At 36.6% G+C, this 70,862-nt stretch overlaps 7 protein-coding genes, 3 long non-coding RNA genes and 1 pseudogene across 13 annotated transcripts in view; 5 read left to right on the forward strand and 6 right to left on the reverse strand.

Annotated features, from left to right (window-relative positions):
* Window positions 1-10,447: 10,447 nt before the first annotated feature.
* LOC122280108 (bZIP transcription factor TGA10-like) lies at window positions 10,448-16,596 on the forward strand. Of its 2 annotated transcripts, none has more exons than XM_043091083.1 (11): window positions 10,448-11,147; window positions 11,316-11,413; window positions 12,076-12,152; window positions 12,256-12,378; window positions 12,542-12,610; window positions 12,712-12,771; window positions 12,866-12,943; window positions 13,038-13,113; window positions 13,254-13,525; window positions 14,256-14,495; window positions 16,260-16,596. In XM_043091083.1, the coding sequence occupies exons 1-11, from the start codon at window positions 10,975-10,977 to the stop codon at window positions 16,407-16,409; spliced, it is 1,416 nt and encodes a 471-aa protein (XP_042947017.1). In that variant the 5' UTR covers window positions 10,448-10,974; the 3' UTR covers window positions 16,410-16,596. The 2 variants fall into 2 exon arrangements, with proteins under 2 accessions (XP_042947017.1, XP_042947016.1); XM_043091082.1 differs by having other exon boundaries at window positions 10,449-11,147; window positions 12,061-12,152.
* On the reverse strand, window positions 12,834-16,395 carry LOC122280109. The gene is made up of 2 exons (XR_006229733.1): window positions 16,258-16,395; window positions 12,834-13,541 (listed from the first exon to the last, which is right to left on the reverse strand). It is a non-coding gene; the product is annotated as an uncharacterized LOC122280109 (long non-coding RNA).
* A 7,321-nt stretch (window positions 16,597-23,917) lies between the features above and the next one.
* LOC122278953 (FT-interacting protein 1) lies at window positions 23,918-27,255 on the reverse strand. The gene is made up of 2 exons (XM_043089178.1): window positions 26,823-27,255; window positions 23,918-26,697 (listed from the first exon to the last, which is right to left on the reverse strand). The coding sequence occupies exon 2, from the start codon at window positions 26,484-26,486 to the stop codon at window positions 24,099-24,101; it is 2,388 nt and encodes a 795-aa protein (XP_042945112.1). The 5' UTR covers window positions 26,487-26,697; window positions 26,823-27,255; the 3' UTR covers window positions 23,918-24,098.
* On the forward strand, window positions 26,942-27,894 carry LOC122278955. Its single transcript, XR_006229400.1, has 2 exons — window positions 26,942-27,081; window positions 27,621-27,894. It is a non-coding gene; the product is annotated as an uncharacterized LOC122278955 (long non-coding RNA).
* A 6,614-nt stretch (window positions 27,895-34,508) lies between these two features.
* Window positions 34,509-35,744, forward strand: LOC122278954 (polygalacturonase inhibitor). Its single transcript, XM_043089179.1, has one exon. The coding sequence runs from the start codon at window positions 34,583-34,585 to the stop codon at window positions 35,561-35,563; it is 981 nt and encodes a 326-aa protein (XP_042945113.1). The 5' UTR covers window positions 34,509-34,582; the 3' UTR covers window positions 35,564-35,744.
* Window positions 35,745-37,485: 1,741 nt separating this feature from the next.
* Window positions 37,486-40,740, reverse strand: LOC122280057 (annotated as a pseudogene).
* Window positions 40,741-43,296: 2,556 nt separating this feature from the next.
* Window positions 43,297-47,126, forward strand: LOC122279801. Of its 2 annotated transcripts, none has more exons than XR_006229671.1 (2): window positions 43,297-43,615; window positions 46,689-47,126. It is a non-coding gene; the product is annotated as an uncharacterized LOC122279801 (long non-coding RNA). The 2 variants fall into 2 exon arrangements; XR_006229670.1 differs by having other exon boundaries at window positions 46,851-47,126.
* Window positions 47,127-53,735: 6,609 nt separating this feature from the next.
* LOC122279513 (glutathione S-transferase T3-like) lies at window positions 53,736-54,774 on the forward strand. The gene is made up of 2 exons (XM_043090199.1): window positions 53,736-54,173; window positions 54,256-54,774. Exons 1-2 carry the CDS (start codon window positions 53,736-53,738, stop codon window positions 54,772-54,774), a joined length of 957 nt encoding a protein of 318 aa, XP_042946133.1.
* Window positions 54,775-58,648: 3,874 nt separating this feature from the next.
* Window positions 58,649-60,883, reverse strand: LOC122278770 (3,9-dihydroxypterocarpan 6A-monooxygenase-like). The gene is made up of 2 exons (XM_043088966.1): window positions 59,752-60,883; window positions 58,649-59,596 (listed from the first exon to the last, which is right to left on the reverse strand). Exons 1-2 carry the CDS (start codon window positions 60,670-60,672, stop codon window positions 58,958-58,960), a joined length of 1,560 nt encoding a protein of 519 aa, XP_042944900.1. The 5' UTR covers window positions 60,673-60,883; the 3' UTR covers window positions 58,649-58,957.
* A 2,725-nt stretch (window positions 60,884-63,608) lies between these two features.
* Window positions 63,609-65,877, reverse strand: LOC122278188 (protein POLYCHOME-like). 2 transcript variants are annotated; one of them, XM_043088307.1, is made up of 3 exons: window positions 65,718-65,877; window positions 65,154-65,556; window positions 63,609-64,246 (listed from the first exon to the last, which is right to left on the reverse strand). In XM_043088307.1, exons 2-3 carry the CDS (start codon window positions 65,541-65,543, stop codon window positions 63,860-63,862), a joined length of 777 nt encoding a protein of 258 aa, XP_042944241.1. In that variant the 5' UTR covers window positions 65,544-65,556; window positions 65,718-65,877; the 3' UTR covers window positions 63,609-63,859. The 2 variants fall into 2 exon arrangements, with proteins under 2 accessions (XP_042944241.1, XP_042944242.1); XM_043088308.1 differs by having other exon boundaries at window positions 65,154-65,566; window positions 65,718-65,864.
* A 2,367-nt stretch (window positions 65,878-68,244) lies between these two features.
* LOC122278332 (transcription factor bHLH130-like) overlaps window positions 68,245-70,862 on the reverse strand; it is a 3,287-nt gene continuing 669 nt past the window's right edge. Inside the window, exons 1-6 of the mRNA XM_043088520.1 lie at window positions 70,309-70,862; window positions 69,305-69,645; window positions 69,050-69,220; window positions 68,851-68,916; window positions 68,694-68,762; window positions 68,245-68,605 (exon numbers count right to left, since the gene is read on the reverse strand). The exon at window positions 70,309-70,862 is cut by the window's right edge and continues 669 nt beyond it. Of these exons, the coding sequence (XP_042944454.1) occupies window positions 68,534-68,605; window positions 68,694-68,762; window positions 68,851-68,916; window positions 69,050-69,220; window positions 69,305-69,645; window positions 70,309-70,621 (1,032 nt within the window). The 5' untranslated portion in view covers window positions 70,622-70,862 and the 3' untranslated portion in view covers window positions 68,245-68,533. The remainder of the gene's footprint in view (window positions 68,606-68,693; window positions 68,763-68,850; window positions 68,917-69,049; window positions 69,221-69,304; window positions 69,646-70,308) is intronic.

Here is a 70,862-nt window from a genome sequence, read left to right on the forward strand (position 1 = left end):
TCTGCATGTGCTTTTGCATTTATAAGCCAATTAGGTTTCTTTTCAACCAAAACAAAACATACGATTACAAGGATGGGGCCTTTTGGAGAATTCACATGTCTTGCTTTTGGAACAGAGACAACATTGGTAAATGAGAAATAGTTGCTATCGTGCTGTATAATTATTTTTAAAAAAATAAATAAATATATAATTCACATAAAAAGAAATTAATTTTATAATAATAAATTTTACTTTTTTTTAAAACGACTACACAACGTTTGCATCCTCCACAATTATATATACTCATTTTTTTTACAATATTAAATGCTTAATATATGTTTAAATACCATTTTATATGCCTATTTCTCTATCATTTGAAGCCATCAAATTCTGAATCTTAAACCAAAACATGTCCTAATAATCTTAAACAATATTGCTGCCAACTCTGACACTTTTTCCATAAAGAAGATGGTAAAATCACTCAACCTTAAGCATGTCGTGACAGTGAGAGATTGGTCTCCTTTAGGCTTTAACGCATTTCATGAAGATCTTCCGTACGTTTTCTACCGTCTAAACCAAAACAACAGAGAATGGGATGTTGTAGCTAGCAGTCCTGGGCTCCGGCCTCTTCTGTAATTTGACGGGTCCAGTTGTGTATATTGGCCCATCTGAGAAAGATGGTGATCTTTCATCCTGGTGTAGTTCAACTACAGAGATATTGTCAGCTTTTTACTGCTACTGCTCCATTTTTAAAATATTTTATCTCTACTAATTAATTAAGGGCAGTGAAGGGTAGCTATCCATCTATAACTCAAGTTCATTTCAAATTTTTTATTTATTTTTAAGTATTTTTTTAACGTCTTTAATCACTAAAAAACATTAAAATATATATAATTTTATTAATACTCATTTTCTTAATTATTTAATTATTAAATAAAATAAATTTTAAAAAAAATACTAAATACTAAAAAAATAATAGATAAATAACAACACAGTAACCCTGTCATTATTCATATAGCAATCTTGCTCTTTGGAATGATCCAACCTTCAGTCTACCGAGGCTACGCCGCCTTGAATGCTTGTCAAGCGAAGCCCAGTCAAAAGCAGTGACTTTATCTAGCTACATCGATCGGTCTGAGTTTTCACACAGTCCATCACGCTTTGCATTTCGGGGTAAGTACGTATGTAGTTGTACGTTTTCCTTTCATCAAATTCCTTGATCAAGATGTTCCTAACACCTGCTGTTTTTAAGAGATTTTGTAAGGCATACTACGTGGAAAAACTCTAGCTTTTTAAGACCGAGACCAAATTCTGGCTTCCCGATGTGAAAGGAACTTGCCGATAGATGAAACAACAGTTTAGATTGAGAAATATTTTTAATTTAATTTATTATTCTAATTTTTTTAAATTTTTATCTAAAATATAATAAATAATTTTATTTTTTTAAATTATAAAATAATAATAATATTAAAAAATGATATTTTAATAATATCTTATTAAATTTTTATATCTTGTCTAAAATTATTTCATCCAATCTAAATCAGTTCTTTGCCTAATCTAAATCAGTCCTAAAAATAAAGGAAGTGAAAGGGGCTTGTGGGTAGCGAGAAAAATAAAAATACCTTAAATTTTTGGGCAAAACAATCATTACCAACATTATTTTATTATTTTTGAAAAAAGAACCAAAAATCAAAGAGACAACTGATTTGACACGATTCCTCTCATGAAAGTCTCTCTGCTCAAAAAGCCAAGCCAGGCCGCAACCAGCCATTGATGGGATCAGAGGCCAGGAGGGCAGTGGATCCAGCTATATCTGAACTTGATGAAAAACAAAACAAAACAAGAACTTCTTTCTGGTCAAGCCGAAACCGAAAAGAAAACTTCATTCAATGAGATTGACAGCTGAAACCTACACAAAACCACAGGAAAAAAGTTCTCCCTCCAGATCAAGATTTAGGTTCTGCTTGGACACTACTAAATTTAGAAATTGGAAATGAAGGCTCAGGGGCCCCCCACTTGGAAAATTGGACAGTCTTGATAAGAGTGGAATTATCAAGGGATGTGTAATTAAAGGCCCATAATGGCCCCCCCATACTTCATATTTAAAACATAGCCATAAGGCCGAAGCCATACCAAATATAGCATTAATTAATAATCTGGCTAATTATCTTTTCGCTAGCCCATGCATTCTCCCATCCAAATAAGAATGTCTTGGGCACGTAACAGTCACCTCGTGTTTGGATGTTTCAACCTGATGGCGATGGCTCTCCATCCTTTGATGATCATTCCCTTCAGGTAAGGCGAGAGAGAGAGAGAAAAAGGCATATATGCAGCAAAAGAAGAGCTCGTTATAGCTATGCTTTAAAGACGTAAGTCGTTTAGCACAACAAAACTGTCCCTTTTTATGGTAAAAAGATAAGCTCCACGCTTACCTAGGGAATTGGAAAGCTTCGAGGTGGAACTGTCTTTACATTAACGAAGTTTTTATGGCATGTGAAGCCCCAACTTCCTCTCATTCATTCCAAGGGATATGCAGCACTGCAGCAGCATGCATGCACGGAACTTGATGCTCCATGTTGGATTATTATAGGAATACGTACTACGAATTGTGGCTACTTACCCTCATCATCTCTTGGAGTACTACCTCGTATACATGTCAAGTTAATTTGTGCATACTTGTAGGGAAAACGTGCTTTAAGAAGTAATTAACATTCGTCGCAAGTTTCTTAGTTGTACGTATGGGGCGGTGATATCTTTTGCGCAAGTACCCTGCTACGTGCACCGAGAAATTTCATCGAAGATTTCTATTCGCAATACATCCATTTTTTTTTATCAAATATTTTTAAACTCCTTAAATATTTTTTTCAAAAATCAAATTTTTTTTAAAAAATACTTCCTAAACTATTATTTATTAAATGCCCTGCTACGTGCAGAAATTTCATTGAGGGTGCTGCCGGTAGTGCAAAATTTATTTTTAGTTTTTATTTTTTTCAAAAAAATTTAAACCCCCTTAAATATTTTATAAAAAAAATCACTAAAAAATACTTCCTTAACTATTATTTATTAAGTAAAAAAAACAATCGATAAGATTTGTAGGTACGTGGAAATATCATTAATTAACTTTACACATTAATGCATGATGACATCTAACTCAATATTGCCTTTGCCCTCAAATATAATTACGTTGATATAATTTTCAAGATATATTTATGTATAGATAGCCAATTAAAAAGAAATAATAATGCTTGCTTAAATAGTTGACCAACCATGCGTGCTCAATTTAATTAAAAGTCAACAAGAGTGAATGGAATATATATATATATATATACACACATATTGCAGTAATAGACAGTGCAAAATAATTAATACAAAATTGTTTGGTTGATCAAGAAGTAGCAGTGGTCAATTCATTGAATCTGATCATCTTAGTATAAATATATATTCAATCATCACCATTTACGTTGTCATGATGTGTTGCTACAATATGTATGTTAGGAATTGTATCATGGAGAAAGAACATATATATATGTATATATATACGTACATTTCTAACGTGTAATATTATATATATAAGCCAATATGCAACTTCAATTTGTTGATAAATGCTCATATATATATAGATATGTTATTAAAAAATACTCCATAAACCTAATATTCGACTAGTGCACAAATTTATTACATATGATAGTCACGATGTCAACTTAATTATTATCATATATTATGAAAAATAGAGGGAGGTATAAATTAAATTAGGACAAAACGTGCTTGAAATTTAGAGTCAATGGCAAACGTGCTTGTCAAATTATTATGATTTATAAATAAGCTGATCAATTGCACACGAAAATTATAAGGTTCAAACACTGAGCAAATCACGGACAACTTCAATAGGAATTATTGTACACATAGGGATTAAATAATGTCGTTTTCGGGTTGGATCGAAATGTCGACTCGGCCAGTCGGAGTTGGTGGAAACCGGCCTAGCTACTTGAATTAATGGCCTTCAGATACCAATAATAATCTGATCATAATTATAAAATTAGTTTACTTTTGAGGACGCCATCTGATATATATACCTAATCCTTTTTTATAATTTTCACACACATTCATGAATTAATTGCCTCTCTCTCTCTCTCTCTCTCTCTCTCTCTCTCTCTCTCTCTCTCTCTCTCTCTCCCCCTTTTTATTTTTTTGAAACATCATGAATTACGGCTGGCCTCTCTGAAGCTAGCTAGCGAAAAGTTACGGTAAATATAAAGGAATACAAGCATGTATACGTACGTATAGTAGGAATATTATTAATTATTTCCATAGTCTTCTTTAAAAATACAAGCATGGAGGATCACACGTTGCGGTAGGACGAAATCATGGTCTCTCTCTCTTAATAAAACTCTAAACATGATCCTACTTCTGCCATGATCAAGAAAACTGATCGAGTGTGTTTCTTGATCTTCTTCTTCTTCTCCCAGCTCCCACCAGCCGCCCCCGGAACTTCGCCGCCCCCCTCTCTCTCTCTCTCTCTCTCTCTCTCTCTCCACGAAATGCTATTAATCGGTGTGCGTGTGGCTATGTATAATATAAGACCTTTTTGTGCCTAGCTAGATATTTGTTGATTGTTGCTAGCTAGCTAGCTAGCTAGCTAGCTATTATAAGGCATCGGTTATACGCAATAAATCCATTTTACCGTTTATTAATTTGCAGTATTAATTGAGAGATATATATATATATATATATTATGCTTGATATAACATAATGCTTTGGTCAATGGAAAGCTAGCGTATGTGTATATATTTAATTAAAGGGCATGCAGCGAGTTAATTTTATAGAGGTTTTTCTACCAAAAATTTATAGTCAACAAATTTTTGTTGAACTTTGATCTATTGGATAATATATATAAATATATATATATGGGAAATGAAATTCCCACTGCTCCCAGCTCCCGCTAGAAGCTAGCTGGGAGCTACCCTCCCATTTTTTTAATTTTATTTTTACTTCATGATTAAGAAAATATTTTTTTAATAATTTTATGAATTTTTTTTTTAAATATCTAAAAGTGTTAAATATATATATATATATATATATATATATATAAATCGAAAAAATAAAACACTACATATAGCTAACGATAACTCCCAACAGTAGTTGGGAGTAGTCGATGTATATAGCACCGTTCATAAAACAGGCCTGTGTGGTGGTTATGAAACATATATATATATATATATATATATATATATATATATATATATATATATATACGCATCAAAGTTTATAATTTAATTAAGATAAATTTGCTAGCAAGTGTGCACCTTCTTTTTATTTCATGTAATGCTCAATATTAATTCATCACTTATTACAGTGCATGCACCTTTGGGAGATGACAGGTTATAAACAGTTCGATCAAACAAATTACTGTTTTCTAGATCATTAATCTGCAGGCTTCTACGAATTAGTACGTGCGTACAGATCATCATGATATAGAGCCATGCATTTTGGAGATAATTTATGGTGTTGCATCTGATCATGATCCGATCGATCGGAGGGATCGAATTGGTGATGGTGGTTTTTTAAAGAAATGAAGATTCAAATCGGTAATTATATTACGAGTTGACTTTTTGAGCCTCGACTCTCGAGTCCAAGTGCCAATATCTACGCGTACTTCGTCTCCTTCAGTAATCTTTCCTTCAACCTCAGGCCCCGCCAGCCCCCCCACAATGCTAAGAGAACATGGACCGTAATGACTGGAGTTGGTGGCCGGTGATCAGACGGCTAGAACTGGTTGTAGTGATCATGATGGCCAGGTGCCAATGGTGCTTGGTTATAATTTGAGGTACAGCGTATATTTATCCCAATTATATAATATACGAGTAATGCTAAGTATACGAGTCATGAATTATGCAAATTAATTTTATGTACTAATTTTAAAAAATAGTAAAATCTATTATTAAAAAAAATAAATTTTTACATAAATTTTATATTTATTCACTTTTTTTGTAAAAAATGGGCGACACTTTAGCCCTTTATAAGAAATATCATTAATTTTTGTTAATATATATCTTACTTTTCTAGGCAGCATGAAGCTATGGGATGGATTCGAGGACAGACCCTATATTCCAACTTCAATATATAAGCCAACGGGTATTAGAGTATTAATAGTGGGCTCAATAAAGTTTGACTACAATTTAATTAGAAAATTTATTTTTATAAATTTAACTAACTACTTTTCAACAATATCAAATAACAGACTCAACAAGTCTATCACTATTATATTAAAAAGATTGATTTTAAAATTTTCATTGATTTTAATTTTAATTTAAATATTTATTCGTTATTAAAAAATTACACATTAATTTTTTAATGTTCATATTATTCCAACGGAAAAAATTTTCTAACGATCTTCTTTTTTTTACAGTCATATTTTGTTAACTAATATATATATATGGTTATATTAAAGTTTACGATTGTATTAAAATTTATTATTGTATTAAAGTTCTTATAATGGTCCCCCTAAAGATGGAGTGTAGATATTAGAGATTCACCCATCTAGGACAACAAATCGGTAAAAGGATAAAAAGAAAGAGGTTTGGATAGCAATTTGATGTTCTGAAGCAACATGTAATGTCAAAATGACCCCAGGCCGGTTGTAATTTTACAAAATGTGGACAGGTTATAATTAAATGAAAAATAAATTATGAGATTCTACATGCATGTCAAGATTACTAGGTTGGGTAAATGATATCTTGGATGTTAACATAATAAAAGGGATTATCAATGTTTCTTCCTTTTCTAACACTGATACTCTATTTTCTAATGCACTCAATATTAGTTGTATTATATTTCCATTACAAATACGAGTAAATAATAATTTGCAAAAATCAGATGGACTGCTGATCTACACTCATCAACTTAGAAAGCTAAATTATTCATGTAATATCAAGCAAGCAAACATTTGTTGATCTGACTCAACCCAGTTAAATCTATATGAGCACTACTGTCTAAACTATAGATGGATACTGCCGGATCTCCTCGACCTAACACCTGATCAAATCAACAAGTCCCACCATATACTAAGGAACAAAATACTATCCTGATGCTTACACCTTGTTGGATCTATATCGAATGGTTTAAGAGAAAATGCAACCATTTTTCGCTCTTTAATCAAATGGTCCTATTCTAGTAGTTAGTTTAATTGCTTGGGGAAGGGAAAGGGAATTTTAATGCCAAAATATTATTATTTTGGCCAGCAGGGCTCAATAAATTTGACTAGTAGAATTGATGAAAATTAAAGTTACTATAATTTTGTTGAGTCTATTGGAGCCCCTTTTTATGCTTCCTAATCAAATATTGGCCAAATTTTAAGTTTATTAAACTCACTACTAGTGCTCTTATATATGGGGCGAATTAGGAGTGCCGGAAAAAATTAATTGCTCCCACAACTTCATGTATATAATACCTATAAAAGATTGGAAATATTGCTTGTTGATTACTTTATGATGCATATAATTTTTTTTATAAATTATTATTTTCCGATGTGATGTACTGGTGGTAGAAGTTTCTATCTTTCGTATTAACTCGATCTGTTTATAACGGTGAATTATTATAATTAATAGAAATTAAGGCCAAAAGAATGACTTTGTCACACTTCCAAAGTAAAAATATCATTATATATGGTCAAGATATATCGTTCCTAAAAACTTTAGTTAATTGATCACTCTGTCACTTCAAGAAACTAAAATATTGGAAAAGAATGCCTACAGTGGAATATATATATATATATATATATATATATGATTGAATTTGTTAGGCATGCATAAAGATAAATTTTGCTCATTTAATGAAGAAGTATGGGTTTAGGCCAAATCCAGCTAGCTAGCATTAATGGTTTCAAGTTCAGTTTCTTAAATTGGAAAAGCCCTCCAAAGAACGGAACTATTAATTTGTAAGGTACTCAAATTAGTGCTCTTTTAATCTTTTAGGAGACGTTGATGTTATCCGTGTTGCGGGAACTTGGATATCCTGGCCCGTTTCAATCACGGCCAATGACTTGCTGATTTATTTACATAATTAAGCTATTTAACACCTAGTCTCATCATGTTGCGTGATCTCTCTCTCTCTCTCTCTCTCTCTCTCTCTCTCTCTCTCTCTATATATATATATATATATATATATGTATTGAGTAATGTTATACACCACACTATTATATCACTTATATTCTATTATATATGATATAATATATTTATTATCATTTGATGATAAAGAAATATATAATAAATGATAATTCAATGGTAATAAATATGTTACATCTTACTTAATAAGATGTAAATATGATGATAATATGATTTATAGAATTTTCTTTTATATATATATATATTGCGTGTCATTTACAATAACCTTCTTATGGTTGGATATTTTTTCTCATAATATATTTGGTATTGTTTGCATAAAGACATCTCAAAAAAATTAAATTCACAATCAATATTTAATTTAAGAGTTATTATATTTTCAAGTCGATGGGTTAAATATACTATTCACATAACTTAAATATAATAAGATTTAATTTTTAAGATTTCAAATTAATAATATGCAGTATAGAATTTATAGATGCCCTAGAATAACAATAGTCTTTTCTTGTTTGAATGTTAAGCTACGTTGAGATGAATTGAGTTCTTTATAAATAGTAGATTAGTAATAAGTTAAGATAAGTTTAGACGTATTTATGAAAAATTGAAAAATATTATAGATCCCACGTGTAAAGAGATGTTGAGTTGAAAAAGGTTGTAAGTCTCACGTGTAATGAATTATGATAAGTTTAATAATTTAAAAATTAAGTATTCAAATATTAGAATTAGATTAAAATTAGACTGAATTAAATTGATTTCAATTTAGTTTAACTTCTAAACGGGGTCTTAATCTAATTAGGCTTAAATCATTACTTCTTCAATCAATATTTAATAGATAATTTATTATTATTATTATTATTATTATTATGTCATTTCGATTATAAAATTGTTGATATATCGAATATTTGTCTAACAAATAAATCAGTCATACCAACTATATTAACTGATTTAATGGTCAGACATTAGGAAGTGCCACGTATACTTTTATGTGTAGTCTTTTCTACAAAAGAAAAAAGAACTTCCATATGTAATTTAAACATCATGTATCCATTTTCTTTGCAGTTAGCAAGACGGTCCTTATTATTTTTAGGGGTAGTTAGAAACCCGGGAGTAAAAAAATGGCGGAAATGGTGGGGGCCGGTCTCGGTGGGTCCCCCCCTGGACCAGACTTTGAGGTCCGACCTATCAGCCGTTCGATCGTTTTTCACATTTTGCTCGATCGGTGGGTCCCACTCCTCAACCTCCCAAAACCAAAACGGAACTCCAAATAACACGTGTTCAATAGTCAACGGTCCTACATGCATCACCTGGTAAACATCTGCCCCTAAGAATCATTATTACGATAGTGAAGGAGAAAAATGGTGCTTAATGACAAAACTACCCTCTCAGAATATGAAACCGCTGTCGAGACCAGCACAACCCGATCGAATACTTGCCCTTCCGGTAGGTAGGGAGTGCTGAATTTTTTTAGACCATAATACCATAATATTCTTCTGTTTCTCTCAGGCTGTTTGTACAGTGAGATCAGGTAAAATTATTTTAAATGATAGTTAAAAATTAAATAAAATATAATTAAAATATATTTTTTAATATTGTTATTATTTTTAAATTAAAAATAAATTAATTGAAATTTGAACCAGTTGTTATTTTCTTTTGGGATAGTCATAAAAATTATAATAATTATTCTATTTTAATATTCTTACTAATTATGTTCAAATATTTTTCTTCCATCTGAATAATTGTTAATTAATAAATAAAAAAAAAAAACACTTCCAACCCGATATGATTTGACATTTTAATTGGGATCTATGAAAGTACCATATATGGTAAAAATTTGAATGGCATCTTGCCCAAGTTGTTTTGGGAGAGGTTCTCGTGTGCGTTAATTTGTACCAATTCTTTAATATATTATATATAGTTTTAAGATGTATAAATCTTACTTATTTTTTAAAAAAAGAATATAATTCATAATTTAAAAATTAATTTTTATAATATAAATTTCATAATTATTTATATTTTTCAAAATAAATAGGCATAACTTGCACACTCCTGACCTATGACTACATATATGATTCTCAATGGAGAGGTGGAAAAGGAAAATATTAAATTAAAAATCAGAAGGAAAGAGACGAGAAGAGGAGAGGAGAGGAGAAGATAAGATAGAAGCGGCTAAGCGATGATATTCTTGCATCGATCTAGACAGGGGAGCCGCCTGAGCCATCTACGTGTAAGTTTGCATGAGAACGTCAATGGTAAAAACTGAAACCAAGAAAGGGTTTTTTTGTCATTTCAAATTAATTCTTAGAATACAACTAAGAGACCTGGACAAGAAAGCCATTGGCCGTTTCCAACGTACCACCCGAGATGGTTTTTCCTTAATTGAAAAAGGTTGTTCCTCCCAGGTCTTTTGTGGTTTCTCTTAAGATAGAGAGACAGAGATAAGAGAGTTGAACGCTATATCTTATTCTAATGAACCGCTTTATCTGAAGATTTCTGGTTTTCAGAAAGTCGTCTGCTTCTTTTGAGAGATATAGAATAGAGAGAGACACAGAGAGCTGAAATTAAAAAGCTTTCATCTTTTGTTTGTTTGCATTCAATTCATTTTCCTCTTTTCTTCTTCTTTCTTTTTTCCCTTTTTTTTTTCCTCTCTCTCTTCCTGCATCTTCTTACCGAGCTTCCTCCACTAACCATAACCGACTACTCTCTCCTCCTCTCTTTCGATTTAATTGCTCTTTTCGCTACTCTTTCGGGGTGCTATAGGAGAGAAAATAATGGTATCGGGAGGAAAAAGTAGGTGGCGGTTTGACCTTTAATGGGATTTTCAGGAACTCTTCAAGTAGGAGAAGAAGATCATAAAACCAAGCTTTAAAGGGCTCCTTTCATGGCTTCCAATATTAAGGCCACCAGCCAGTCAACCCAAATACAACAACAGCAGCTGCAGCAGCAACAATATCAACAGCAGCACCAGCATCAAATACAAGATCATCACCAACATCAGATTCCTTATGGAATGATGCAATCATCTTCATCATCCTCCGTCCCTGGCAACTTCATGTAATTTAATTTACTATAAGAACGAAAGAAAAGACTAGAATATTATCCCTTATTATCTTCATTCTCTTTCATCGATCACAGCCTATATAGATCGAGTTGCACACGTTTTAGCTCTTCGTATTATAATTTTCCTTCATTTTTTTTCCCATGAAATTTTGGTGTGAGCAGAAGCAAAGATACTGGGGCTTATGATTTGGGAGAATTAGATCAAGCCCTTTTTCTCTACCTTGATGGACAAGACCCTAATACTCTCCATGACCAAAGACGTGAGCTCTCTCTCTCTCTCTCTCTCTCTCTCTCTCTCTCTCTCTCTCTCTCTCTCTCTCTCTCTCTCTCTTTTTTCTCCGTCTCTGTTTGTCCTTTCAAATTATGAGGTTTTTCCCTCTTGTTTTTGTATTCTGTTGGGAGATTCTTTTGGGGAACTATGGCTGTTTGGCTCACAGGAAAGGCATGGCCAACAGTACTATTGAAATCCCTTCCCCAGTAGTACTTTCTTTGACCGAATCCTCTCAGAAAGCAGTAATAATAATAATTTCACTTTTGAAAAGCTCTCTCTCTCTCTCTCTCTCTCTCTCTGATTTTCTTTGTTTCTTGCTGTATGGAGCTTGGACCATGACCTGCAACAACACGCTGATCATGCATTCGTTAATTTCTAAGCCCGCATGTACTGAATAAGGGTATCAAAAGTTGGTTTCAGTTTTCTGCGCCTTTTTCAATTTCTTTCCTCCTTTTCTTATTTGGATGGCAATGAGCCACAAACGCATGACGATCCCAAAGACTAATTAATTTCATAGCTCGATCCTTCAATGCCTCGTCGTCTCCCTTGCCCCTCACTTGGGTCCTCCAAATTTAATCATTTTTCCTCTTAGAAAATTGATATCTCTTCTCTCTGACGATAATAAATGGTTGTCAGGTTATTTTTCTGCAGAGAGCCAAGGAATGAGGCCTCCGACTCTGAACATTTTCCCATCTCAGCCTATGCACGTAGAGCCATCATCAACAAAAGTATCTTTAGTCTAACTCTTAGTACACTTTTAGCTTATTGACGTTCATAATTAACCATATTTTTCAAATCTTTTGACATGTTGGATTTGTTTGTATTTGGTAGATTAGTACGGGATTGGTTTCTCCCTCAACAAGTGGTTCTAAGAGACCATTAGAGCCATCGATGGAGTTGGCCAACGCACGCAATGATGCTTCCTCGGGGCCTGAACCTGCCAAATCGATTAAGGTACTAGTGCAGTTGTTTAATGTAGTAATTAAGAAGGAAGTATAACAACAACTTAAACCAGAAATAATATATGTGCAGTACCCTACTGACAACTGAGATTTTGGAGTATAATTTTGTACTTTAATGCCCTGATTTTGTTATCTTTTTAATATTGCTGTGGCAGCGTGAAGGTAGCCGCAAAGGTCCCACGTCGAGTTCAGAGCAGGAAGGACCCAAAACGCCAGACCCTAAGGTACTTCGTTGGTTCCGGTCTTCGCTTGAATTAACTTATTCGAACTCTCGTTTGATTGTCCGACAATGTTCAACGTGCGGTTTATGATTATCTCTAAGCAGACACTGAGAAGACTTGCTCAAAATAGAGAGGCAGCTCGGAAAAGCAGGCTTAGAAAAAAGGTAAACTCGCATAAAATTATCAGTTTTTTGGTTGTATTATTTGAGACAGAATCTTAATTTTATTGGTTCTAAAGCATTTTTTGTTGCACTACAGGCATATGTTCAACAGTTAGAATCAAGTAGGATAAAGCTTACGCAGCTGGAACAAGAGCTGCAAAGAGCTAGATCTCAAGTAAGGACCCTTTCCTCTTTGAGCCATTAATTGTTGCTGCTAGATTATATATGTACGTAGTACTTACTAATCAAGATCACCGGCTTTCGCCCAGGGTATATTTCTAGGGGGAGGATCTCTTTTTGGAGGAGAACAAGGACTTCCAGTTGCTGTGAGCAACATTAGCTCAGGTATATATTTCCAATCCATCCATCCATCATTAGCTCAGGTTTATTAATGCTTTTGGTTGTTACTTTTGTTTTCTAGACTACCTCAAGTTAAGTTTTGTCATCTTCGTTTCATGCTGGAACCATTTTATTTTGTTTTTCAGATGCTGCTGTCTTCGACATGGAGTATGCGAGGTGGCTGGAGGAACATCATCGGATCACATGTGAGCTCCGAGCAGCAGTACAGGAGCATTTGCCAGAGAACGAGCTTCGGCTCTTTGTTGAAAATTCTTTAGTACACTATGACGAGGCGATGAACCTTAAAAGCATGGTGGCCAAAACCGACGTGTTCCATCTTGTTTCCGGAATGTGGAAGACTCCAGCCGAACGATGCTTTATGTGGATGGGTGGATTCAAGCCTTCAGAACTCATCAAGGTACTCCGGACCATTGCTGTTTTTAGAATAACATAATGATAACTTCTTCTAAGCTCTTTCAAGTTTCAAAAACTTCGCAAAAATACGTGGGAAAGGAAATCGAACGCTGAAGATCAATATGACAAGATGCATGAAAAAAGAAATTTACAGAAAAATCCTTTAGCATGGATTAGGTCAATAGCTAACACAAGTAGAATTATTAGATAAAATCCCTTTATATATATATATATATATTTAGTTAGTGTAATTGGAAAATGATGATGATGAGACATGCAGTAGTACCACTAGTACTGCGGCACGAGGGTATAAACGACGATAAATGCAGTGTCGAACTTGTCGGTTCCACTTGCAAGGAAGATATCGTATAATGAATCAGAATCAATGAATGACGAAAGGTATCGTGAGGGTTTCTCGTATTGGGTGGATGTAGATGTCATTCCTATAAAGCGATGAATGCGTACTACAATTTCTGGTTTGAAACAGAACTAGCTAGATCGAAGAGAGCTGCCCACCCTGGTCTCTTTATTCATTAATGAAAACAAATATCTCAACACCATGTCCATCCCTCCTTTTTGTTTAGGGTAAATAAATCACCACCACGTAAACTAAATTCTGGCCAACGAAGAAAAGAATATTCTGCATGTGTAATGAAAAAGAATTGGATATCTGGTAATACTGAGATATGATCTAAAGTCTTCATGTGTTTCGTTGTATGTGTGTTTTGTGCTAGATCATATTGAATCAAATTGAGCCATTAACGGAGCAACAAATATTGGGTATATGTGGGTTACAACAATCTACACAGGAGGCTGAAGAGGCTCTCTCACAAGGTCTTGATGCTCTAAACCAGTCACTGGTAGATACCATAACCGCAGATTCATTGAGCTGCCCTCCCAACATGGCCAACTATATGGGGCAGATGGCCATGGCCATAAACAAGCTCTCCACCCTCGAAGGCTTTGTTAGACAGGTACGCCAATAACTCCAACTCCAAGCTGTTATATATTAATATTCTCTCTCTCGATGGGAAATTTCATCACTGTCTAAATCAAATTATTGTTTGCCCACAATGGTGTTTTTGATTACTAGTACTGCATGCATGTGGGCCATGGGGAACCGAACCATATCATGTTCCTGTTTGGGTTAGGAAACCTACCCCAGGACATAATCTTCTCCATGTCTCACTCTGGTGAGGTGGATGGCGTTTTCTGCATGCAATCTACTCCACCAGTAGAACTTATATATATATATATATATGTCTGCCTCACGTAAAATGTTTGTAATTAAGTAGGTGATTTGCTTGAAAGGCGCTACTTTAGGCAGTCTTTTAATTACCCTACTCCTATTGTTTGCGTTAATGCATTGTGTGCTTTCGAAGTAACCCATATACTAATTATTTAGAAGTACTAAATAAATTCAATCACATCTATGGTCTAGACTTTCTACTAATTGACTGAAAACATATATAAGACCAAAAAAAATGAAACTAATGTTTCCATAAAATTGATAAGAAATGTTCAAAATATATATGTTGTTTAAAATATATAAAAATTACGTACCAAACCCATTTTTTTAATCTTAAATCAAAGTCAAGCCATCTCTAAAACGATTTTAATTCGTGACTCGAAAAATATTAATTCTCTGCTAAAAATTAAGACTACGTAGGTACAAATTAAATCGCTAGCTAGAATGAGTGTCCCCACGTGGATGATGGTTTCCAAGCATCAAGTACACGTGTACCCACTGCTAAGGTTGTTCCTTTTATACAGATGTAGATACCCATACCCGGCCGGCAGATCAGGTAAGTAACCCCATGTCTGCGTGATGTGATCATGGTCGTGACCGTTTGACTAACACCACCATATAAAACAAATCTTTTTTGAATAAATATCTCTCTAGCTAGCTCGGTTCAAAACGTTCACACATTAAACATTGTTGAATATCATATATATATATTAGATTATCGAGGAGTGGGTGGGCCTGAGGTTAGAAAGAATGCAGGATTATTGGATTAAAACCCTTGAAAATTATCACCCTGAATTTGAAAGCACAACACGAGCTTGGATCACTTTGATCCTTAGCTACCCAGAAACAATATATGACTATATATGTTGGAATTCATGTGGTCAAGGTCTTGACCAATCAAACTGTGGGAAGTGACGATAAATTCGTCCCCATCATGATTATTAGCAATCTTCAGTTGATCAATCTTCTGAACAAGACCTATATACATATATTTAGTCTTGTCTTTGACCATTTAATAATAATATTGGCCACAAGTTGACTTGTAGAACTACAATTCCATGTTTTAGTCCAAAAGCTAGCATTCTGATCAATGTCTCATCGTTACTGTTCACCTTTTGAAATGTGAGACAATTAGCAGATCAGAGAGTAAATATTATTAATCCTGCCTTGAATCCTTCATACAAAATAGTCCACGTGTATTAGTTCTTCTAGTCAAATATCTAGAAAAATGCATCAATATTTATGACACGTATACTTAACCAAGACTAAATGCCAATTCCACATGATTTTCCGTTCTCAAAAGTCACAGTGAAGATTATAATTCTTTAGCCGTCCTGACAAGCAATCAAATTACCAAATATATGATGATCATGATCTGTACGTAGTCCTCGTTGTTTTCTTAAAAGTCATGTTAAGAAACTTCTTCATGATTTTCTTGTTTTGACATTTTCTATGGAATATTTATGGAAAGTAAACATGATACTTACAGGCAGATAATCTGAGGCACCAGACCATTCATCGGCTGCACCAAATTCTGACGATCCGCCAAGCTGCAAGGTGTTTTCTGGCAATTGCAGAGTACTTCCATCGTCTCCGAGCTCTTAGTTCTCTCTGGCTAGCACGACCTCGACAGGAATGATACAAAAAAACCCTAAGACTCACATGATATATTTTCTATGATCTTTTCCTGAATACAAGTACTATTGATGATCGATCATGTCTTCCTTGATCTCCATTTTCTCATAATTTCCATAGGATTGTATAGAACCTGCATAGATAGACAACTTGGAAATCTGAACCACTAGAAATATCTCTTCTTCTTTTTTCCTTATGGGATTAAGGAATTTTTAAAGCAGAGTTAATGATTTCGGCAGCCATTTTTTACTGAGAAATAGATGGGTGAGAAAGAAGGAGGAGGAGAAAAAGGAGGAGGAGGTTTGATTTGGTGTTTGCTAATAATTAAAGTATATGTCAGAGTAAAAGACATGGAATTTTTCGGCTTTAGAAGGAAAATGGAATCCGGGTGTCGAAAGTTGAAACCGAAACGTCCATTTGGCCTTTCATACTGCTGCATGCATATTCATAGCCGTCCTTTCAATTGACAAATATTCATCCACATAATGGGCCCCTATCAGTTCTCCCAAAACTGGGCCCAGACAGTTTGCAGTCCAGAAAATAACCAAAAAATGAAGACTAAGGCAGATATTCTCCAATTTTCAATTTATTTATATAAGTTTTGCTATATATAGATAAAGTTATGTATTAATTTATTTATTAATATTGATTTTTTTATATTTAAAATTTAAATTAATATTATTTTTAATAAAATTTATTTTTTAACTAATCACATTAAATGAATATATAGATTAATACACAATTATATTTACAACTAGATTTTTTTTATTGATATTTTTAGAAGAGTAAATTCTATGCATTCTTTTTTAAAATAGAGGATAAATTTGATATACATCAAAAAATAATAATTTTTCAATAATAAATTTTATTTTTTTTCAAAAAGTGAGTATCTAAAATTTATGCATTCTATAATTATATCTAGTATTACTCATTTTAACAATAAAAGCACACTACAAGAGTAATTAAATCAAGAAACAAGGCTGCTTTAATGAGGGAGACAATTGAAGGAACAAGGCCGTAGAAGTGGAGCAAGATGACCATTACATGTTAATCTCTAGCATTTTCCTTTGCATAAATCTACTCGCCAAAAGGAGTTCATATTCCATAGATGTCAAGTTGAGGTTCTTTTGTATAAGAGAAAATATATTTATAAATGTGAATTGTATAATTACTGCATAATCATTTTAAAAAAATGATTAAAACATAAGATTTACATAAAAAAATTAGTTTTCTAATAATAAATTATATTCTTTTTTAAAACGATTGCGCGATATTTATACACTTCATATTTGTGCGTAAAATTACTTTCTTTATTGATTTCTCGATAAAATATTTTCAAATTAGACCCTGCAATAGTATTTAAAATAAATCACCTCTATATTTTTATATAATAGTTGCGAATTGTGTTGGGGCAAATTAGGATTTTCAATTTAAAATATAATGTGATATATTAAATTACGAATTTACTTTTATAAAGAGTAATAATATAAATTATACAAACGTCACACTTTTTTATTAAAAAAAATAAAATTTAATAATAAAAAATTAATTTATATATATATTCTATATTTATTTACTTTAAAAATATATATATATATATATACACACTAAAAAATCATCTCTCTTTTCTAGTTGCACCGGTAGCTTTACTATCTATAGTGATTTATACTCAAATTAAACGACTGGCTAATCATTTTTAAGCGCGGATGTAGTTGTCACGAAAGTTTTCGTTGAGCTGCTTGCGCAGTCCAGTGGTGCCGAAGGTGAGAGGCGTGGGAAGAAGTCTGAACCCAGGTCCGGTTCGCGGAGCGGGCGAGTACTCGAGATCCAAGAAGCACCACAAGCACGGACTCATGGCCAATAATGGCGGCGTCTTCGACTCTTCCCCCTCCATCATGGCCAAAAGGAGTGAACTTTGAGGCAGAGAAGAAGGTTTGTTTACCAGTTTTTTTATTTTGTACATTTATCTTCTTCAGAATTAAAAATTGCAGGTGTTTTCGATTATTCACTTCACATGTTTATAATACAGAATGATCCAGCAAGCATGTACACGTGATTAGCATTGCCGGAATACTTGTTATGCACTTGCTCATTTTACTGCAATTAATCTATTTTTTTACTCATTTTTTTTAATACTTTTCTTCCATTTCTTATGTTTTGCCGCTTGATTTTCTTTTTCTATATTGAAAACAGCCATTCCCGTATCAGCTCATCCATATGCTCTATTTATGTCTATTTTTGCTTCATGCATATGATCTATAATAAAGGGAAACGTGATTTTAAGAATTCGGAGTATTGTCATCCCCCATACAATGTCTGCTTCTTTGAACAATCATAGTTACTAATTAGGTTTTTCTTGACAAATTGAATGAAAAGAAGGCACTCCCGTTAGAGAAGAAAAATGATCAAAAGCTGGTTGATGCCGCATTGATAAAGTTAATTTAAGTTTGTCCCAGACTTGAGCTATCTGGCTGCGAGATTTCTATTCAAGTTAGGAATGAATCCTCTTGAGAAAGTGCCTTAGAGAAAATACTTCAGTTGTTCTCATGATAATTTTCTACTGGAGGTTGTTTGACTAGATCCTAGGTGTTCTTTGAAATTTTACCAGCAGAACTGAACTTTTGTGTTGGACAGTTTTTTTTTTTTTTTTTTTTGATAAGTAATCAAAAGTGTATTAATCAAAAACAGGCCTAGCCCAGTATGTACATGGAACTGCCCCTTTAAGTGGGAACAAGAGAGAGAAGAAAATCATGAAGGACCATCCCATTGAAATCAACAGCAATGGCCCATTTACAAAGCGTACTAAAGAAAAAAGCCAGCAGCTCCTCTCGTGTTCGCTCCATGTCTTCAAAAGTCCTAGCGTTCCTCTCCTGCCATAAAGACCACATGATGCAAATAGGTATCATCTTCCAGACTGCTGAAATCTGAGGCTGGCCTCCTATATTGGGCTAGCAAGCCAAAGTTGCCGCCACTGTCCCCGGCATAGCCCAGCCCATCTCAACTCTGTTTAGCACCTCATCCCACACAAACCCTTGCAATCTTGCAATGAAGTAAAAGATGATCTACAGACTCACCTCCTTCCTTGCACATACAGCACCAATCTACCACAATAACCCTTCTTTTGCTCAAATTATCAGTTGTGAGGATCTTACCCAATGCCGCTGTCCATACAAAGAAGGCCGCCTTAAGAGGCGCCTTGTGTTTCCATATCCTCCTCCAAGGGATCTGACATTGGGTATTCTGCTCAAGAGCTACATAGAAGGAGCGAACTGAGAACTTGCCTTTCTTGTTCGGGACCCACCACAATCAATCCTCATGGTGATTACTCGGCTTCACGGAGTAAAGGAGACTATAAAAAGCCACAAAGTGATTCACCTCCCAATCTTGTGCCGCCCTGATAAAGTTTATGTTTCAATGAAGATGTCCTCCCGCTACATTCATTACCTCCGCCACTGAAGCCTCTTTAAGGCTATCAATTTGGTAAAGAGAGGGAAACAACTCCTGTAACGACACATCACCACACCAAGTATCTTCCCAGAATTTGATCCGGGTACCATTCCCCATTTGAATGCGGGAATGCCGAAGGAAGACCATCCAACCTTTCCTGATATGTTTCCACAACCCCACTCTATCAGCTCCTCTAACTTCCTTCGTACACCATCCACCCCATATATCTCCATATTTGCACCTAATCACCCCTCGCCACACGGCATCCAGTTCCCGACTATATCTCCACAACCATTTATCCAAAATTGCTTGATTGAAAACCTTCACATTTTTTATACCTAGACCACCCTTGGAGAAAGGGCGACACATTGTTCTCCACTTGACCAAATGGTACTTGAACTCCTCCCCCAAACCGCCCCACAGAAAGTCTCGCTGTAATTTCTCAATACGGCTTGCTACTCTTGCTGGAATAGGAAAAAGAGATAGGAAGTAGGTAGGCAAATTAGAGAGAGTACTCTTAATCAAAGTGAGCCTTCCCCCTTTCGATAAATACATTCTCTTCCAGCTCGCCAACTGTCTCTCTATTTTCTCAATCACTGGTTCCCACAAGAGGAGCGATCTTGCCCCTATCCCCAATGGCAGACCCAAATATGTCATCGGGAACGAGGCTAATTTACATCCTAGCGATCGAGCCAGTTGTCTTAAACTTGGCACCACTCCAATTGGTACTATCTCGGACTTATCAAAATTCACTTTTAATACAGACACTGCTTCAAAACACAGAAGCATCGCCTTCAAAGTCCGCACCTGACTCTGATCTGCATCACAAAGAATAAGGGTATCATCTGCAAAGAGTATATGAGATATATTAGTAATGCCTCTCGCCTGGGTTCCAACCGAAAAACCGCCCACCAAGCCATTTTAACTTAAAGCTGACATCATCCTGCCCAGCCCTTCCATCACAACAACAAACAAAAGTGGCAACAACGGATCACCTTGTCTCAGGCCTCGTGAACTATGAAAAAAACCAGCTGGACTACCATTTAACAACACAGAGAATTTCGCCGTTGACACACACCAGCGGATCCATGCTCTCCATTTCTCGCCAAAACCACATCTCCCAAGGATATATAGTAGAAAATCCCAGTTTACGTGATCATAGGCCTTCTCCATATCCAGCTTGCAAATGATTCCATTCCACCATTCTTCATTCTACTATCCACACACTCATTTGCAATGAGAGCCACATCGAGGATTTGTCTACCTTTAACAAAGGCATTTTGAGGCTTAGAGATAATCTTCCCTACCACCTCACTAAGCCTGTTTGCCAACACTTTGGAAATAGTCATGTAAACACCACTAACCAAGCTGATGGGACGATGTGCACTTACCTCATTAGCCCCCATCTTCTTCGGGATTAATGCTATGAAAGTTGTATTTAGGCTTTTTTTGAATTTTCCAGCCTCATGAAGTTCTTGAAAAACCTTCATAATGTCTTCCTTAACCACATCCCAGCATTCTTGGAAAAAACCCATAGAGAACCCATCCGATCCCGGAGCTTTATCCTTGGCTAATTTTCGCACAACCTCCGACACTTCCTCTTCTTCAAAAGCCCGTTCCGTTCGAAAAACATCACTCTCCCCAATGGAGTAAAAAACCAAGCCATCAGGGAATGGCCGCCAACTCATCGGTTCAGTAAGAAGTTGCTCGTAGAAGCCAACTATATGGGCCTTAATAGCGTGTTCTTCCCTGCACTCTGTACCATCAATTTTCAGCATCTCAATATTATTGTTTCTCCTATGAGAATTTGCGACCCGGTGGAAAAACTTGGTGCAACGATCTCCTTCCCTAAGCCACAAGGCTCTTGATTTTTGCTGCCATGAAATCTCTTCCATCAGAATAATTCTCTCCAGCTCCTCACCCAACAAAGTCCTCCGCTCAACCTCTACTTGGGTAAGAGATTTAACCTCTTGAATTTGTTCGATTTCCTGAATCTCCCTCATTTTCCTTTCTTTGTTACCCCTTAGATCACCGAAAGAATGTGTATTCCAAAGCTTCAAATATCGTTTTAAAGCTTTCAGTTTGCCCGCAAGGATAAAACTAGGAGTACCCTGAAAGTGATAGGACACCCACCACTGTCTTACTCGTTCCACAAAGCCTTCCGTCTTCAACCACATGTTCTCGAATTTAAAATATCTCCGGCCATTTCTCACTCCACCACAATCAAGCAAAATAGGCCAATGATCTGAACTAATTCGAGGCAATCGCCTTTGCCAGACATCAGGAAAATGACTTTCCCACTCCGGGGAAATGAGGAAACGGTCAAGACGGGACCACGTTTGGTTGTTAGCCCACGTGGCGGATCCCCCAGCTAACGATAGGTCTACCAAGTTCAAATCAGAGATGCATTCAGAAAATTCAATCATAGCGGGTCTCCCCCTTCTATTACCAAAAGATGATTCACTTGGGAATCTCGTGACGTTAAAATCACCCCCAATACACCAAGGTAGATTCCACCAACTATGCAAACCCGCTATCTCCTCCCACAACATTACTTTGTTACTATCCAAATTTGGCCCGTATACACCTGCAAAAGCCCACAAAAATTTATCTGACACACTCTTAAACGAGCATGCTACTGTGTACCTTCCTATAAACTCCTCCATTTTTTCCACCACTCTCTTGTCCCACATGACTACCACTTCATCTGACGCCCCATTAGAGGCCAAATAAACCCAATCTACATGCACTCCACTCCACAAGCTTCTCACAATGCGCCTATCAATCTGCTTCAGCTTGGTTTCTTGCAAGCAAACAATATCTACTTTCCACTCCCGAAGTAAGTGCCTTATCCGCAATCGTTTCGTAACCTCATTTAGGCCTCGAACATTCCATGATACTATTTTGGGTTTCATTGAGAATGGGCTGGCCCCTTCCCTTTCGGCCTACTCCTACTTGAACTACCCTCGGTGTTCAAAGACCACATCAACCGCTTAAGCTCTCTTTGTTTTTTCGAAACGGATTTCCGCTGGTGTTGATGCCCTGCTTCGATAGCTGTTAGTAAGGCCATAAATTGTTCCTCATAACCCTCGCACTTAAGTCTCACTACTTTCTGAATCTCCTTCACCTTGTCGAACACCCATCCGGAAACTGAATGAACAGGAAATAGTAAATTAAGAGGTGTCGGCTCCACCTCTCTAGTTTCCTCTACCCCTGTAAAAACCATCAAATCTAAGTTCTCCTTCAAAGCCAGTGCATACTCATCATCAGTAGAAACCCCTTCCAAAGAATCGTACATAGATCCCTCCATTTCCGAGTCTTCCACTCCTTCCCCATCCCTCACATCCACTTCAAGATCCCTCACTTCCACCGACGCATGCCTATCTTCCTTTCGGATCTCAAAGCAAGCCCATACGGGATCCACATAACCCATCTGTTCATTCGCGTCTGGAACAAGCCCATAAGTTTTCGTCGGGGCTTCCTTGCTCAAAATCGGCGTTTTCTGGGTCTGAAGAGGTGCATTCGGCCCTCCCTCTCGCTTCGTCGTGCTCTTAGCGTGATCCAGAAGCCAACGCACACGTTGGACAGTTTTTGCCTTATGATAAAATTTCTTTTTGGGTATTTTGATTATCTAGTAATGCAACTTACTCAAACGTGTGCGTGGCAGTGTGTATGTCCTAATTCAACAGATCCACCCTTCTTCTTCTGGCGCTACATAAGGATATTAGTGCTGCCTGTTGTGTATCTTGATTAGCGCTCATTTTATTTTCACTCTCGGGTATTACAGGTCAAAAGGGTTAGTAAAAATATAAGAAAGGTTAACCTCTTATCTTCTCTGCTGGAGTTACGCCTCAACTTGGATACATGCACGAATTTCATTGTGAACGTAGGCAATCGAAGGTCATCTTTTGTCAAGTCGTGAGCTTACATGGTTCTAATTAGCTGAAACTCACGTTGAATTCTGATAAGCTGACCTGATTTACGGTTTTGGATGTTTTTGTTTTTATTTTTTGAGCACCTGAGGTTTTGGATGTATAAAGATAGAGAGAAGATACTCAGCAGAACTTTGTGGAAAAATTTTGGAATAACATATTTTTTCTAGAGATAATCAAGTTCCAAACACCAGAAAAACTTAGAATTAAAAAAAATACAACCATGCTGACTTCAATAAAACAAACAGTAAAAAAGAAATGCAATATGATTTTGACAGTCAAACGACAAGTTGCTTGTGCCATCTTCTTTCAGCTCAAAGCATGCTATCAGCACGAGATGGCAGTCTCCTGAAGAAATTGCTGGGTAGTGAGGGTAGCTTGCTTCGGAATCTGGGGTGTCGTAGCCAAATTATGCCTGCAACAAAAGCAACTATCCTAAAGGGTGTCACATAAAGAACAACAGCTGCAATAAGGCAGAAAATAATGAAGAGGCTGGTTGCTCTTGGGTCTCTCCAGCTAAGTAGAGCGTGAAATCTCTCCCCCTGTGTTGCAATGTCCCCCATCACCGTCTGAATTCTTCCAGCTACACTCCTGAGCCTATCATACCTCATACGTACTACATCTTGAGACTTAGATGTAGGAAAAGTGTCGAACTCTTCATCCAGTTCATCCGGGTGAACTGCTTCTGCCCATGAAAGTTTAGTATCCATATGAGGAGGATGCCTAGGCCTGAACCGGTAATTCCATATCCCGATAAGAAACATGTACAGGAAGATGGTTGGAAGGATCAATTCTGGGTAGCAGATCAGTATGATAAACAGGACATGAACCAGAACTGAAGTAACTGGGGTCTTCCAATGACAAACCTCTCCAAGCCACTTGCTCATAGAGATTACTCCTGAAAACAGTGATACGATTCTAAAGAAGTTAGCTTTGCTCCGTCTCATGCTCCACATGTGGGAATCGACATCCAGCATATACTCAACAACCTCTTTTCTTAGTGGTGGCTCCGCTCGACCTAGCCTCACTGCTACAATGTTCATGGCCTGATATCTCAAACTATCCAACTGGTTCACGGTGAAGGGATGTAGATAATGCATTTTTGGGAGTAATGGGTGGCCATAGAGGTAGATCATATTTGCTAGAGAGAGACAAGTGAATCGAACTGCTAATTGGAGTTCACCCATCTTTTTCAATCCAGATGGGTGTAAAACCAGGAGTGGGTAAGAATTGATATAAATTCGATCCATTTCTAGGGTTGATAGCCGGATTCTTACCTTCCCAATTCTTGAGTCAATTCGAGCTCCACTGCCAGCAGCTGGTTTCTTGTTTTCACCCAAATGGCAGTTGTCAAAAACTCCCAACGTGATCACGGTGCAAGGGTCATAGACCTCCCATGTATATTGCTCATTCCATTTGGGGCTGAAGCTTTCTATGATTGTCCTGGTTCGCACCCACTTCTGCCCATAATTGGCTACACAATAAGCATCTGTAGCTCCCCTGCCATCCTTGGTCTTCATTGGGAGAAGCCCCTGGGCACTCAAAATACCCAATTCAAGGATGCCAATTGGCTGCTTCCACAGCTGCCTAGCAGTGGGTCGTACATCACTTATGTACATTGTAGATTCATCCAGTACATGGTAAGCACCCTCAAGGCAGACTCTGAGATGAACCCTTCCTGCAAACAGCTCGTGCCTCTTGTCTCCCTCCAAAGTACCAAATCCATATTTTTCGAAGTTGAACCAGCGAGAATGGACTGGCCTGTGATCCAAGCGCCTCTCAAACATGGTTAGTGGCAAGTGTATCGTTCCCAAAATTTCATCTTTTGCAGGGGTTACCTTGTTTTCAACTGTAAGCACCAGCTGCTCTTCAAAAGGTTCAGCTACTACGAAGATTAAATCTTCGTTCCAGAGCGGGTTGGTTGTTCGTGTTGGGCATATCTTTGTTTTGAGTACCTGATTTCCGACTCGAGCCTTCGCAAAAGCTTGTGGTGGTTGGCTTTTGTCTTGTGGCACAACATCCTGAGCTTCAATTACATTAAGTCTGAGGTACCACAGTTTTGGTGAAACATAAACCTTGGACCGGATGTTAAAAACTCCTTCTCTTTCAACTGAGGCAGCATCTGAGTGCCAAGCCTCTGGGAAAGCTTCATCTGCTTGTGTTCCCATCCAAACAGCAAGCATAATCTCTCCTTTCACCTTGGTATCTTCCTGCCATTTCTCTAATCTGTACCATTGAGGTGCCAAAGGGCTGTCAGGTGGAACCCTTGTTGGCACTTCATTCATGTCGAAGACCACCTTGCCTAGAAAATCATCTCTTCCCACAATCTCTCTGTCTCTGACATAAACTTCGAGAATTGAAGACTGAATCTTCTCTTTTGAGAATGCAAAGACCTGGTTCCATTCAGGGTTTATTTTCTTCTCGAAGTGCTGAGTATTTCCCTTATAATTCCCTAGCTTCACTACCACATAGGGATCACAGCTTCCCGTTATAGGGTTGGTGGGAAGATCTTTGGCTTTCACAACCCGAACATATAAATAAAACATCTGTTCGACTAGATCATAAGTGCTTGTAGCCCTCTCACTACTAATCCACCCGCCTCCACCACGGAGTCCTCCATGTGGCCACCGTTCTCCGAGCCGTGGTTTCATGTCTTTCAGTTTGTAGTCCTCTTGCTGGTTGGGAGCAGCTTTCGAACTCATTGCTGCAAGCTTGAGTGCCTCTCTTCTGGTAGTCTCTTATCTTTGTAGATGCAAGTGGTGGTATGAAATGTACTTCTGCCAAGGTCTTTGATCTTCTCTTCTCTTAAGACACAGTATCACAGCTGGTTAGCTACTGCAGGAGCACCTGGAAATCCAGATACAAGAACTGTGGTAGTTGAGAGATCTTTCGCTCCTCTTGTATCCGTGATATCTGAAGTAGGAAAATGAACACAAGTCACTTAATACACATGCCAGTCATTGAAACATACATTGCCTAATATAGAGAATAGATAGTTGTTCAGACTCTCCTTTGAGAGATTTTAAAGTCCCCTTTACCTTTGACACATTACAAAAACTTCTTTACCAGCTGGAATGCCGATAATCTTCACCTGCTTTTAATGACTTGTATTCGAGCCATGAGTTCTGTTAGTGCCTTTTGGAAAGATAAAGATGGTGAGATAACTTTTCTCAAGAGACTCACGATCTCAGTGGCGATTTCGAGGCATTTGGAATCCTAGAGGTTAGAATCCAAAGGGGGTGGTGATGGAAATAGGGTTCCTGTTCTGTGGTTTTCAGAGCCAACTTCAATAGCCAGGTTAGATGACTGTCTTTGTATTATGTAGCTTCTGCAACTCCATTACCAGCTTCATGTTGCCTTTTCTGATGGTTTAAAACGATAAAAAGAATACTTATTTTTTTATGAAAAGGATAAGAGAACATAATTATCAAGGTATCGATTGGAAGTCCTTGGACCATGCACTACAGGTGTGCTGAAGGGAGAATGATAGCAAAACCTTTGGCGTTGTTTAAACGCAAGTTAATTAAGAGCGAGACAAATAATTAAAAAAGCAAGTCGGAAAGTTATCAAATTCCATGCTTCTAAAGAATTGTTGATGCTCCACTAGGGAGGACAAAGATAGTCTTTTTAGATTTTAAATCGGAGTGGTGCGGTACAAAGAACACTTTATTTGATTCTTTCTTCTTTTGTAACTTTGTTAAATTGTCAAACTGCAAAAACAATCCCTCACCTTGCCCCTCTCCGTGTCTTCCTAGCTTTAATTTTTGAAGATTCCTGCATCCAAGAACATTATGTTTTCCAACTGCAACATTACTTCAACTTTGTTCTTTTTGCAGGGAAGATAACGTAAAGCTAGAGAAACAGAGTTAAAAGAAATTCATGGGGTACTAAAGCAGTGTGCCAGCTTAAAGAAAAGCAAAAGCAAAGCAGAGGGCAAGGCTTATGGGTCAGTGACCTTGCTCATAAAGATGCTTTTGAACATTATTCTCCTTCTTTATTCTCCCTCTTTAGTTTAATTTCCTATTCTCAACGTTACTTTCTTCCCTTTGATAGACATTTTGGACAAAATATTTTCAGGAACTCAGAAGCAGTTTTGGTTAATGGGTTAAATTTGAGTGCAATATTTATTTATATCAATCACTATTTATATAAAAAATTTAAATTGATGGAAAAGCTAGATTTAAGAATCTCTTTTTTGATATAATGTGAAATCATCAGTTCTTCTAAAAGTTTAAATTAATAAGGACTCATTTAAATTTTTAATTATTTATATTTATCTTAACAAGTCCGCTCTTTTTATTTTTTCGATTCTATTTAATTTATAGGTAATATTAATATTGATTTTAAATTTTTGCACTTTCAGAGCCACGTCTATTAATGTGATATATTCTAAATGATTTTATATATCAACCATTTAAATTAAAGTTATAGATGTACTGAATATGACTAAACTAAGAATGATAAATAATATTTTTCTTTACATATTGATATATCAACTTGGGAGTTTTATTGGTGTGTTTAAAAACTAACAAAATCAAAAGATTTGAAAATTCCCAATATATATATATATATATATATATGAAAATTTCTACCCATAATTTTCATACACTACATTTATTTTTATTTTGTTTTATAATTTGTTTCTCTAACCAAACGTGTAGGGTATGGATGATGAGTAGGAATTTAATTAATTTAAGAAGAATAAAATAATAAATAAATAAAAATAAATATGGTGTATAGAGATGGTGAGTAATAAAATTATATATATATATATATAATGCTAAATTTTTCACGTGACTTTTTACAATCTTTTTTTCTTATGTTTTATTTGTTTTAATAAATAAAAATAATATAAGATGAGAAAGTCACGTAAATATGTAAATTTTTTATAAATACAATTAGAATTATATGTTACTTTTTATCATTAATTGGCAAAGAAGATAATACAAGCATTTATAAAAAAAAACATATCGCATCGATTTCCTCAAAAGGAGTTCTAAAGCTTAATCGTCGCTTGGAATTTTTTATTACAGAAGAAATTGAGTCATCAATGCACTATCATGTCCAATGATGGGATCCCAACAATAATGATATCGAACTTTAACGCATTTCAACTTTGGGCTTTCAAATCGGGTTATGTTTATAGAGTTTTGTTACATATAAGTACAGTCACGTACTAATTTATATATTAATATTGATTTATTTAAAATTTAAATTAATATTTTTTTAATAAAATTTATTTTTTAATCAATCACATCACATTGATGTATAAATTTATACATAATTATATTTACAATTATATTTTTCCTATTATGGAAACGAACAAGCAAAGAAGTATGGGCTTAGTCCAAAACCGAACATTATTTCCCCCTTTTATTTTTTTATTTTTAAATAATAATTCTACTGCTTAAAAGTTAATGCGTTTACACGTAGCTTATTATAAGATATATTATAATTATATTCAAAAATAATAATTTTAATTATTATGGGTTTCATTTTAATGAAGTTAAAATACAAACTTGTAAATAATTTTTTTTCCCCCAAATAAATCCTTACAAAAGAAGGGGTGAGGGGTGGTGATTAGGAAGTAATTGCCTAAAATATTTCAAAGGTTGTTTGGATTAGTGTTGTGTACAAAAAGTCGTAAAATCGACCGGGACCAACTCAGATCGGTTGCCAGAGCATGGAACTGGTTGGCTAGTGGTAGAATTAAGTCAAAATAGATGTTAGTAGGTTTGGTCTCGATTTGAGTCTAGACTGGACTTCTGAACTGATAGCATATATTATATTTTTTCAATATATTTTATATAAAATGATGCCGTTTCGATTAATTTAGGAAAAAAATAATTAAGATTGAAACGACCAAATGACGTCATTTTAATTTAAGTTTAATCTCTCTCATTTCTTCTTCTTCTTCTTCTTCTTCTCTCCTCTCTCTCTCTCTCTCTCTCTCTCATCACACAGTCGTGATTCGCATGGGGAGCCATCTCTCTCTCATAGTGATTCACATCTCTGATTCTCCATTTCTTAGTTTCCAACCACTTGCGACGCCGATGGGACACCAAAGACAGATCGGTATCATGTCGAAACAGATGTCACCGGTTTCCTCCCCATTTATCGGCCGATTTTGGCCCGTTGTATCATTGGTTCTTGAATTTCAGTTGAGTTTCAATTTTTCCCAAAAATTGAACTGAATGAATTAGTTTTCACCCCTAGTTTGGATAGTAAGATGAGACGAGATGGTTTTACATAGAAGTTAAAATTTGAATAAAATATTATTATAATATTATTTTTTAATATTATTATTGTTTTAAGATTTGAAAAAATTGAATTGAAATTTTAAAATGTTGAATTATTTATTATATTTTATGTGAAAATTTAAAAAAATTATAATAATGAGATGAGAATGTTTCTCAATGCAAACAAACTGGACAAAGGTTTTCTACATAGAGGAAAGGATACCGTTTGGATTAAATTCTTTCATTATAGTTTATTAATTTTTTATTATAATAATAACGATGCTAGTCAGTCCTTAATTAATTCTTATTTTAACATTTAAATATCCTTTTGTCTTTCAATATAATACTATATGGAGGAGTATCACACATTCTATTCCACCACCTCCTATTCAAAGTCTTGGGCTTTTATATATTTCTTTCTTATTATAATCATCCATCACGAGATGCAAATATCTAATTAATGCAATTACTAATGAAATAAAATAATAATTTTCTTTAAAAAAAAAAAAAAACTAGAAAAGTGAAAATGGTGTAAGATGAATTATTTCAATTACTCCCCACGATAGTGAAGTATCGTACACAAGTACATCCATTACAAGGGACATTAATGTATAATGCAATCCATTATAACATCAGATATAAAATACCGGCCAGCTTTGCAATTTTGAATAATAGAAAGTGCATAAAATTGTCCATAATTTAGTGCAATGGGTAACTTCCAAACAGGCTAATGGAAGCATCTCCTAATCTGGATCCCCCAATGTCTATTAGATTTTCATAGTGTCAAGGACTCCCCTTGTAGAACTGTATAATTAACAATACTTCTGAACTGCTGGTTTTATATTGAATGAAAAAAAAAATAAAAAAATACATCAATTACATGACATAAGCGAAGAGTGACTAGTAATCTGTCTATTTACAAGTCAGCGTAAATGATATACTTCTACGATACGATAGAAGTTGATTTGCAAGAAAATTTTAATATTTTTAATGTTATCGTCTTCGGCAATGGCTTGCAACTTTAACTTTCCTGATCCATAACAGAAGCGATCGTATGTAGGAAACAAAATTGAACTTATAAACAATTGTGGAGTGTTGATCAAGAGGCAATTTGCCGGTATGCCTTGAGTCCTGTTGGCGATATGCCACATGCTGATTTGACCCGCAATTCAAGTGTTTTACTTAAAAACGCATCTATTCAAAGCATATGCCTAAGAGCATTCACATTGGCTTCATCAAAGCCATCTTCAAAATTTGATGAAAAGTACATATTTTCCATAAATTCATAACCTTTCTATCTATAACCTCACATTGGATTAGCTATTAGATTCATCAAAATAATAATATAATATTATTTTTAATAATAATATTTTAAAAAATATAATTTTTTTTTTCATATTTTACAATTATACTAACCATATGTACATTAATAATTTAATTTGAGACTTAAATTATTGTTTTCTAACTAATTTTTTTCCTCAACCTAATTATCCAACAAACTCATTTTGCCAACCCTTCTTCTACCCAACAATTATATATACAATTTATGAAACAAATATATACATCTACAATTTGGAAAAATCACACTTAAGTGCAATATCAGTGGCCACCAATTCTTCTATACAAAGATATTGAAAACCCATAATGACAAGCTTTTATCTTGTTGCGTACATAAGTTTGGGAGTCCCTTCTCTGTCCCACCATAATGACAGCCAATCCAGGAACGCTTCCAATGGACTCCTTCATCCTCCAGACCTCACAAACTATTCTGGACATAATCTACCCTGCAATTGACTTACCATCAATTATTGCAGCAGTCTGCTCATTGGCTATGGTAAATGTCATTTATCAACCACAGATCTCAAACAAACAAAGCAGAAGGATAATATGAACCCTCAGAATAAAGATGAGAAAATGTGGAAATCCCAATGATCAAATTTAGTAATCAAACTGAGGGTAGAAGCATGATCAAACCTGGGACTTTGGACTGTTGACTGAAAATGTTATCAAGGTTGTGAGAATAGAATCTATAATATCTCATGTTAATCGCTGGGGAATCATACAAGAGAACTTTTTTAGCTTGATAAAGTGACTCAAGAAGAAGATATGATAAACAGGGAAAAAGAAAGAACCAAAATAATCAATCAACTTAATAACTAAATATCAAGAGAGTTCTAACACTAGATAATACAAGAAATCAATCCAGGAATATAGCCAACTCACGAGAAATCTTAAAAAGTTATGGCAAGTTAAAAGACAGTCAGCATCAACTCAGTAGTTGATGCCACAAAGACAGCTTGGTTAAGCATGATATATCCTTACCCCCAAAACAAATCCGTTTCTTTAACCTATTTAAACCCCAAATTCACATATAGTTTTCACACTCTTTAGCCATCAAATGACCAACCAAAAAATCCTTAAAACCCTCTTATTTGCAGCTACTTCTGCAATACTGTAACCTCCACTTTTTTCAAGAATTGCTTTCTTAGTCTTTAAATCCTATCTTTTAGAAAGCATATTTGTGAATTCAAAAATCAATACTACAAGCATCGATCAACAATCCCAAGCACTTGAACCACATAATTACCCTATTCCAACAAATAATTAGTTACACAGACTGCAAAATTTATCTTATCAGAAAAAATTCTCTTCTGAGCCTGCTCATTAGACAAAGCATTGACTGTTCAAGCAATTCAGATATACAAGTTGTTGAGTAGATGCTTTCCTTCTAAATATGCACTTAACCACTAAATATTTATAAAATGGCATTGTTCAAAGATTTTTTTCTGAAAGAAAAAATGGGTACATGCACCCATGGCATAATAATCACAGGAATATAGAGTTCAATATCCAAGTTAGGGAAGCTGTTTGGGGATTGTAAAAGTTTCAAGAAATGGATAAAAGCAAAGCGAATCTTAATAGAAAAAAGCACGAATTATTAACCAACCTGGTAACAAGAAAAGGAATGTCACCAACAATAATAATTAAAAAAAAAAAAACACACACTCACGCACACAAAAGAAGGAAAAATTGAAGTAAAAGGCTACCGCTGCTTAGCAACCGCATTGATGGGTAAAAAAGTTACGAGTCCTTTCGCTGAAATTTGTAAAAAGAAAATTGAAAGGTTAGAAAAAGTGCTCGATTGAGCTCGGAGCTGAGAAACCTTGTGATTCAGAACAGAAATGCAAGAAAAATGCAAGAAAATACTCTCAAGTTGTGATTTCCTGGATTGGGCAGTGATTTCCTCAACCCCTCAAGAGCGATTTACTTGAACGACATCACTAAAATTTCCTTATGCTCCTCAAGCGTGATTTAGATTGAGAAGGGTGAGTTTATGAGGTTGGGTTTAGCAAAAACTAAATCAAAAATGGAGAGAAAGGGAGAGAGGGAGTATCGGGCTCTAGAGGGAAGAGAGAGAGATAGAGAAAGAGAAAAAGAAGAGAGAAAATGGAGAGCAAAAATTGAAAGAGAGAAATGAAATTTTTTTTCGGATTCACAGGCGAAAGAAACGTCTGGGAGAGGAAGAAAGGCAGAGGAAGAGAAATGGTGAGAAAGAAACGGAATCACGGGCGAAAAGGAAAGGAGCAGTTGAAAGAAGTGATTTTATAATAAAATAATGTGATAGACGGTAAACAGTGAGTCTTCAAAGATGAAGGTGAAACTAAATTTACTGTAGCTCAAAGCTTGACTTTTACCGTTTGCCGAATCCAATGCCAGCGTTTTAACCTCCAAACCATTCAAATTTTGAAGTTTTCTTCATTTTACCGAGACCAATGCCAGTGCTCTTATAATGGCAGCAAAACAAAGAAAACTGCCACCAGATTGAAGTAATATTTGGTAAAATTGGTTAAATAGCCATCGTTCCAACTGATACAAATATATTTTTATAAAGAAGTACCAACATCTCAGTGTAATTTTAGGGGATTGATGGTAAATTAGGTCCACAAGGCTCAAGGGTTTTCCATCCCTTCATTGGTAGAAGAAACGTGCATCATGTTGCTTTCTGGCACACCTCAACGTCTGCTGGAACGAACTCGGTGAAGGTCTATGTGGTGGAGGATTATATATCTGCCAGTTGAGATAGAATCAGGCAAATCTCTTCAAATGTTTTCTGTAGATAAGGACAAAGAAGCCCCAACTTTTGACTTGCCTAAATTCTAAATAATGAGTGTGTTTGTTGCTTCTTAATCCCCCAAATATCCCAATATTAATCACTTGGCGTCTTAATGGCTGGCTCCATATGTGTCGTAGATTATGTTTAAATCTAAAACAAATGGCTGGGGGGAAATGGTATTTCAGTAGCCATCCATCCAACAACATTGCGTGAGATTTGACCTGTTAAGTGAGTTTGACAAGCCTACTAGATCTGTTCAGAATTAAGATTCAGAGTGTTGACTTTTTTTAATGGATTGCCTAAAATTGCCATTGAGTGTGTATGCTTTCATAATCGATAGATCCGAGACAGATAAAGAAAGGAACAGCCTATAAGTGATGCCTATAAATATCACTCTAATCTGCATCAGAATTTCACACCAACAATCTCTTCCCAATATCAAACCATGGCAACCCCTCTCCTCTCCTTAATCTTCTTCACCACCCTCCTCTTCTCCGCTCACTCAGAGCTCTGTAACCCTAAAGACAAGAAAGTCTTGCTCGAAATCAAGGCCGCCTTCAACAACCCCTACGTCCTTACCTCTTGGAAACCAGACACAGACTGCTGCGTCGACTGGTACATCGTCACATGTGACCCCACCTCCAATCGTATCAACTCCCTCTCCGTCGTCACCGGTTCACTCTCCGGCCAAATCCCTGCCGCGGTGGGTGACCTCCCTTTCCTCGAAACTCTCGATCTCCGCAAACAGCCCAACCTCACCGGCCCCATCCCGCCCGCCATTGCTAAGCTCCAACGCCTCACCTTTCTCAGGCTCAACTGGAACAACCTCTCCGGCCCAGTTCCTGACTTCCTCAGCAAGCTCAAGAACCTCACCTTCCTCGACCTGTCCTTCAACAACCTCTCCGGTTCTATCCCACCCTCACTTTCCCTGCTTCCAAACCTCGATGCGCTTCACTTGGACCGCAACAAACTCACCGGAAGGATCCCCTACTCTTTCGGTACGTTTAGCAAGGTACCAGGCTTGTACCTCTCTCACAACAAACTATCCGGTCCAATCCCAGCCTCGTTCGCTAACATGGACTTCAACGTCATAGACCTGTCCCGTAACATGCTCGAAGGAGACGCGTCTGTGGTTTTCGGCTCGAACAAGACCACGCAGATTGTGGACCTGTCGAGGAACTTGTTCAAGTTCAATCTGTCCAAGGTGGAGTTCCCCAAGAGCTTGACTTCATTGGATCTTAACCACAACATGATCAACGGGGGCATTCCGGTGGAGATGACGGCACTGAATCTGCAGTTCTTGAATGTGAGTTATAACAGGCTGTGTGGTCAGATTCCAGTGGGTGGTAAGTTGCAGAGCTTCGACTACTCCTCGTATTTTCACAACAGGTGCTTGTGCGGCTCGCCGCTTCCCAGCTGCAAGTGATCGATCATGGAGGTGGCCGAAGAACTCCCCAGGAAACTGAAGCGGATTCCGGTACAAATATGGGTTCATTGGATTAGTACTCCTAAAACGTTCCCCGGGCGTTTGATCCCGTTCCTGTTCCTATCATTTTGTTAATTTCTTGGAAGTTTCTGATAATAAACAAGTTTGTTATATCCGGATAGATGCTTCCTGGACAGAAAATTTATGTGCCAGCAGATCATAATACATCACTTACCCACATTACATTATTAAAATGGATCTCCAACGGTGCAGAAAATTGTGCCAACAAGAAGAAGGAAAAAAAAAAAAAAAAAAATCCGGAGCCCAGGGGATGCACAAGTGGATGTTTTAGAGGTAAGAGGACGTTCCTTTGTTACAACCAGGCTAATGACACGGCGTTCTTGACAGTACAAGAAAATGACGGTGTGGCCAGCGTGAAATCAGCCGCCATGCGATTATAGGCTTCCTCTGTAGCAACATAACATGGCCATTTTTTATTTATAACCCGAATTGCACTAATAAATACAATTTCTCAATGAAGATGCAATAATGACTCCAAATGACAATTGAATTTGCTCGTCTTTGCAACAACCTTAGCTACTATGGAGCCATTAGGATTCTCACGAGTAGGCTGTAAAAATTCTGCACAGGTGATATAGATTCCAAAAATTCTCTCCCTTTTTTCTCTCTCTTTTTAAATCATGTCTCTATGGTTTGTTAGAAAATTTCACTAATTTCTGAATCTGCCAAAGGGGTCGTCGTCTTTTGAATTGTAGCTTGGTGAAGACGATTACCAAGAATTTCTGGATTATAACTAGTTTTCTGGATCCACCTCACATCAATAACTCATAAATGCACAATGCCTTCACAACTTGCCAGGAAACATTAAACTGGATAGACAGATTCGCTTACCACGAAACATCAGATGGCATACTTTGAGTCTCTGATAAGGGTCAGTATTTACGAGGCCCAACCCAATCAGGATCAAAGAAAGAAATCCACGACCCAATCCGAAAATTTGGAATCTGAGTTTCTGGAAAAGCAGTAAGCATAGACCCGGGATCTTCCTCCGTTATTCACAGGGCCTTTTTGACCGGCCATCAAATGTTCGATAGAAAACCCCACAAGGAGAAATGCCTATTTGGAAGTAGCAAAATTTATAATCATGAAAAATAAATCATTTGTAGCATCTGGATTTGTGTATTAAAATATGGGGAAGGAACCATTTTGTTTTTGGAGAATCACCCTGACTAATCGGTAGATTCTTGATTTCTTGTAATTCTTTCTGGCTTTTGATGCATCTCCATTTTAAAAAGGCCTCAGTATTCAGTAGAGTCCACCAGAACAGGTTGGGCTTGCAAATTTCCAAACCCAGATAAATGACCACGTTTAGCTTTAGAAAGAAGTACCAAAGGGCAAAGGGTTGAATTTTAATTGTTTGACTAATGTTTGTCATGACTCTGTTAGCTCGACCAAGACAACATGGTAACTATGAAGTTAGCCAACTCTTTCATCCGTTTGATTGGAAGAATCCATGATAATATTTACAAGAGTTCTTTCCGCTACTTATAACTTACAAGTTTGCAAATAGTCTTTTTGTTATCAACTATAGCATTACTTCAGTGTATAGAGGTCATGTGCATATTTAAAGGTTGGATTTCTACTTTCATTGATTTTTACAATTCTATGTAGTAGCAATACAATTTATGGTTTGATTATCCTGCCCAAATCCATTTTATTCAGTTTTGCTTCAGTTTTTACAGCGAAAAATCAAGAAGACAAGACCATGCTACTGTACATCGTAACACTTCAAATAAAAATAAAACCCAGAAATAAAGAAGAAAAAATCATCATTTGTAGAAACGAAATCACTGATGGGAATCAGGAATATTCGCAATCTCCATAACTTTTGAGTCTGAAAAGAAAAAAATAAAGAAGTGTTTCATATATATCAATAAATGAGGCACACTAACATGAGCCCTCACCACCAAAGAGAGTTGAGCATTGCCCACAAGTAAGAGTCAAACTAATGGAAATGGACTAAGCCTAGCCGCCGGGACACTAACGAGAGGATGAACCCGTGGAAGGGAAACCCCCGGCCCCTCTTCCATGTCCACACTACCATGTCCTCCATCGCCAACGTTCCATTCAAAGCACTGAATCATAACAGCTAAGGTTGTTTGGACAACCTGCATTGCTAATGTTGCTCCGATGCAGCTTCTCCTTCCAATCCCAAATAGCCGCAGATGGAAGTGTTGCCCCCTCACATCCAATTGGCTCTTTCCCATCCCCTCTTTGTTAAGAAATCTCTCTAGCCAGAACTCAAGCGGATTCTCCCAATGGTTTGGGTCTCTTCCGATAGCCCACACATTAACAAGAGCCGTGTTTTTGCCGGAATTTCATAACCAGCTATAATACAATCTTCAGTGCACTTCCTCACAACCAATGGATCAGGTGGGTGAAGCCTCAGAGTTTCCTTCACTATAGCTTGGATGTAGGGAAGGTTAGCTATATCAGACTCCTCAACTAATTTACTCTTTCCGATTGCCATATCGATCTCTTGCCTTACTTTAGCCATCACATCTGGGTGATTAATTAGCTCCGACATTGCCCATTTAGTTGTCACGGCCGACGTGTCTGTCCCGGCTCCAAACATATTCTGCATGATACAAAATGTTGGGAATTTGGACCTCCCAAATTCACCCCTCTAGGATCTACCCTTTGCAAGAATAACAAGAAAAATAGAGAAATAATAACAACACAAAAAATTTACGTGGAAACTCCAAAATAGGAGAAAAACCACCAGACCCAGAGAAGAAAATTCACTATGTGAAAAATTATTACAATCACACAATTTTTCTCCTCACCACACCCACAAAGCTACCCCACTAGTAAAACTTTAACTTTACACATCTTTCCCTTTTACAAAAGGTTAATAGAGGAATTTAACTAAAGTTAAAATTTACTAGATACACTTTCAACTGGTGCACATAAACTAAGAGGCTAAGCCTCTTATTTATAACCTTAAAAACCTGCCCCTTTGTTATTTCCCACCGGTGTGGGACTAAACCAAAGAGCAAAAAATAACAATCTCCACCTTGCGACTTTGACTAGTCCCACAGCCAAACTCTACCTCAATGAAGATTTTCATATCTTCCACTATCATGCTTCACCATAAAAGCATACCCACTCAGAATAAACCAATTTCAAACATTTCGCTTCGGCCCATATCGAAAACAACCTTTCTGAAAATTATGGTGTGACTTCCATATTTGGCTCTCCTGGAAGTTCATCAGCCATCGACATGAATTTCCACCACACACCCTGCATCAATGCCTGTGTGCAAACTTGTGGACCAGCTAATATTAACACATCCTCTATCATGACAACTTTGGGAATTAGCGACATGCCATGAGGATATACATGTCTCTTTTTCCATGGAGAGAGATACAACATTAGCATCAATACCAGTATCTCCATTTACTGACTTGGAGCCACTTGCCAAATCCGCTCCTTGTACTAGCCGTTTCACCAGTCGCTAGTATCACTGCTGACTTCAGGGGTTGATCTGCCATTCAACGCCTTGTGTAAACCAATTTCTCCACCTCAAATCTGATAGGATTTGAAATCATACTTTCTGACATTGCTTTGATGAATTTACCGTAGAAATGAATAGTACCTCACTAAATCAGTTTCCAGGAAAGATTGGAGGATCACAATGGACACACTTAAAATTTTCAATCTCCTAGACAGAACCTCCTTTACACTGTATCTATCTACACTACCACACCAAAGCTCCACCTCACAAAAAAAGAACCTAGTGGTTCTGATACCAATTGTTGAAAATTTGGACCTCCCAAATTCACCCCACTAGGATCTACCCTTTGCAAGAATAACAAGAAAAATAGAGAAATAATAACAACACAAGAAATTTATGTGGAAATTCCAAAATAGGAGAAAAACTACCAGACCCAGAGAAGAAAATTTACTATGTAAAAAATTGTTACAATCACACAATTTTTCTCCTTACCACACCCACAAAGCTACCCCACTAGTAAAACTTTAACTTTACACCTCTTCCCCTTTTACAAAAGGTTAATAGAGGAATTTAACTAAAGTCAAAAGTTACTAGATAAGCTTTCAACTGGTGCACATAAACTAAGAGGCTAAGCCTCTTATTTATAACCTTAAAAACCTGCCCCTTTGTTATTTCCCACTGGTGTGGGACTAAACCAAGGAGCAAAAAAAACACAAAATTCAATTCAGTTTTAGCCAGATGCAGGGGAGCAACTAGCAAGGACAAATCTTTTTCAGTTTAACGATCAAAATAAAGTGACAAAAAACATGCAGATGTATATGTGTTTTGTTTCTCCGTTCAGGTCAAGGAAACGTCTACCATTATGAAGCCCTTGATATTTTCTCTGGTCATTCTAATCTCTGAGCTTTCATCCTTATATACATCAAGCAAAATGTCCCAAATCCTTGCAAATCTAAGTTCTTACAAAACCAAATCATCTCTGACACATTAGCTTTACCAGCGAGCTCACACATCTCTTCCACCAACTTCCTCACCTCGTTAGTTTCATCTTCATTCTCTAAACACCTTTTTCTCAGTGCCATCCTCGATATTATGTTGTTTTTCAACCTTATGAGTTTTGCTCCAACATCAACTGCCTCATTAGCCCTAGCCTTTTTAAGCAATAGCTGTAAGAACTGCTTTATTTCTTGGTCCCTGATAGGAAGGTGTTGCTCAAGTTTCGGTCGCTAAGAAGTTCAGTCATGCAAAGCTTTTTCATGAACTTCCAGCAGGGTCCGTAGGGTGCCATGGTGAAGTCAGTGGAGCCATACGTGAGATAGTCTATGTTAGCCATTTTGGGGCTGTTCAAGAAACAAAATTCGTTTGTTTTGAGGCACTCTCTAGCCATTTCCGGAGAGGAAACGATGATACAAGGCTTGGAGCCAACGAATAAATATATCAAAGGTCCATGTTGGTTTGAGAGTTTGTGAAGAGATTGGTGAGGTATTTTGTTGAGGAGGTGGAGGTGTCCGATGATTGGTAGGGCTAGTGGGCTCCGAGGAAGACGTGGTTTGGTTCAAGGTCTGATAAAAAAGAATCCTATCAACCAAATGGAGGCTAGACAGATGAGAAGTATTGCACAGTTTTGAAAATCAGGCATCGTTGAATTCATGTTTGTAACAAAGCAATTGCCCAAAGGTTGTTTCAAGAAATTAAGGTGATGGTGAAAGAAAGGAATGAGAGACTTTTTATTTAACCCTGGTGCATTGTTTCTCTTATGGATTCAACATATATATATATATATATATATATATATATATATATATATATATACGAACATGATTTTGCTGGATGTTAGCAATTGCCTATGTATGGATGCGATATCTTATCATCTTTCAAGGCTTATTTGGGAACACATTAAGTGTTCTCAATTAAAATTGATATATAATTTAATGATCGTTAGTAATATAACATAACTCAATTTTCAATACCTAATGAACGGATCTTGTTTCGTCGCATTTGGGCTATGAGTGGATGTATGGCATTGTCGTCGACAAAAGCAAGAAATTAAGGAAAGGAATATGACTGGCTGGGACTACCTATTTTAACAAAGTAATAATATATACAGTCGTTCAATGTATAAATATCGTGCAATCGCTTTGAAAAAGAGTGAGGTCTACGATTAAAAAATTAATTTTTTTCCATATCCCGTATTAACTCAATTTTTTGAAACAAACTGCGCAGCGCTTACATAACTATAATTGCAAATATTATTTCTCATTTTAACAAGGTTTGACAACTCGTAATTGTTGTTTTATTAGTACCTCTCTCTTCGGATTGAAAAATAAAATAAGTTTCGTATAATAGAAAAATTTAGCATTTTTCTCGAGTGTAGAATTTCTATGCTACATAGATAATTTTTTTTATATATGTAGCATGATGATCGACCGATAACATGGACGACGATTACCATTGATATTATTGTTGCGTGGCCTACCATTGATATGCTAACGATCGGTAAGAGAGGATGCCAATAGCCGTCCTTAATTTGGGGCCAATAAGGTTTAAAGAAGCTCGATGATATATAGCAAATCTAGTCTCAATCCTCCTTTGTTTTAATCCCTTTGTATATACTAGGTGATTCTTCAATCTCACGTTTGGTTTTAGCACTACTTGTTTATCTGCATTATTAAGAAGAAAAAGTCTATTTGCACCCGGGGAGGGGAATCCCCGCGTGCACGTCCCTCCACGTGTACAAACAAAACGCTGCGTTTTATATTCACCATCTCACAGAGTCTTTACTCTCCCTCCCTTCCTACATCGCAGATTCGAGTCCGCTTCTCACAGACCACAAGCAATCCCCTTCGGACAACCCGCGAAGAGCTTCTCACAAGTTCTGCTTCTCTCTCAGACGTCTCCTCAACTTCTTCTTCTCATCTTATTCTTCTCAACTTCGTCTTCGCATTCTTGCCAACCCCAACCCCCTAACCCTAAGTTTAGGTTTGAATTCTTTGGATTTTCTTGGTCAGTTTGAGAGTTAAAAAAAAATAGTAACTTTGGGTTTGTATCTAAACGGCTGGGTTTCTTCAGCCTTGTTTACGATGTGTGCTTCTTTCAGCTGTTTTTTCGTTGCATGGTATGAATCGGGAGAAATATTGTACATCATGTTCATGTGTGTTTTGTTGATGTTTTCAGTGAAGAATTTATCTTTGCTGGTAATTAAATTGGGATGGGTTGGCTGTAATTGTCAGTATCCGAAAACATTTTTGGTGAAAAGTCTTTGTTTTAATTCCACAAGCTTTTTGTTTGTTTTGGTGCTTCAATACTTCATCTTGAATCGAGAACATTTTGTTTAGGGGTGGGCAGCGGGTGCCCGCCACCCGCTGCACCGCACCGCACCGTTCGCCCCGCCCCGTAAGAAGGGGAACTGCGGAGGCGGGGGACGAAGGGGGCTCAACCCCGCTCTGTAAATCCCCCGCCCCGCCCCTGCATATATAAGGCCCCCTCCGTTCCCCTCCATCCCCCTGCATAGATAAGGCCCCCTCAAATTAACAACAGCTCAAACCAGAAAACCAGATAGTTTTCGAGCGGCGGCTTACAGAGATGGAGAAAGGTGGCGGCTGGAAGCTGGTTACGATGGCACAAAGACGCTCGTGCGGCAGTGCACTAGAGCAGAGCGAGCAAAGAAGGGAGACACAGTGCGGCCAGAAGCGATGAAAGGCAGTGCGGTGGCTATCGGTTTCACGTTGGCTGGCAGTGGGCTAGTTGGAGGTTGGTGATCTGTACAATTCCTCTGTTTAGGAAACTAGAAAACAGAGTGTTTCCGTGTGGTTAACAAGGTAGTGATTCGGCAGTTAAGCGTGGTGGAGGAGTACATGCACGACGTGAAAGTTACGAATTGGGGTGCTGTGCGTGGAGGTGGTTTTTGAAGTTGTGCCGAGACTGGTGGGCGACGCGGAGGATAGAATGGTTCGAGTGGTTTCCGTTGTGCAAGGCTTTGAGAGATAGGAGTGTATGTTGGCGACGGGAGGGGAAGAGCAGAGGGCGGACGGCTAGAGGTCCACCCCCGTACCCCCGTCAGCGGACAGGGTACCCCGCCCCCGCATGGATGGGGGTGGAGTCCGGAGAAAAAATCCCATCCCTCGTTCATGCGGGGGCGGGGGGCGAAGAAGGGGTGGCCCTGCCCCGTAGGGGGCGGGTAGCACCCCTAATTTTGTTTACTGACCTCTTCCGGCTTTTTTTCCGTCGAGACTTTTTTTCTTCTATATATTTATTGCGTTTTTATTTTATTTTATTTTTTATAGGCTTAATTGATCTTTATAAATTTCTATATGTTTGTACCAAGGACAATCGTTTTGCTTGTCTAATGTTATGTGGAAAGATGACACTTCTTATTGCCACGAATTCAATTTTGCTTAGTTTACTAATCACATTTTTTCAATTGCCAGAGTTAGGAATCCAGAGTGGAGGTCGCCGCTAGCGGCTCTAATATCTAATCTCCATCTTCCAATGCGCAGTTTGGAGGTTAAAAATAGGTACACTTTGAATATACATTTCCTGTGTGGGTGCAATTGTCATATCAGATATGTAAATGGTAGCTATGTAACACCCCGTTCCCGTAGGTTAGAGACGTTACTAACAAACATGATAAAATGCCCGGTAAAGAGACTCATTACTCTGAAAGACCTCATTTATTGAAAGAAACTTAATTGAAAGGATATAAATAGTCTTGAAATTTAAATCTGAATAAAGCAAAACATGAGCTAGTCTTAAACAAGACTAGTTATTGAAATGACATAAAAGAAACTTAATCCTTGTGTAAAAGACACTTATTCATCTCTAAGTCCTTATACTAAATCTACTCCTGGCCATCCAGCTCTGCATCATCATAATCACCATCTGTGACAATCAACATAGAAGAAAACAAAAAAGACAAACAACAAAAATGAGTCGAATACTCAGTAAATAATACATCATACCGTAAAATACTATCTAGCTTAGTATAAAATTGATTTTTAAAACCTTATCATAACTTTCATATAACATTCATGGATTAACATGAATGGAAACATTCATAATCATGGCAACATGAAGCGTGAATGCATGAGTAACTTGTTTATCTTGAATTGTACTTATTTCATGGTGAACCACACTTGAGTCCATGACACCACATAACTTGTCATGTAGTGAAACACGCTTGAGTCCGTGTTTCACTTAACTTGCATAACATGAAGTGAAACACGCTTGAGTCCGTGTTTCACTTATCTTGCTTGACATGGAGTGAAACACGCTTGGGTCCGTGTTTCACTTATCTTGCTTGACATGAAGTGAAACATGCTTGGGTCCATGTTCACTTAACTTGCATGACATGGAGTGAAACACACCTGAGTCCGTGTTTCACTTAACTTGTTGTAACCACGCTTGAGTCCGTGGTACCGTCTTAGCATAACTATGGTAAACACGCTTGGGTCCGTGCTACCCTAAAATGTTTATCTTTCTTAATGCATGATAATTTTCTTGGACTTCATAGACTTTTCTAGCATGGCATATTCTTGTACATGGCATGGCATAACATGATATATTCTTGTACATGGTATAGCATAGCATGACCTGGCCTAACATGATTTAATCATTTTATGACATTTCATGGCATGCATGATCTCAAAACTACATGAATATGGCATACATGATCTGGCTATTTATTACATGGCATGCTTGACTTAAGTTATTGCATGAACAATACATGGCATACATGGTCGAAGCACTACATGAATGAAGCATGCATGATCTAGCTATTTTAATTCATAGAATACCTATCTTAAATTATTATATGATCATATCATGGCTTCCATATGATTTTAGTAACATTCAATCCATCAATCAACAATCCATAAAAGCATAACACATATATAGGCTTACTTTCATGTAAATCATCATAATTCATATAAGTTCATGAAAGCGATCTAACCTTGACTTGGCTCTTAGCGCAACGTAGATAACCATCAAAACCATATCATATTATCATACCCAATTATAATATTTACATTACACATACATTTATATGATCATATTATTTACCTCCTAGCACTGCTTCCGAAATCTCACGTCGTAGCTCGTGACCTATACGAGGCACTAGACGTTACTAATCTTTCTAGAAAACGTGTCGTAGCAATCTAATTATTTAAAATCTTACCATAGAGATAATATAATGAATATTCAAATATAAAAAGATTACCCAAAATAATATTATTCCAAAGCTCATATGATGATCTTAATAATTTTATAAAACTTAGTTAAAGGTCAATTGAAATATTAGCTAAGATAATAAGCTGAAACAATATAAAAGAATTCTTTAAAGTATGCTTAAAAACCCTTCAATATATTGTATAAAAGAATGAGTATAAGACTAATATATTTATTTAAGTGAAACTTTGGTCTGATTTAAGTTTCAGCCCAGCCCCAATTACAGAAATCATTTAAGGTTACTAGAACAGTTTCTGTAAATACAACCAGCCCAATAAAATAATCAAGCCCACAAGAAATCAACTCACTTATCAATTAAAACAAGTTTATGAAATATACTAGAATCAAGCCCAATTTAAAACAAAAGTCCATATTAATGAAAGATGTCTAATAAACCTCAAGCCCAGCCCACAAGGAAAAATAGCCCACGTATATGATCAGGTTTAAAATATGAAGTCTGCCTAGTTACTAGAGGGTAAAGAGGTAACTTCACCAAAAGTTTCTTTATGAGGCAGTTTACGGAAAGGTTAGGTGCAGTGGTTTGAAGGGCATTTGTGTAATAACTAAAACTTGCATGTGCTTTTCAGTAAAGTAAAAGAAATAAGAGGATATGAACAAAGCAAATAATCATTTGCTGGAGAAAGCAGGCCAGCGATGGGATCTAAGGCTTGCTAAGGAAAGGTAATGTGTGACAAGAGAGAGAGAAAAAGGTGGCAGACTGCAGTGGCTTACCAGATGGTGGGGTGTTCAACGAAGTGGTTGACTGGCAGTGTCTGTGCAGATCTGAAGGTGCTCTGATGAGGTGGCTGGGTAAAAGAAAAGAAGGGGCTGCACGAGTGCTATCCTTTTCTTTTCCCTCTTTGTCAACTAAAATTTCTGAAACATTATTCTGAGGGTCTGGTGATATTTTATAAAGGTGAGGGAAAGGGTTTTACGTGAGTTTTCAGGGGATTAGCTAGAATTTTTAGGGGATTAGCTAGATCTGATTTGGTTTTGATCTTAGAATCTTTTCAAAAATTTTTAAACCTATCTGATAATAACAGAGAATACAAGATAAAAGGAAACCACTTTAAAAAAACTAATTAATCTGGTTCATTATCTTATTTAACAAATAGATAATTATAAGCATCTGAAGATAAATAAATAAGTAATTAATAAAAGCAATAAATATAAACAGAACATAACTAAATAATTCTAACCGAATTAACCTAAATTCTAGGTTCGTATGTTACAAGCTAGCTGTTGTGGCATAACTTTTTAATGTCTAAGGCGTGTGTGAGAGAGTGTGTATGATATACTTGTATTTTAAGAGGAAACACTTCTGCTTTGATTAGGTTCGCTGAGATATCTGCTTTTCTTTTTCAGAGAATTGTTGCCATAGATGGTTATTTGTGCCCGTTTGCAGGACATCGGCAGAGGATATAAAATCTCTTAGATTGATAACAGCAATCAAAACTGCATACCTACCTGGTAGATTTGATCTAGAAGCATATGATGATTCTGCAATTTTTGTGCTGTTTTTGGCAGGTAAATCAGAGAAGAAACCACATTGCAGTTCTGTTTCAAGGTTCTGAGAGACTTGGCTTGGGAATTTTGGGCTTGCTCGTTCGTTTCCTAGTTAATTTTGGCTATAGCTTGGCAACGTATTCAAAGTGAAAGCCAAGAAGTTTTGTCTTATAAGTTGGAGTCCTTCCCATTCAGTGCAGTTGTATTCAATTTGCAAAACATTCTAAATTTATAACAATTTACGCTGTCAAATTTCAACAGTTCTAAGTTAATTAATGCATGATCTTTTTCTCATTATTTATTTTTCCTCCTTAACTAATAAAGAAACATAATGCAAATGTGATTATGGTCAAGTTGTGCTTAACTCAAATTAATTGTATTGTGGATACAACGTTTGTCATAAATGAGTTTGTTATTTCTTGTTGTGCGATATTTCTCCCTAATGGCTATTAAATTGGCAATCTAAAGCTGTTAGAATACTACAGTCTACACCAAAAACTTCTTATCTCCTTCCAGGATTTCTCTCTAAGTAAATATCTGTTCTACTCCTCAGTCCTAGCAAATGGCATGTCTTCTGTGATATTTGTTTAGAGACAGAAAGAATTTGGTCTGAAAGATTACATCAATTGCAGAGCCAATAATAATTTTGACAAGGTTAAAGGTAAAATTTGTTTCTTTCCAAATGGAAAGAAAAGCTTGTATGGGAAATAGCAGCAAGGTAAGGGAGTCTCTACATATCGCAAATTGAGAGCCCTTAATTATGGGAGAACCAAAAAAATACAAATGCTTCTAATACATCTGCTACTATTTTTAGCTCTTTACTTTCAGATTCTTTTTCAACAGGAGGAAAAACCACAGAATTTGTTTGCTTCCAATAATATCTTTATCCTTTTCATCTTGTCTATTGAAGATGGCTGCTTCATCTTGGTATTGTTTGATAGAATCATCAGCAATTTATATTATATACAAGAACACAACATTCTGCACCTCTATAAAATGCAGCCCCTAGACTATGAAACCTTTCCTGGCCTGCTGTGTCCCAAATCTGTCAAGCAAGTGCATGAAACCAATTTTAGCCCGCTTTTGTCTGCACGAAAACTACCTGCAAAGTGACCTATTGATCTAATACTCCTGCACGTGAAAGACAATAGTTTTGAATGGACACTCATATAATTGCACCTAGATCCAACATCATATTTCCACATATAAAACCTCTCATACCAGGTTTTCGAGTAGATTTTTTTGGGGAGGGAGGAGTTTTGGGTTTGTAAGGAAGGGGGGGCGCTTAGAAGTTACAACTTTTGGTGTCGGATTGAACAGGTCAAACTTAAAGATGACAGGCCTAGAACTCAAAAATAAAATTTTCTTCATACGCTCTAGTATTTTATTTACAATTTCATATTCAGAAACAAAAAACTCATAGAAGTCAGATAAGATATTAGCACTTGATGATAAAAAACAGTCTAGTAAAATGGCAACAATAGTGACACGTGATGGAATTTTCTCAAACCTCTGTTGAATCTTGGAGCCCGGGAACTGTTGATATGTCAACCTAAATGCAAGAAACACATCAGGAATTCACAAAGAATGCAAAAAATACTTAACAATACATGCTTCTCAAAGAGCCTGCTTCTTAAAGCATTAAAAGCCAGTACCTAACAGAAAAACGTGCTTATAAACAACTTACCCACGACAACGAGGAGACGACGACCACCGGTGGAGCTTCGGTTTGGTTTTACGACTACCACCAGCCCAGATTCGGTGGCTTTCTTTGGCTGGGTTTGGATCCTGCTTCACGCGATCTACGTCTCCTCAACCAAAAAAAATCTTTGCTTTTTCAGTTCTTCAGTTTCCCAGTTTGGTTCTACACTTTCTCAGTTTCCCTCTCATTTTGTGCTTTCATGTGTTTCTGCTTTTTTTTTTTTTTAATTGACGTGGCATTAAATAAATCAGCCGATTCCCCCCGTGTACGCATCCCGTGTACATGTAGAACAACTGTATTAAGAAAGAACATTAAGGCATCTAATTTAGGAGTGCATGCGACATGACCCATGAAACCAATACAAATATGATACAAAATTAGTAGATTGAATTTGATATAAATAAGTTTGAGTCAAACAAGTTGAACAGTTAAAGCACGATTAATAAACGAGCCAAACTATTTAACCTATTTAAATTTATTTCAAAATTATAATTTTATTATCGTTTGCCTGTAATATTAGTATTTTTCAATTTGCTTATGTTTTTATTGTTAAAATTGTAGTTATGAATCTATGCTCATATTTATTATTGTTGCATTTATAATATTAGTTTTATTATAGCTTAAAATCTAACAAATATTGATATTTTTAGTTAGTTGATAGTCTTATTTTTTTTTTTTTAGATATTATGGATACTAATAAATATATATTTTTATTTTTATGTGAAATTACGTTAATCAAGTTAAATAAATTATACAGGTTAATTCAATTCACTTACATAAAACAGGAGAATTCGTGTTGTATTGATCAATTTTAAATTAATTATTAAATTAGTCAAAACTGATGAAATAATACAATCCGTTCTTTAAGAGTTTTACTTCATACAAGCTAGTGTGTTGACACACCACTTATAATGGGACTCATTGAAGTTTTAAAAAAATCAAAACACCAATAATTTTTTAGCATAGCTTATACGTAAAACTTAAGTGGATGGAAGAGCTAGATTTAAGGATCTTTACTCTAATATCATGAGAAATCACTATTTATTTCAAAATCTTAAGTTAATGGAAGAGACTAATTTAATTATGTATATTTGTCTTAACAAGCCACACTTTTTTATTTCCCAGATTTCATTTTATTTATAGGTAATACTTATATTCATTTTAAATTTTGTAATTTTCAGTCAAATTTATTAATGTGATATATTCTAAATGATTTTATATCAACCATTTAAATTAAGAGTGATAAATAATATTTTTCTTTACGTATTGATGTATTTAAAAATTAACAAATTCAATATATATTATTTTTTTCATTAATAGGCAAAGAAGGTAACCAAGCATTTGAAATAACATTTCGCATCGCTTTCCTCAAAAGAAGTTCTAAAGCTTAATCGTGGCTTGGAATTATTTAGTACAGAAGAAATCGAGTGATCAATGCACTATCATGTCCAGTGACAGGATCCCAACAATGATGATATCGAACTTTAACGCAAGGCCGACTGGGGCTTTTTGGCGAAGAAATTGGGACATCTTGGGTGAAACGAACAAGCAAATAAAGTATGGGCTTAGCCCAAAACCGAACATTCTTTCCCACTTATATGTTTTGAAAAAAATAATAATTTTGCTGCTTTAAAGTTCAGGCGTTTACACATTACTTATTATAATATATATATATATATGATAAATATAAAAGAAATAGAAAACTAATATTTTTAATCATTATAGGTTTCATGAAGGTTTTTTTTAAAAGAAATTTTATTAAAAAGTATTGCTTATGGCAGAGAAAAATCGTGAAAACATTGAGACATCATAGACAAAACAAAATAAACAATCAACCCATCTCATGCAAAAACTTCTCACTGCAACTTTAACGAATAGACGCCAAATCCATTTTATCCAACCTATACAAACCTCTGACCTCCCAAGATAATTATTCCACTTCTCTATACAACTTATTCTTCCCCACAGCACCTCTACTTGCTAAAAAATCTGCTACCTTATTTTCTTCTTTAAAACAGTGATGTATAGAGTAATCAAAATCAACTAATAAAAGCATCAACTTATCCCAAAAATCCCAGAGGCACCACACTGTACAGACTTTAGATAAAATCCACGACACCACCACCATCAAATCACATTCAATGTCAATGTTTGAGTAACCCATCTGCTTGCACCACGTTACACCTTCTAACATCGCCCTTAATTCGGCTTCAATATTAGAGCAATGCCCAAAAGATTTTGAGAAAGCAAACACCGACTTCCCAGTATTGTCCCCAAACACCCCACCTCCTCCACCAGGGCCTAGGTTCCCCAAGCTACTCCCATCTAAATTCAACTTGAAATGACATCGACTTGGCGAGGACCATCACACCACATGAAGCGTTCAACGTTTTGACACCAGTAATGGGACTTCCAGACGGGCCAAAATGAGGTTATCAGCCACCGAGAACCTGCCAACTTTGTGCATATTACCAGCAGCACTCTAATCCAATACTTAATGGAACTCCACACGGTATTGAGATTTTCCAACTTATCTTCCATCCGGGCTAAGCAACGACGACGCCATATCCTCCAAACGACAAAAGATGGGATTAAACCCAGAACAAGACTAAAATGAGTCTGTCGGGAAACTCAATTGAACCATGCTTGGGTTCTCGCACACCGAGTAAAGGATCAAACGGGATGCGAAGCTCCACTGACACCTTTCACCACACGCCTTGACCAAAGTCACCCATGTTCAAAACATGCTCCAGGTCCTCCTCTCGCCTCACTTCACAACAGTTGCGGCAGGAAACATTGGGATATCAACTTTCTAAACCTGCGCATCTACCGCCAAACAATTAAATGTTGATCTCCACATACAAATGGCTAACTTAGAGCACTGGCATTGAGAAGCCAATGCATCTTTAAAATTTAGCTAACGAAGATGAAAATCAGCTGCATTGGATTCGGTAAAAGTTTTATTTCAAGTTTTGAGCTACAGTATTTGATCTTTTTCCTTCAAATATGAAAGACTACTGTTTGACATTCATCCCTATATTTTATTGTTATTTTAATGAACAACGGATTTATTTTATTTCATTTCTCTCTCCTTTCCCTCCCCGCGTCTTTCTTCCCTCCTTTCTCTCTTTCTCTCGTTCCATCGATCGAGCACAGAAGCCTGTGGCTTCTTCTCCTTCACGCAAAATCGGAACAAAATCCATGGTTTCTCTCCTCAAATTAGGTGCATGCAATGTTCTTCTCTTTTTCCTCCCCTGTTTTTTGCTCTCCCCCTTTCTCTATTTCTCTCTGTAAACGATAGTGCTCTTACCGATTCTTCATCTTCTCTTTTTCTTCACGTTGAAGCAGAGTGACTCCTTCAGCACTGGGCGCGACAGTTTTCTCCTTCAGGTTCGTCTCCTCTCCAAATCTCCTACAACCCTAGTCCTTCGTTAATCTGTTATGCAACTGGTATATATTGATGATGATAAAAATCCCTAGTTTTTTTTTTTTTTTTGTTGATTTTCTAACTTGTTTTTGATTTGTATGAATTTATTGTTGTGGTCGATTTGATGATTTGCATCCCTAGTTTTTTAAGGTTGATTTTCTGACTTGTTTTTTATTTGTATGAATTTATTGTTGGCATATTTGATGATTTGCATCTCTAGTTTATTTTGGTTAATTTTCTGACTTGTTTCTAATTTTATGGATTTATTGTTGGTATATTTGATGATTTGGGACCCTAGTTTTTTTTGGTTGATTTTGTCACTTGTTTCTGATTTGTATATCTATTGTTGGTATATTTGATGCTTATCAGACCCGGTTTATTTGATTGAGCAAACTGTGAAGTGGCTTTACAAACATCAAACTTTCTAAAGATTAACAATACGAAGCAATCAACAATCGTTTACTTTCTAAAGAAACAACAGGAGTTTACAATCAAGTTCAACTCCATGAAACAATCAATCACAAATCAATAATGCCCCATACTTTTTCACCCTGCTCAGCCCAATAATTGTTGTTGTTGTTGGTTATTTTTTTTTTTTTTTTTTTTTTGTGATTCCATTTGCTAAATTAGTTAAAGAAATATTTTGAAGGAGAAAAATAGTTTGGGATCTTATGGGCTGAGTGTTCTATGGTATAAGATATCCTATTGTAGCTACTTCAATAACATTTGTGTTTATGTTTGTACATAATCTGAATGTTGGAAAGGTTATTTTCTGGAGCAATTTTAGGAGCAATATTTTAAATGGAATGTGGCTATATTAAGAAATATGTATTGATGGTCCGGTTAATTTTCTCTCAAGGTATTAATGCCTTTTGGCTATTAATCTGGTAACAATATTGGCTATTAACAATAATTAACAATATTGCCTTTTCTTTTTCTTTTTTGCAAGTAGAAGGGCTGCTACATATGTAAAGCATTTTAACCATCTCACAGCCTAGTACTAATTTCATTATACCAACACATTAAGTATTTATTTCCTCTCTATTTATTTCCTCTCTGCTACATATGTAAAGCATTAAGCATTTTTAGAGTTCCAATATACCAAGTACATAAAAATATCATATTTATCTTACTGCACTTAACTTTGGTGGCTTCCAATGCATATGACTGACTTTGGTTTTATTAATTTTGTGATTTTCTAAGGTGCACTCAATCTTGCTTTTGGCTCTAGCAAGCACACAGATTCTGGTATTGTATTTTCTGGATCCATAACATCTGAAAACCAACTCATGTGTGCTTATAACATTTAGTATTGATTCTTTCTGGTATGAGATTGTTATTCATGCAAATAAATGGTAAACCTGTTTTAGACTTTAAAAAATAAAAATGTTATAGTTGAAATGTACTTCAACTATTGCTATTTATGTAGAATTTCAGATTTAAGTAGAATTTCAATGAGGTGTTTTGTTTTTATGAGTCAAAAAGTACAAGTGAGGTGGTACTGTTTTGTTTTTATTAGTAAAAAATCTCTATGAGGTGGTACTGTTTTTGTGTCTTAGTAGCAGATTTAAGTTCAGATTTTCAGACTTAAATTCTCAAAAGTGTTCTGTTTTTTCTTACTGTTTGTGTATCTTACTAGCAGATTTTTTCGTGTCAAGTAGAGTCATATACTGCTATATATGCTGATGTTAAAAGCTTGAAATGTACTGTCTTGTTTATTGTGCTGCGTTGTATGTGTTGCATTGTCTGACAACTTAATAATTATAATTCTCCTAGGATGGACAATCTGTTGGATGAGAACCCATTCTTCACCACTCTCTTACAAAGTGGAGGAGAAGGTCCTATTACCACTCCAACATTCTCACAGCATTCTAATGTTGTGGTCGCTTCAACCCCCCTTCACGGTGAAAAGAGGCCTCCAACAAAAAAAGTTCAAAGAGGAGCTTCTTTCACTGTTGAGGAGGATAATGTACTTGTCTCTGGTTGGCTCAACATTAGTACTGATGTCATTCGGGGAACTGATCAGAAATCCACTCAAATGTGGGAGAGGATTTCTGAATTTTATCACGAATATAAAAAATCACAAACTATGAACCGTTCGGTTGGATCATTGATCAATCGTTGGTCCATGATTCAGAAATGCACAAATAAGTTTTGTGCATATCTAGCTCAAGTAGAGTCATTGCACCCGAGTGGTGCAACCGAACAAGATAAGGTATGTACACTTTTCCTTTAATAATATGGTCTACTTATTCAAAGATTTATTATTTGACACTATTCTTTAAAACTTTTTTCAGATTGAAAAGGCAAAAATATTGTACAAAGAGATGGAACGAGGGAATTTTACAATGGACCATTCTTGGAATCTTTTGAGACACCAACCCAAATGGCATCAACATTTGAATACGCTGAATACGAGGAGAAAGCCACATGATAAACGTCCTTCCAATGAACAGTCAAGTGAAGTTTTGGGCGATGTTGTGGAGGAGCATGTTGAAAGGCCTGCTGGAAAAAAGGCTGAAAAGGAAAACTTGAGGAAGCGAAAGGCTCAAGAATCATCTGATGCTGAGTTCAATACGGCATTAGGAGCAATGACCGAGGATAGACGATTGTTCATGGCGGAGAGAAGAGAATGGCAGACGAAGGTTAATCGTGATAGAGGTGCACAACTGGATCTTGATAAAAGAAAGTTTGATGCTGAGATGATGGGCAAGGATCTTTCTGGTATGAATGCCATGCAGCAAGCCTACTTCCGTAAAGTTCAGAAAAAAATTTGGAAAGAGTCAATGAGTGATTCAGATGGTATATCCGAATGACCTATGCATTTCCAGCTTCTAGTGGCTGCTTAGCCACAAGACTTCATAATGAAGCATGTGGCTGGGCAGCCACTATGAATGGATGACTTTCTATTTTTTTGAATGGAAATACAAATGGAATTTCTGAATGTTAGTTTAGTTTTTGGACTTGGTTTGGAAGTTGGTTTTTATGAATCAACTTGTATTTGCTGGATCTGTTTGTGGAAATACTTTGGAAATATTTTGAGGTTGTATTCTTAAACTTGTCTGGGAATACTTTGGAAATACTTGGGATATTTTGGAAGTGAATTGTGATTAGAAGCTGTTTGTATTGAGAAAATGTGTATTTGGATCTGTTTATGAATGGAAAAATCTGAAGCATAGTTGTTTATTGTATCATTTATTCATTGTGAATTAGTGTAATTGTTATGTGGTGTCATTGATGACTTGAGGCTGAATTTCAATGAAAAATCTCAGGATGTGTCTTTCTGAATGAACTCTAGCAGATTTTATTTATACAATTCTATTTGGATATTTGGGCGATGTTGGTTGTCTCCATTCTAGCTTTCAGGAAGCAGGTCTTATTTGTGTAGTTTATTCACATGGATATTTTGAGATCAAATTACTAGAGTATTGCACTAATACATAAATAAACTACACTTCGTTAAATATCCATGACCAGCAGTAGTACATTATACTGCAACCAAAACAGGATATTTTTTTACTCACTTCTTTTGCATTGCATTGCACCAATTTTGGGATATATTAACATATTTGTGTAGTTTATTCACATGGTGGAGTAATTTGAGATCAAATTATTAATGTATATATAGTTAGTTTAATTGTAAAATATGAAAAAAAAAAATTATATTATTATTAAAATAATAATATTATATTATTATTTTGATGAATCCAATGGCTAATCCAATGTGAGATTATGGATAGGAAGATTTTAGATTTATGGAAAATTTGTACTTTTTATCAAATTTTGAAGATGGCTTTGATGAAGCCAATGCTAATGCTCTTAGAAGGAAGCCATTTGTTCCATATCCATTTTGCCCAACCAAAATTCTGCCACCTCACTCGGACTAACTCCCATGCCAATTTAGTCGAAAAAACGCCATGTTAATCGAGGAGCCATATCAAGACATCTTTAGCTTCCTTTAAGTTCCCCACGATTGTCATGACCTCTCTCGCCAATGGCTAACCAAGCATACTCTGCAAACAATCCACATCCCACCATCATAAATCATCAACTCCCTCACTCGGATCGAAGGCTTTACCACGTTATCAACAGCTTCAAACAAAGACCTCTCACCCATGAATTTATTGAACCATAAGGAAATATTGCCTTTTGGTACTTTCCATCTTGAATTCTGCAGGAGACCAGGAAGCTCCTCAACTATTCTCTTTCAAAAAACAGGACTAGCCTGGCACTCTAAATTAAGAACAAGGTGGCGTGCTTCAAGTATTTTGCCCGAAAAACTTCGCCCATATGGCATCTTGATGTAATAACTGCCAACCAAATTTCATCAAAATGGATCTCTGCACTTCACCAATATCACGCACACATACCCCACCCTCCTCCACTGGCGCACACATTTTCTTCAGGACCTCCACTTCTGCTTCCCCATACCGCCCTAATCACCCCTAAAAAAGGATGCAAACAAAGAATGCAACCTCTTTATCACATTTTTATGCATTTTAAGAACTGAAATGAGATGAATAGGCGTACTAAAAAGAACGTGTCGTAACAACACCAGTCTACCACCTTGTGACGGCAACCTATTCCTCCACCCCGCCATCTTCTTAGAGATCGTCTCAATTAATGGTTCGAAATGCAAAATTTCTAGACAACCATCCACAATCGGAGCACCTAGATAGTAAAAGGAAACATACCTTCAGAGAAACCCGTCTCATTCAAGATCTCCCTAATCCGACACAGAGGCAAATGTTCAGGAAAAAATATCGCGGACTTGTCGTAATTGACCAATTGACCCGACCACCTATCATACAATTTTATGGTTTCCAACAAAACACCACTACATCATTAGCATAAAGGAGATGTGAGACACTCGGAGCATTGGTTGGATGAGAGAACAACCCGATCTTCCTCTCCGCCACCTTCGAATTAATCAATCAAGTCAACACTTCCTGTACAATAATGAAATGATACGGAGACAACGGGTTCCCTTGTCGAAGACTTCTATTGGATTTAAAGAAACCCTTATAAGTGTCGTTCATTATAACTGAAAACCAAGGCGTTGCAACACAGTTAAAAATCAACTTGCAAAACCCTTCTGGAAAACCAAAGTCCCTTAAGACATGCATAAAAAACCTTCACTCCACCTTGTCATACACCTTACTCATATCAATTTTTACCATAACATTTCCACCCCTTGATTGCTTATGTATAAAAGATAACATTTCTTGAGTAAGAGAGATATTCTGGAAAATACTCCTCCCTTTCACAAACCACCTTACTTGGGAGAAATCATTTTTTCCAGATACAATGAAAATCTATTGATGAGCAATTTAGCAAAGACCTTGTAAATAACATTACAAAAGCTTATTGGCCGAAATTTATCAAAACTGAGAGGGTCTTCACCTTCAAAATAAGAACAATGTAGGATGAAATATACAATCGAGGAAACTCATTACCTAAAAAAAAATCCTTTACTGCCATCATAACATCCCTACAAAACAAACTTGTAAGTAATAATATTTTTTTTCAAATAAATCCCTACAAAAGAACAGGTGAGGAGTGCAAGTTAAATGCATGATTTGGACTAGGACTATGCTGCGTCCACTGCTCCCAACTACTGCTAGAGCTACCGTTAGTTATATTTAGTATTTTTTATATGTATTTTTTTAACATTTTTAATTTTTTTTTTTTTTAAATTACAACATCATTAAAAATTATTTCTTTAATCATGAAGTAAAAAACAAATTCAAAAAAAAAAAAATGTAAGCCGCAGCTCCCAGCTGAAGGAGCGGAGGGTATATCATTTTCCTTCTAGAAAGGAAGGCCGTCCAGTAAGCACATATACGGGGTTCTTGCTGCTTAATTCACAGGGCCTTTTTGATCAACCATCAACTGTTCGATAAAAATACCCCACTCAGAGAAATGCCTATTTTGGAAGTTATAAAATTTATAATCATGATAAGTAAATCATTCTTAGCATCTGGACTAGTGTATAAAGATATAGGGAAGGAACCATTTTGTTTTTGCCAAATTACCCTGAATAATAGGTAGATTCTTGTTTTCTTGGAGTTCTTTCTGTGTTTTGAGGCATCTCCTTTTGAAAAAGGCCTCTGTAGAGTCCACCCGAGTAGGTTGAGCTTGGAGAATTCCAAAACCGGATAAATGACCCGAAGGATCAAATGGTTGAATTTTAAGAGTAATGATAAATACATTTATGTGTTGTGTAAATACTATACAATCTTTTTAAAAAATAGTAAAGTTTCTTATTAAAAATTTAATTTTGTTTTATATAAATCATATATTTATTCACTTTTTCAAAAGAAATGCATAGCGTACGTACTTGAATTCAATTTTTGGCTAATGTTTGTCATGACTCTGTCAACTCGACCAAGACGACATGGTAACTATGAAGTTAGCCGACTCGGTTAGCTCCTTCCTCTTCCCAACAACTTCGTTATCCGTTGATTGAAAGAATCCCTGCACCATGATAATATTTACCGGGGTTCAGGTGGTTATAACTTACAAGTCGTGTAAACACACTGCTTGGGTGTATTTTGTGTAAGCAAGTTTGCAAATAGTCTTTTTATTATCAACTATAGCATTACTTCAATGTATAGAGGTCATGTGGATATTTAAAGACTGTATTTGCACTTTTATTGATTTATACAATTCTATGTGGTAGCAATTGAATTATGGTTTGATTATCCTGCCCAAATCGATTTTATTCAATTTTGCTTCAGTTTGTACAGCGGAAATTCGAGAAGACAAGACCATGCTACTGTACATCGTCAACACGTCAAAATAAAAATAAAACCCAGAAAAAACGAAGAACAAAGACCATTTTGTGAAAACGAAATTACTGATGACACCCAGGAATAACTACAGACTACAATCTCCATAACTTCTGAATAAATGCAGGAACGCAGACTTGGGCCCTCGCCATTCGCCACCAAAGAGAATTGAGTATAATAGGATTTAGAAGCTGCCCACAAGTACGAGTCAAATTAATGGAAAGGGACTGAGCCTAGCCACAGGGACACAAACGAGAGGATGAGCCCGTGGAAGGGAAATCCCCGGCCCCTCTTCCATGTCCACACTACCATGTCCTCCATCGCCAACCTTCCATTCAAAGCATTGAATCATAACAGCTAGAGTTGTTTGGACAACCTGCAATGCTAACGTTGCTCCGGGGCAACTTCTTCTTCCAGTCCCAAATGGCAACAGATGGAAGTGTTGCCCCCTCACATCCAATTGGCTCTTTCCCATCTCCTCTTTGTTAAGAAATCTCTCCGGCCAGAACTCAAGCGGATTCTCCCAGTGGTTTGGGTCCCTTCCGATAGCCCACACATTAACAAAGAGCCGGGTTTTTGCCGGAATTTCATAACCAGCTATAATACAGTCTTCAGTGCACTCCCTCACAACCAATGGACCAGTTGGGTGAAGCCTTAGAGTTTCCTTCACTATAGCTTGGATGTAGGGAAGGTTAGCTATATCAGACTCCTCAACTGTTTTGCTCTTTCCGATCACCATATCGATCTCTTGCCTTGCTTTAGCCATCACATCTGGGTGATTAATTAGCTCCGACATCGCCCATTCAGTTGTCACGGCCGACGTGTCTGTCCCGGCTCCAAACATATTCTGCATGATACAAAATTCAATTCAGTTTTAGCCAGATGCAAGGGAGCAACTAGTAAGGACAAATCCTTTTCAGTTTAACGATCAAAATAAAGTAACAAAAAACATGCGGATGTATGTGTGTTTTGTTTCTCCATTCGGGTCAAGGAAACGTCTACCATTATGAAGCCCTTGATATTTTCTCTGGTCAATCTAATCTCGGAGCTTTCATCCTCGTATACATCAAGCAAAATGTCCAGAACGTCTTTTATGCCATCACCTCCATCTACTGCCATCTCCTTCTTTTTCCTCGCCGCTTCGTGTTCCTTCATTATCCTCTCCATCATAGCGTCATACCTGTCGCGCACATCCTTGAGCCTTTTCCCAAATCCTTGCAAATCTAAGTTCTTACAAAACCAAATCATCTCTGACACATTAGCTTTACCAGCGAGCTCACACATCTCTTCCACCAACTTTCTCACCTCGTTAGCTTCGTCTTCATTCTCTGAACACCTTTTTCTTAGTGCCATCCTCGATATTATGTTGTTTGTCAACCTTATGAGTTCTGCTCCAACATCAACTGCCTCATTAGCCTTAGCCTTTTTAAGCAATAGCTGTAAGAACTGCTTTATTTCTTGGTCCCTGATAGGAAGGTGCTGCTCAAGTGTTCGGCCGCTAAGAAGTTCGGTCATGCAAAGCTTTTTCATGAACTTCCAGTAGGGTCCGTAGGGTGCCATGGTGAAGTCAGCGGAGCCATACGTGAGATAGTCTATGTTAGCCATTTTGGGGCGGTTCAGGAAACAAAATTCGTTTGTTTTGAGGCACTCTCTGGCCATTTCCGGAGAGGAAACGATGACACAAGGTTTGGAGCCAAAGAGTAAATATATCAAAGGTCCATGTTGATTTGAGAGTTTGTGAAGAGATTGGTGAGGTATTCTGCTGAGGAGGTGGAGGTGTCCGATGATCGGTAGGGCTCGTGGGCTCGGAGGAAGGCGTGGTTTGGTTCGAGGTCTGATAAAAAAGAATCCTATCAACCAAATGGAGGCTAGACAGATGAGAAGTATTGCACAGTTTTGGAAATCAGGCATCGTTGAATTCATGTTTGTAACAAAGCAATTGCCAGAAGGTGGTTTCTAGAAATTAAGGTGTTGATGAAAGAACGGTATAGGAGACTTTTTATATAACGCCGGAGCATTGTTTCTCTCATGGATTCAAAATATTTGTACGGATACTCTGCTAGATGTCAGCAGTTGCCTATGCATGGATGTGATATCTTACCATCTTTAATCTTCATTGGTTTGAGAATATTAAAATTATAATAGAAACACTTCCTCTGCATAAACACTTTTTTTCTTCTTCCTAATGCATGATGCTGCGGATGATTATTTATTGCTATTTTGTCATAGCTCAACTAGCTGCCATCTGGAGTGTGGTCCATAGAATTGAAAGAACCTGATCAATGAGATAATACCCGAAGCATCATCTTTATCTTAATCTTCCATATCCAAGCCAACGATCTTGCCCAATCTTTCTCGCAATCTCTTCGGAATAAGATGATCATATAACATAACTCAATTTCCAATATCTGAAGAAAGGATTTTGTTTCGTCGCATTTGGGGGGAATGGTTTGATATTCAAGTAACCTTTGACGTCGACAAACGCAGGAAAACGAGAGGATGACTGGGACTATAACAAGGTTGGACATTTACAAATTTATTCTCTCTATATCTTATAATTAAGTATTAATGTCTCTCTATTCATATTTAAAAATAAAATAAATTTCGTACTATAGAAAAATCCAACACTTTTCTCAGAGTGTGAATTTCTGTGCAAGATATAATTATATATGCAGCATTATAATCAATCGATAATATTGATGACGATTACCATTGATATGATAACGATCGGTAAGAGAGGATGCCAATTGCCGTCCTCAGTGGTCCATAAGGTTGAAAGAATCTCAATGATATCAAACAAAGAAAAATCATACTCATCATTCCAATACTACACACTACACATGAGTTTTTTATTTTTTTCCATACCAAATGTATGGTATATGAATAATAAGTAAAAGAACTCAATTAGTTTAAGTGGAATAAAATCAAAAAAATTTAAAAAAAAAATAAAAGAAAAAAAAATAAGTGCTATATAATATATATAAAGGATAATGAATAGCGAAGCTCCTCACATTTGGTCTTTAGCATTACTTGTTTATCTTGCATTATTAAGAAACAACAAGGCATCTAATTGTTGTCTCACTCAATTCGGCGAATGATTTGTAATATTTAACTTAGAAATAATTCATTCCTATTTATTCTATAAATGTTTGGAGGTTTTTCCCAAACCCAAAATGCCCAGTGGCTGAGCCCAACACCCAAGGGCTTGCACCAACCTAACCACCTATTAATCCAATTAAAGGGCTCTCGACCCACATAAATCAAATTCAGGACCATCGAGTAGAGGACAGTCCATTATTCAAGAAGCACGAAAAATCTGCCTCTTGTGAAAAGGGAAGAATAACAAATCATCTCGATGGGATTGAACCTTAAGATAAAGTAGAGAGTCACGTCGCATTAAATACACTCACCAGAGGAGCACACCGTATTAAATGCATTCTCAGAAGATTATGCAACATTAAATGAGTATGGCAGCAGGGATTTCAGCAGGGCATAATTGCCTAACCCTTGAAGCAGAGTATAAAAGGAAACCCCTAGATACCGAAAGGGGGTTACGCTCTACATATTCGTTACTCTCTAGACTCTCTAAACTCTCTCTATTCTTGTTACTCTCCTACACATTTACCAAAAGTATTACTCATTTTGGCATCAGAGGTTCCTCGGCCACCCAAGGACCTACCACCCCCCTTTTGGCGTTTTCTCTATATTTACAAGCCCAAAACCAAAGACCTTGACTTCTAAGAGACTGATCGTAAGGCATACAAAACACAACGTTAACAATAAAGATCTCCTTATAAGTAGTTATAACAAAAACGGTCAGGCTAATAAATGTCCAAGAGCAGCCCTCCATTTGGCATTTAGTGGTTACCATGAAAGAAAAAACACAATAAGAAAAATAAACTTTACCACACAAAAACCATTCTAAGCACCACAGAAATAAGCTTTTAGCTCTCTGCCCCTCTCTTCGTCTTTGTCGATGCCCATCTCTTCCGCCCGTAAGCTCCAACAAAGCCCCGTTAGACATTTTTAACCCACAAATGGTTGCTTTTAGAATCTTCGCAATGGCAGTGAGCCACCAGAGCATGAAAAAATGGAAACCCCTCAAAAAGATCAAATCTTTTTTAGCTTTAGCTCTGTGGCTAGAAGGCCCTTTGATTTTGTGCACAGGAATTGTTGAGGTATGGTTGGAGAGGCTAGGCACTAAAAATGCAAGACATGCTGAGAAGCTTACAAGAAAGGCTTTCATGGAATCAGAGTGAACAATCCTGAACCTTTAGAAAACTTTCGTATGGATAAAAAGCATCGGCATCACCTGTGATAAATTCTGTGATTTAAAAGTGCAATTTTTCAGATTTTTCTAGAGTTTCCAAATTTGAAAAAGGCCAGTTCCAATTTCATTCTCTTTCGTAGAACACTGGCCACGATTCCAGTTCAAATATTTCATATTTTTCTAGAATTTCGACAATGGGGATGTAAGAGGGATGCGAGAAGGGAGGACGGTGCAAAGGGTGCGAGAGCCTCTATCTCAAGGATTTACTTGTTTCTGAAATACACAATAATCAGATGTAGTGCAACCATAGAATAGCTGTAGTGGAAAGCCTAAATGTCAATTATTTAGTGATTGGTTGATCTTGGGCTATTACAAGCCCGACCGTTTCTAAGGTATTCTCTAGTTATAATAGATTCGTAGGCTTTTGATTATATAGCAATATATCTAACATTATTCATAATTTTTATGGTTTTTCTAATAATTTTTGGAAGAGCCATGTATGAACGGCCTTCATAGTATGATACGCTTATTTTGTCATTCTCGACAAGTGTGCAAGATAGCGTAAGGCTGTCCGAAGTAAACAAAAATGTAGCCGAAATTCAGAGATATAGCCACTATATACATCAGCTCAAAACAATTGTTACAACCACTCATAACCATCAAAGAATGATGGTGAAAAGAAACAAACATGCCAATCTGGTTCTACGCCAACCAAGTAGGAAAAATATGAGATATATCTACTTCAGGAGTACCTGATATCATCAGATGATGATTAATCTTTCAATTCTAGGTGCTTCCGCTGACTCGGTTCTCCTGTACCTGCTGTAAAGTTGAAAAGAATCAACGCATAGACATCAAAGTACGAACTCTTTTTTCTCTCTCCGCCTTCTTAGCACTTGGTGTCCTCTTCAGTTTCTGCAGTTCCTCCATTACCACTTTCTCAACTTTGTCAATTGAGTTTAATAGCTTCTTCTGGGGTGTCACGAGCTCTGATTCTCCGACATTCTCATTAGCGATTCCAAGCAGAATCTTTGGCACTTTACCGACAGCAGGTGTGCGAGGTTTGACACCAACAGCTGGATTTGGAGAGGTCAAAGAGAGATTGTGCTCGAGCTGAGCACCTGTCACTGGTAAAGAAGGATCAACAACGCTCTGCCCCTCAGTGGCAGGATTCTCAATTTGTTGGCCTTCGACATCTCTCAAGCGAGCTCTTCTTCTTTCTATTGCCTAGGATAAGTTTTCCAGGTCAAGTCACGTGGAATACTCTGAGTTAAAAACTTAACACCAATCTGACGGTTTAAAAACCTTCAAAAATCAGTGCATTTCCCTTGGTATTTGAACTACAATCAGTAGCAAAGCCTTCATAGACGCCAATGGATTTTGGTGCTCGAGTGAAGCAACCAAAAGAAATACTCAACACCCAAATCAAATTATCAAATAACTGCAGCTCCAACTAATAGATAATGGGTGATATAAATAATAAATAGCTTTGCCAATTTTGTTAAAGCAGTGTCAAAGGATTTAAGAACAGTGAGGGGTATTGAGTTCGATAAACAAAGGATGTAAGAACACTACCAATCAAGAGAAAGCGCATTTAAACTAGATTTGTCGAAAATAGATCAATATCAAATGGAACCAAGAGAAACATACCAGAATAAGAAATATGCAAACACCCGAATACCCATAATTGAAAATTCTTTCTGTACCGAATAGGGAAACTAACATAACTTCTAATTCAAGAACCAAATCCAACTGAACTTGATCCAACTCCTAGTTCTTCCTTTATCCAGTCAGCTACGGAGTCACTAGAAAGGCTGAAAGAAAGGCCTACTAGGAAAAGAAAGTTGAATAGGTGAAATAGGTGAATGCAATTAAACTGAACTCCTATTCAAGCACATTAAATGCTTTTCATGCCTCCTAAACAAGATTCATCATAACGAACCCAACTAATGTCCCTAATCTAGCAAAAGCAAGAAGATTCATAACTTGAAAGGAAAGCCATTAACCAGTGATTCTGTGAAAATTAACGAAAGACTCAAATTTAGCTAAATAATTCAATCAAGATTGAATCGACTAAAAACAAAACAGAAGAAACCGGGATAATCAAAAGGCTGAAGAAGAGTAGCATCATTACCCTTACAACCGAAGTAATATCACGAAGAGGGGTTCTGGGGTAGTACGACGGTAAGACACTGCTCCCGCGTCTACCCCGAACCGAACCTCGGCGAGTACTCTGAGAGTTTTCCCTACCCGATGCCGGAGACCCGTACATAATCCGGCCGCGGACACTTCTTGGAGTTCCAAATCCACCTCTTCTGAGCCCACCACCTCTTGTCGCACCTAAAGCCGTTCGCCCACGCGTTGCTGGCGTTGTAGCAATAGTTACTCTTTCGATTGGGGATCCGAACAAGTTTGAATCCGCTTCCTGTTCTTCGAGAGGAACTCCAACACTGGCAGATCTCCTGCGAGCAAATAGTGACGCGTGATCTACGGGCCTCGACATTCTGTCCCTTGATTCCGGCATTGTCACGCTTCAACTGAAACAGACTAAAAATTAGATCAAGAAACGCGGTGATATATTCCAGGAAAACAAGAGAATTAATCCGGACCCATATTTCATTTCCACAAAGAAAGTGAAGATGAGATTAAAAAGCAAAAATCACAAGACAGATATGAGATTGGTGAAGAGACATTATACCTTGAGTGCAGTAGGGAATAAGAGGGTCTGGGTTTTTGTTCTTGATCGCATGAGAGGGAGGCGGCTCTCTGCTTGCTCCTAAACAGGCTGAGGAAGAAGAGCAAGAAGTTCTTCGATTGAGATAGCCTAGCCGGAATGGGCAAATTTTTTCGAAATGGGAAATGGGCGGTATTATAGAGCGCACACCGGTGAAGGAAAATATTGACACGTGTTAGATAACTATTGGACATTTCAAATTTCTGAAATGTCCAGAGAGCGGCGGGAGTACAATTTTAGAATCCGTTTATAACTCGAAATTGCAAAATCACCCACTAAACGTAATGGGCTGAGTGAAGCATCTCTAAACCAACCCCCCCTTTTGAGATTGAGGTCCACTCATATTTGGGCCTTCTTTTTTTAGGTCCATTAATGTTCGGCTTAAGGGAGGAGCAAAGTTCCAATTTATATAAGGCCTACTATGGCTTATTGTCAACATGTTATCTGACTGACTTGCGCTTAACTAGTTAACTTCATGCTGGCTCATTGTACATTCACTATGGTACTGGCGCATCTTACGCCTGGTTATGCTGGCTCCCTGAATCATAACACTATAACAGTATTGTTTGGATAGTTAATTGATATAAAATAAATTGAGATAAATAAAATTAAATAAAATATTATTTTTTAATATTATTATTATTTTATATTTTAAAAAAATTATATTATTTATTATATTTTATATAAAAATTTAAAAAAATTCTAATAATGAGATGAGATAAAATAAAATAAAATATTTTTTATATCTAAAAGAAAACTAAAAATACAATACATGCGATCATGAAACATGATTGCAGCTGATTTTATTGAGAATAAATATTCGCTTGATCAATTCTATGAAGTAACATAGTAGATCCAGAGTGATCGTATAAATCAAATATCTTTATCTTCGTGTGATTAGAGTAGGATAATTTTTCTTTAAATGATTATTTACGAAAAATTCTTTCTCAATACATATCTATCTCTAGATTAGTTGAGTTTTTGTTATTAAATACCTAGTAAAAAATCTGATGAATGTGTTTTACAACCAATGGCATTCGAACACATTGTTGTACAGGTTTTTTTAGTTAAACTAATAGGTAATGCTATTATGTCTTATAATTTACACTACCTTTTTTTTTATCTCTTTGACGTGACACCACATTTTGACTTATGAAAATATAAATTAAAAACAAAATAGCTACAAAAACAGAAAAAGATGATAAAAAAATTAAAAAGAAAAAAGAAAAAACTCATTTTTTTGAAAAAATAAATTATATTTATTCACTTTATAACTGTAAATATTATTTATTCACTAAATACACACAAAATTGTCATTGATACCACTTAGTGGGATGATAGCACCACCCAATTTTTTATAAAAAAATTATACTTATTATCTCTTATACTACGTGTAAATATATATATATTTAAATAAAAAAATAAAAATAATAAATTAAATATTAGTAATCCCCCGGTATAAAAATAATAACAAATATTTCTATTTTCATGCTAGTGGGCTGTCTAATGTTATTACTCATTATAAATTTTTTTTTTAATTTTCTTTTAAGTATTTTTTTAACATGTTTAATTATTAAAAAATAAAAATATATATAATTTTATTAATAATTATTTTTCTAATTATTAAATAAAATATTAAAATATATAAACTATAAAATTGAACGGTAAATTTGAGAGAATCCACTGACATTTTCCATTTTTTATACATTACTACTGCGTACGAGCGGTAAGACCCATCACTCTGTCGGTCAGATCCACTCGTGTCGACGTGTCGTAGTCGGCCGAACAGTTTTAGTAAGGCTCCTTTATGGCTGGGCTCACGATCTGTCCCCACGCGTCCGTCCTCCCAAGTCCCAACTTAACAGAAAGATGATTCCTTCGTTTCTTAAAAAAGCATTGGTCCATTTTCCCCCTTTCTTTACCAAAAAAAGGCCTGGAAACGTGTGGGGCCAGATCATTAAAATCTGTTGCCTTAAATGATTCAGTGTCATATTCTGCAGAAATGGATCGAAAGAGACAGACATAATTTATGTCACATAAAGGCCATCCGAGCCGAAGTTCAGACCATTGATATTTTCTTCCCAGACACGGCCTCAATAATTGGCTCCTCAATGAATAGCTCGGCATAGTCGATACCAACATGCATGCATGATTCATTGATACGAACAGCGTAATAAACCTACCCTAAATGAAGAGTTTGCCTTGCTTCAACCAGTAAAGAACTATGTAGCAGAAGAAGAGATATCGGCTCTAAAGGCCATAAATAAGATCGGCCTTCCAGTGTTAAAAGATAAAAGGTAGAACTGATTTTCTAATTACTTTGATTGAACTGAGGGTAACGCACATGATAAAATGATCATATGAAATCGATATTATCTTAAAACTCTACACGACGGCATTGGTGTAAGTCCACATGATACATCTAATTACCCTAGTAATTACGTACACTCCCATGCATTTAGATGGCTGGAAAATGTTATATGTACCCGTGTTGCTTGCATGCATAATTAATTAATATTAACTAGACAGACCTATACCCCTCTATTTCATATGTCGTGTGATCAATTGGAAGTGTTGTTAGCTTTACAGACCTTAACCTGTTATGAAAACAGAAAAGACACTACCAACTTCCTATGTGACGGCAACTGAAAAGGAAATATCTAAAGCTAGCTAGTTCCAGTACTTTATATTACTCAGCAAATTAATGAAAAAAGATCTGGTTTCTTTAGAATTCTTCTCCATTTGTACTCTCTTATTTTCTGTACAGCAGCATCATGAAGTCAAGTAATTTGATTTGAAACTGGATTCTGCATGCTTAGACACTTGCAGTTGGCTCGATTCTCACTAAGAGTCTGCAAAGTACATAAATTCGTGAGCAGAAAACGAATACAATATGGCCAGATGTAATCAGGAGTAGAAGTTTAAACTTTCATTTGATACCTTGAACTGGTCCTGGAGGTCTTTAATGTAGTCGACAGCCAAGTCCAACATGTCTGCCGTGTTCGTTTGCTGCCAAGAAGTAACATAAATATCTTGAATTTTAAAAGAAAAAAGAAGGTGATAACTACAGGCTAAGTTATATACGGAAAAGCCATACCTTCTCCATGTTAGGGACAAGCTCTTGTAGTTTCCTCATTCGTTCACTAATCCGGGTTCTTCTTACCTGAAAGTGACTTACCCTTATAATATATCATGCTCACTACAGTAGAAGTATGCATTTGCGCCAATTAAAACAGAAATTTATATTGCTTGGAGAACGCAGCCTTAAATTTATAAGTCAACAGAGATAAATTTACCCGTTCTGCAATGCTTCGAGGATGGGTGGCACAACCACGCTTGGCTCTAATTTTACAAGGAACGGAACCTTGGAATTGCAGGAACTTTTCCATGGCCACAATCTCTGAAGAAGTCTTTGGCAAACTCAAGTGGTGGGATAATGTTTGAGCCCGAGTTCCAATTCCTCCATTCTAATTGTTGGAAAAAGAAAATCACATTATATGAAACTGGCAACAAGACATGCAGAAAACCAAACCCAAAAGCAAATTTGATACCTTAGTACCAGAAAATAGTTTTCCATCAACATCTTGTTCTCTTTTCATGGCAGTAAATTTCTCTGCAAGATGCGATGGATCATTCCAATAACCATACGGTAACCCAAGGCCATAAAACCGAGGATCATCATTTCCATTTCCGAGGTTTCCATCAAGGGGACTATTTGCCACAACAGTTTCAGTCCCTATTTCGGAGATCTGTGATAACAGACCTAGGGAAGAAGGAAGTCTTGATGGGAAACTGATATGGCTCTTCAATCTGTTTACAGATGGATTTACATCTCCACCAGTATCATTTAGTACCCCATCAAAGTTTCCAACACCTTTCATGGACGTATAGCCTGCAATTTGCTGATAAATCATTTAATAACTCTATCTAGTGTGTGATCATGAAAAAATCTAATTTGTCACAGCTCAACTCTTTGAATGGATTTTTCCCCAACATTATGAGCATCTTAGAATAAGACAATGCATTTGTTAGATGGCAAGGAATGTACGGAAAATAAATAAGACAATGAATTTTCCATACTATTTTACTCCTTGGATTAATCCCATGGAAATAAAATCTCAACTAAAACTGCGCCAAAACCACTGTTATGCTCAGTAGTCTGATACACTCGTAGGAAAACTATTTTTTTCCCACGCTTCCTTGACAACTCAGAGACATAAAAAAGAGAGCTCACTAGGCTCAACCTACTGCATGGGTAATGAAACTTCCGCGGTGACTTTAGTCATCATGATATATTCCACGCATCACATTGCAGGTAACTAGCATCTTGCCATCGATAAATCTTTAGTTTTGCAACCCAGCTACTAATCATGACAGAAGTATTTCAGAGATGATTGAAATTTTTTTTTTTTTTTTTTACCCTAGCGCTAAATGCTAATAGCCTAACTCAATTGCTTGGCTATGGTGAATTCTATACACAAAATCCAACAGGAATAAAGGGGGGAAATGTTCAAAGCATTCTAAGAACATGATTAATGTGAACAAGAAACAATACCATTTGGGATAGATGTCAGGGAGAACAGACCAGCAGGCGAGCTGCTTTGCCGAACAATGTTAGAATTATCTGCTTTCGTTTGCACGTGGCGATCCACTGCTATTGAAGCCACCAACCCATATGCGCCATCCATTGCAGAAGAATGCGTGGCAGTCGTGCTATAACTCGGATAATGGTGCGGGAGACCCCTAGAATAGCTCTGCTGGGAGCTCACACAGTTCCTAGCCGCCTCGGTGGGCCCCACCACTGGTGGTTTATCCTCAAACTCTTGGAAACTCAGCGAAGCTGAATTTCCACTGCCACCGTAGTTCATGAATCCTGAAATTAATCTCTCTGAGTCAGAGCTCTTTGTGAAATCGCCCCTGTTGGCACCGGGTTCAACACAGCCCTCGGTGAAATTGGACAGAAGCGAGCTCGGCGCAGAGCGAAACCGCAATAACCCAGACGTGGTATGGTGACTCGGATGCTGTTGGAGCTGGAAATTTGATTCTGTGGAATACTCCTCTGTTTTCCTCTCTCTCTCTCTCTGCGTTTCAAAGCCCTAGGAGAGTGGA

Source organism: Carya illinoinensis, chromosome 10, assembly GCF_018687715.1.
Source record: "Carya illinoinensis cultivar Pawnee chromosome 10, C.illinoinensisPawnee_v1, whole genome shotgun sequence".
NCBI lineage: Eukaryota > Viridiplantae > Streptophyta > Magnoliopsida > Fagales > Juglandaceae > Carya > Carya illinoinensis.

Excerpts from the sequence above, each read along its gene's own strand:
- LOC122280108 (XM_043091082.1), top strand. The coding sequence starts at position 10,975 with ATGGCTTCCAATATTAAGGCCACCAGCCAGTCAACCCAAATACAACAA. Across the intron at positions 11,148-11,315 it reads TCCGTCCCTGGCAACTTCAT|AAGCAAAGATACTGGGGCTT; the intron begins GTAATTTAATTT and ends TGGTGTGAGCAG. Across the intron at positions 12,611-12,711 it reads CCAAAACGCCAGACCCTAAG|ACACTGAGAAGACTTGCTCA; the intron begins GTACTTCGTTGG and ends ATCTCTAAGCAG.
- LOC122278953 (XM_043089178.1), bottom strand. The coding sequence starts at position 26,486 with ATGAGTTCGAAAGCTGCTCCCAACCAGCAAGAGGACTACAAACTGAAA.
- LOC122278954 (XM_043089179.1), top strand. The coding sequence starts at position 34,583 with ATGGCAACCCCTCTCCTCTCCTTAATCTTCTTCACCACCCTCCTCTTC.
- LOC122279513 (XM_043090199.1), top strand. The coding sequence starts at position 53,736 with ATGGACAATCTGTTGGATGAGAACCCATTCTTCACCACTCTCTTACAA. Across the intron at positions 54,174-54,255 it reads GTGCAACCGAACAAGATAAG|ATTGAAAAGGCAAAAATATT; the intron begins GTATGTACACTT and ends AACTTTTTTCAG.
- LOC122278770 (XM_043088966.1), bottom strand. The coding sequence starts at position 60,672 with ATGAATTCAACGATGCCTGATTTCCAAAACTGTGCAATACTTCTCATC. Across the intron at positions 59,597-59,751 it reads ATATCAAGGGCTTCATAATG|AATATGTTTGGAGCCGGGAC; the intron begins GTAGACGTTTCC and ends TGTATCATGCAG.
- LOC122278188 (XM_043088307.1), bottom strand. The coding sequence starts at position 65,543 with ATGCCGGAATCAAGGGACAGAATGTCGAGGCCCGTAGATCACGCGTCA. Across the intron at positions 64,247-65,153 it reads ATATTACTTCGGTTGTAAGG|GCAATAGAAAGAAGAAGAGC; the intron begins GTAATGATGCTA and ends AACTTATCCTAG.